Raw genomic sequence first — 72089 nt, 5'->3', positions numbered from 1 at the left:
AAGCAACTTTTGTTACCAGATGGCATGATCGATGCATTTAATTCTATCTGTTGCAAATATGGAATACACAGTAAAGATTTTTTTGCATATTTGCAGATTCGGCATTACCTATCAGATATTCAAAAAGAATTTAAACCAAATTGGTCCCTAGGTCCTCTAATGGCTGGCATTAAAATATATCAGACAGGAAGACCTTCAATATCAACCTTCTATAATATTCTAAATACTCATAGTAACTTAAAACAAATCACATACATACAGCTGACATGGTTAAAATACTTCCCAAGTATAACTATAGCAGATATACAGGGAAGTATCAGAGCAATCCATGAATCTTGGGTCCCCACAGCATGGCGTGAATCACATATACAAATATTATATAATGTTTATATTACTCCCAGTAAAAGGTCGACCTGGTCGGGGAATATTTACTGCTGTTCACGATGTAACAAAGAGAAGGCAGATATACTGCATTGTCTATGGTTATGTCCTAAGATTCTTCAATTCTGGAGTAAAATAATTTATTGGATCAATGGGATACTTAACATAAGAATAAATATAGGACCCCAAGATATTGTGCTCCTGCTAAGATATGCAGCAGGAGGCAAGGAATATAAACTTGTCAATACTTTAATAATACTTGCTCGGAATCTTATACTTAAAACATGGAAAGCGGTAGATGCCCCAAAATTTTCAGAATTTAAGAAAGCAGTTATTATGCAACTTACAATTGAACAGTACAATATACAGAATTTAAATGTGGAACAGGTACAGACTTTCTTCTTAAAATGGGAGGGAGTTATTAAATCCCTCCCCAGTAACATTCAAACTCAAGTGGTTAAACCAGTTAGCACATCTATCTTTGTTCTTCAAAATATCCTCACAGGTTGCTTTCCCAGATGCTGGGCAAATGATTCTGTGGGCACTACTGGTTAGGGGGGGGGGGGGGCTGGGGAGGGGCGGGGAGTGGGGACTGGGGTTTTTTTTTTTGTTGTTTTTTTTTTCCTCCCTCTCCTCTCTTTCTTTTCTGTTGTTATCTTGTTTTTGTGTGAGTGTGTTTGGTCGTATGTTTGTGATATGAGATATATGGATGACATGATCGTTGGCAGCATATCTACTCCTAGTTACTTGTCATTTTTCTTTTCTAACAATTGTAATGATTCACGTACTAAAATATTATATGAATCCCAGCACAGCTGTTGATGGTTGCAGGAATCATTAAAAGATGAGAAGAGAGAGAAGGAAGGGATCTTTTAGGAGATTCGGATAGACCGTGAAATTGTTAAAGATATTATGTTTCTTTCTTTCTTTTGTTCAGGCATCAAAGATAGACAAGATATGTTAGCATTTAGAATATATTCAAGGATGTAATATTCAAATTTAAGTCGACTGTTATTTTTGTGAAATATTAAGGAATGACTGATATGTTAGACGTCAGATATATGTTTATTTGGTAATTTCTAGGTAAATTTGTAACAGTCGTTTTATTTGCTTGCCTGTATGATTTGAATTACTTTTTCTGGAAAATCAATAAAAATATATTTAAAAAAAACAAAAAACTAACACTTCACTTTACCATGTCTTCCTAGTATAACACAGGCAAAGAGAAGACTGGAGGGGAAGGGGAAGGGAGGGGCTATATATATATATATATATATATATGCATAAAAAAAGAAGAGGCACTCGCCGGGTCTTAGCAATTCATGTGTTTAATACACCATGTCCAGTAGTGACATTTCGGGGTAGTTAGCCCCGTCCTCAGACCAATAAAATATATACATTAGTTACAGACATATATAGCCTTACCCTCCACCAAGATTCCATACTGGAAGTGTCCACAGCGTTCCCCCTACGCCACTGCGCAGGACCGGGGGTGGTCATGGCAACCGGTATACACAATACTCACAAAGTGACATCAGACACCGGATCCTACGGACACGCCCATCTGCACTGACAGTGCCAAAGGTAGCCGTAAGAGCCGGATAGCATTTACTATGCTAACAAGTCTGCAAGAAAAAATGGAATAATAACACATAATAAGTAATGAAGTATTTACAATGATATCCCAAAGTTCAATATAGAGGACAATTTCAATTGCAATGTAGTATAAGGCAATCTATCTAATATATGTCATATATGCAGCATAAATGCATTTTGAGTAAAAAAGGCCCATATAATGTAGATTTAACAATCTGGGAGTAAACTACCAATATATAGATTAGCCATAAACTTGTTATAGACAATTTTCATAGCAAGCAGTGCCAATCTAAATTTACATTTAGCCCATTGGGCGTTATAGTATTGAGTGTATAAATCCATCTGGATTCTTTTTGTAGAAGTAGTTTGGCCCTGTCTCCCCCTCTACTGGGTCTAGGAACATGATCAATGATGACATAACGTAGGTTAGACACCGCATGGCCAGCCAACGCAAAATGTCTAGCAACAGGTTGGTCAGATTGTTTTTTATCAATTGCTGCTCTAATTGCATTGCGGTGGTTGGCCATGCGGGTCCGCAGATCATCAATGGTTTTACCCACGTAATATAATCCACAGGGGCAATGAATCAAATAGACAACATATTCAGTGGTGCAAGTCACATGATGTCTTATAAAGAATTTTTTGTTTGTATGAGGGTGTACAAAAAACTTAGTGGCACTAAGGCCACTGCACGTAGTACGACCCAGACATTTGAAACATGACATTTGAAGGCGCTGCCAATTTCCCAATTCAAAAGAGTCGTCAGAAATAATAGCGACCCTGTACAAACAAAAAAACAACTGCTAGAAATGAAGTCAAGATTTCTGCAACGGGGATATACTGAGCAGCACCTAAATAAACATCTGGAACAATTCTGGGATTTACCACAGGAGGAAGCCCTACGGGCGACTACTAGGAAATCTGAAACTGATAGGATGACATATGTGACAACATATACAGTAGATAAACAGAATTTACCAGCAGTACTAAGGAAGGACTGGGACATTGTGCAGTCTGACCAGACTCTACCCTTTATCAACATGGGACCACCTAGAGTCAGTTTCAGAAGATCCAGATCCATTCGGGACACTCTAGTCAAGGTGGATCCTATTGACTGTTACAAGAAATCAACATGGTTAAATCCATCAAAACCAGGCTGTTTCTAATGTCTGGGTTGTACTACGTGCAGTGGCCTTAGTGCCACTAAGTTTTTTGTACACCCTCATACAAACAAAAAATTCTTTATAAGACATCGTGTGACTTGCACCACTGAATATGTTGTCTATTTGATTCATTGCCCCTGTGGATTATATTACGTGGGTAAAACCATTGATGATCTGCGGACCCGCATGGCCAACCACCGCACTGCAATTAGAGCAGCAATTGATAAAAAACAATCTGACCAACCTGTTGCTAGACATTTTGCGTTGGCTGGCCATGCTGTGTCTAACCTACGTTATGTCATCATTGATCATGTTCCTAGACCCAGTAGAGGGGGAGACAGGGCCAAACTACTCCTACAAAAAGAATCCAGATGGATTTATACACTCAATACTATAACACCGAATGGGCTAAATGTAAATTTAGATTGGCACTGCTTCCTATGAAAATTGTCTATAACAAGTTTATGGCTAATCTATATATTGGTAGTTTACTCCCAGATTGTTAAATCTACATTATATGGGCCTTTTTTACTCAAAATGCATTTATGCTGCATATATGACATATATTAGATAGATTGCCTTATACTACATTGCAATTGAAATTGTCCTCTATATTGAACTTTGGGATATCATTGTAAATACTTCATTACTTATTATGTGTTATTATTCCATTTTTTCTTGCAGACTTGTTGTTAGCATAGTAAATGCAGCTCTTACGGCTACCTTTGGCACTGTCAGTGCAGATGGGCGTGTCCGTAGGATCTGGTGTCTGATGTCACTTTGTGAGTATTGTGTATACCGGTTGCCATGACCACCCCCGGTCCTGCGCAGTGGCGTAGGGGGAACGCTGTGGACACTTCCGGTATGGAATCTTGGTGGAGGGTAAGGCTATATATGTCTGTAACTAATGTATATATTTTATTGGTCTGAGGACGGGGCTAACTACCCCGAAACGTCACTACTGACCATGGTGTATTAAACACATGAATTGCTAAGACCCGGCGAGTGCGTCTTCTTTTTTATGCATATGATTACTCTGGATGCACCCCGGGCACCTGTTGTCTATTGGTTACAGTGAGTGCGGAGCTCTGGGACTGTTTTATATATATATATATATATATATATATATATACAGCTCTGCTGTGGTGCTCTTTGCCACTTCCTGTTAGCAGGAGGTTAATATCCCACAAGTAAGGATGAAATCCGTAGACTCGTCATATCTTTGTAAAAGAAAGAGAGGGGGAGAGAGCACAAAAGAGATGGGGGGGGAGAGCGCAAAAGAGATGGGAGAGAGAGCGCAAAAGAGAGGGGGAGCGAGAGAGAGCAAAAGAGAGGGGGAGAGAGAGCAAAAGAGAGGGGGAGAGAGAGAGCTCAAAAGAGAGGGGGGAGAGAGAGAGAGCAAAAGAGAGGGGGGAGAGAGAGAGGGCAAAAGAGAGGGGGGAGAGAGAGAGCAAAAGAGAGGGGGGAGAGAGAGAGCAAAAGAGAGGGGGGAGAGAGAGAGCAAAAGAGAGGGGGAGGGAGAGAGCGCAAGGGGTGGGACCGCTGTACTGTAAAAATGGCCCATGTGAACAGGCTTTAGGACTAGTATATATATATATATATATATATATATATATATATATATATATATATATATAATATAAAAATTGCTTTGAAAAAAGCTGTTTGTTTAGTGATGCCACAAATAATTAATTAGCTTTGAAAAAAAGCATTCAGAAAAGCTTTTCTGCCACAGAGTAACAACCTAACTGGAAGCAAAATTGCCACTGGACAGTTCTCAGGCCGGAATCGTTACTTAATTTTGTATTTTTTTTTAGCCCATGTGATCTCTGCAATAACCTATTACAGTGGTCACATGACAAGGAACCACTATTATTGGTTGCTTGTGCTGCTATATACGCCCCCTGCCCAAAAACACATACATACATATATATATATATATACATATACATACACACACACGCACATTATATATATATATATATATATATATATATATATATATATATATATATATACACACACACACACAGTGGATATAAAAAGTCTACACACCCCTGTTAAAATGTCAGGTTTCTGTGATGTAAAAAAAATGAGACAAAGATAAATCATTTCAGAACTTTTTCCACCTTTAATGTGGCCTATAAACTGTACAACTCAATTGAAAAACAAACAAATCTTTTAGGTAAAGGGAAATAAAAAAAACTAAATTAATATGGTTGCATAAGTGTGAACACCCTTAATCTATTACTTTATTGAAGCACCTTTTGATTTTATTACAGCACTCAGTCTTTTTGGGTATGAGTTTTTCAGCATGACACATCTTGATTTGGCAAGATTTGCCCACTCTTCTTTGTAAAAACACTCTAAATCTGTCAGAATGCGAGGGCATCTCCTGTGCACAGCAGTCTTCAGATCACCCCACAGATTTTAAATTGGATTCAGGTCTGGGCTCTGGCTGGGCCATCCCAAAACTGAAATCTTCTTCTGGTGAAGCCATTCCTTTGTTTATTTGGATGTATGCTTTGGGTCGTAGTCATGCTGAAAGATGAATTTCCTCTTCATGTTCAGCTTTCTAGCAGAAGCCTGAAGGTTTTGTGCCAATATTGTCTGGTATTTGGAACTGTTCATTATTCCCTCTACCTTGACTAAGGCCCCAGTTCCAGCTGAAGAAAAATAGCCCCAAAGCATGATGCTGCCACCACCATGCTTCACTGTGGGTATGGTGTTCTTTTGGTGATATGCAGTGTTGTTTTTGCGCCAAACATATCTTTTGGAATTATGGCCAAAAAGTTCAACTTTGGTTTCAGCAGACCAGAACACCTTTTGCAACATGCCTTTGGGAAACTTCAGATGTGTTTTTGCAAAATTTAGCCGGGCTTGGATGTTTTTTTTTGTAAGAAAAGGCTTCCGTCTTGCCACTCTACCCCATAGCCCAGACATGTGAAGAATATGGGCGATTGTTGTCACATGTACCACACAGCCAGTACTTGCCAGATATTCCTGCAGCTCCTTTAATGTTGCTGTAGGCCTCTTGGCAGCCTCCCAGATCAGTTTTCTTGTCGTCTTTTCATCAATTTTGGAGGGACATCCAGTTCTTGGTAATGTCACTGTTGCACCATATTTTCTTTACTTGATGATGACTGTCTTCACTGTGTTCCATGGTATATCTAATGCCTAGGAAATTCTTTTGTACCCTTCTCCTCACCGATACCTTTTAACAATGAGATCCATCTGATGCTTTAGATGCTCTCTGCGGATCATGGCTTTTGCTGTAGGATGCGACTAACAAAATGTCAGGAAAGACCTACTAGAACAGCTGAACTTTATTTGGGGTTAATCAGAGGCACTTTAAATGATAACAGGTAAGTACTGACTCCTATTTAACATGATTTTGAATGCGATTGCTTCATTCTGAACACAGCTACATCCCCAGTTATAAAAGGGTGTTCACACTTATGAAACCATATTATTTTAGTTTTTTATTTCCCTTTACCTAAAAGATTTCAGTTTGTTTTTCAATTGAGTTGTACAGTTTATAGGTCACATTAAAGGTGGAAAAAGTTCTGAAATGATTTATCTTTGTCTCCTTTTTTTACATCACAGAAACCTGACATTTTAACAGGGGTGTGTAGACTTTATATCCACTGTATATACATACACACACGTCATGCGGTACAATGGGCAAAGTACCGCATGACATATATACATCTTTTAAGGTTAAAGGGATATAAAAATGCCATAGTTGTAATAAAAAAATAAAAAAGCACTAAAGAGTGGGTTATACTTAACCTCTTAAGGACATATGACAGAATTTTTCCGTCATAAAACAATTGAGCAAACTGAAAGCTGTGTCCTTAAAGGGTTAAAGGGACCTGAAAGCCAAACATTTTGTCAAGATTGAACTTTCCATTTCAAATTGCTTCATTTTCTTGATCCTTTGTTAAACAGCAATCTGAAAGATACTTGCTATATAATATAGTACTCTGTAAAATAAGCGGATGATTTCTCTCCATATGAGTTTTTAGGTTTTTAATAATGGATTCTCAACAGGTGGTTCTTGAACTCGAGAAGATTATGCTTATGTTTGAGAAAATAGTGATAAGGAGTGGGGCAGGGAGAGCTTTAGAGAAGACAAACTCCTTAAACCTGCACCAACCATTAGTAAACTATTACTGGGTGATGCTAACATCTTAAAAAGGGACATTATACACTTGTTCTTTCTTTGCATAAATGTTTTGTAAATGATCTATTTATATAGCCCATAAAATTGTTTTTTTAATGAATAGTTTTGCTTATTTTTTTAAAATAACATTGCTCTGATTTTCAGACTCCTAACCAAGCCCCAAAGTTTTAGGAGAATACTGAGGTATTCCTACTCCAGCTTGCTTCCGTTTGTGTAAAGGGTCTATTTATGTGCTAAGGAAAGGGGAGCGTCTGATATGTCCCACTTACAGTGGGTGTTCCAGTAACCTTTTAAACAGAGCTAAACTGGTAGCGTCTAAGTTTTTAAACAGTTTTATACTGGATTTTAATATCAGTATCTGTCCATATTATTCTTTATATTAGTGTCTATTACATGCAGTTATATGAAAATTGGTGTATACTGTCCCTTTAATTGGCGATTTCAGAAACACATATGTGCTAATATGATTAGAAACCCAATATGGATAAGGTACAGATTACCTATGACACCCTGGTGATAGAGGGCACACACACAAAAAAAAGTTAATAAAAACCCTTTTAAAAAAAAATAAATAAAAAGAACATATAAAGCAAGATACAATTAGGGATTAATATTACTAAACACTTAAACTTTGCTATTCCCTCGTTTCAAATTTTCCTCAGTTTTGTAACACAGAAAGAAAAACAAAAAGTAAGGGTGAGCGCTAAATCAATAGCAGTTTGCGAAATATAAAAAAAAAAAAACACGAGTAAGATGGACATATACATACACACTTCAATAATAAAATTATAAAATATTCTATATAGGAACAAATATAGTTGCATATAAGGAGTACCGGTACTGAAAAACAAAGTTTCACACTGCAGTGGAAAAGAATATCTATTAAAATGGGTTTATTAAAACCTTCCAGTTCAATATATATATATATATATGAACAATATAAATTGTTGAAATTTTCCGTGTCATATGTAGCCGGTATGCAAGTATTCTTACCTGCAACTTAGTGTGTTTTGAGAGACCACCCATTGGCTCTGCATCCTATGATTCCCCGGGGGCGCCTAGGGGTAACGTGACATCGCTTGAGCCCGTCAGAGGCTGGATGCTTTATGACACACTGTGTGTGTATACACTCTGGACACTGAATACTTTGTAACTCTGAGGACGGTATTCATGAAGTGGAATTAAGGAAGACAAACTATCCCCTCAAAAGGGAAGGGCACAGATAAGAACATCGTACATGTCCTCAAGATATGAAGCCATAGTATGATCAAAACACTGACCGAATGAAAAAAAATATAAATATATATTTCTCACACCACTCTGTCCGAAGGACAAGTCAGGCCTTAAAAGTTGATAACCAGTACCCAAAGGTAGATGTGAACTCTGGCCTTCCTGCTTGCAAGCCCAATGAGCTAGTCCCTATGTCGCAACATAGGGTCCCTGAAAAAGTGGGTCGTCCCGAACCAGTCCACAGGATCATAAGTCTCCAGACATCTAAGAACCCTGGACCCAGAATCATCCTAAAACGAATGACACCCCCCGGGAACACAAGATACCCCGTCTGAAGCAATCAGACCTCACAGGGGATGAGAACCAGGAAACCCGGAGAACGGGTACAGGACTCATTAATAATTCCCAGCCCAAAGGGAAGAGAACACCCTTAGCCGGAGGTTAACACCCCCCCAACAAGGTGCTAGGCCGCAACAAAGTCACGCAATTTCTCTAGAGCCCAAAGGCCACAAGGGCAACACTAAGGGAAATGAGAACGAGAACAGAGTCACCCAAAAGAGAGTAGAAAACATAATTTATGCTTACCTGATAAATTTATTTCTCTTGTAGTGTAGTCAGTCCACGGGTCATCCATTACTTATGGAATATATCTCTTCCTAACAGGAAGCTGCAAGAGGATCACCCAGCAGAGCTTGCTACATAGCTCCTCCCCTCACATGTCATATTCAGTCATTCAACCAAAGCAGACGAGAAAGGAGAAACCATAGGGTGCAGTGGTGACTGGAGTTTAATTAAAATTTAGGTCTGCCTTAAAGACAGGGCGGGCCGTGGACTGACTACACTACAAGAGAAATACATTTATCAGGTAAGCATAAAATTATGTTTTCTCTTGTTAAGTGTAGTCAGTCCACGGGTCATCCATTACTTATGGAATACCAATACCAAAGCTAAAGTACACGGATGAAGGGAGGGACAAGGCAGGAACATTAAACAGAAGGAACCACTGCCTGAAGTACCTTTCTCCCAAAAATAGCCTCCGAAGAAGCAAAAGTGTCAAATTTGTAAAATTTTGAAAAGGTGAGAAGCGAAGACCAAGTCGCAGCCTTGCAAATCTGTTCAACAGAGGCCTCATTTTTAAAGGCCCAGGTGGAAGCCACAGCTCTAGTAGAGCTGTAATCCTTTCAGGAGGCTGCTGTCCAGCAGTCTCATAGGCTAAACGTATTATGCTACGAAGCCAAAAAGAGAGAGAGGTAGCCGAAGCCTTTTGACCTCTTCTCTGTCCAGAGTAAACGACAAACAGGGAAGAAGTTTGACGAAAATCTTTAGTTGCCTGCAAATAGAACTTCAGGGCACGGACTACGTCCAAATTATGCAAAAGTCGTTCCTTCTTTGAAGAAGGGTTAGGACACAGTGATGGAACAACAATCTCTTGATTGATATTCCTGTTAGTAACTACCTTAGGTAAGAACCCAGGTTTAGTACGCAGAACTACCTTGTCTGAATGAAAAATCAGATAAGGAGAATCACAATGTAAGGCAGATAACTCAGAGACTCTTCGAGCCGAGGAAATAGCCATCAAAAACAAAACCTTCCAGGATAACAGCTTGATATCAATGGAATGAAGGGGTTCAAATGGAACGCCTTGAAGAACATTAAGAACTAAGTTTAAGCTCCACGGCGGAGCAACAGTCTTAAACACAGGCTTAATCCTAGTTAAAGCCTGACAAAAAACCTGAACGTCTGGAACTTCAGCCAGACGTTTGTGTAGAAGAATAGACAGAGCAGAAATCTGTCCCTTTAACGAACTAGCAGATAAGCTCTTTTCTAAACCCTCTTGTAGAAAGGACAATATCCTAGGAATCCTAACCTTACTCCATGAGTAACTCTTGGATTCGCACCAATATAAATATTTACGCCATATCTTATGGTAAATTTTTCTGGTAACAGGCTTCCTAGCCTGTATTAAGGTATCAATAACCGACTCCGAGAAGCCACGCTTTGATAGAATCAAGCGTTCAATCTCCATGCAGTCAGCCTCAGAGAAATTAGATTTGGATGTTTGAAAGGACCCTGAATTAGAAGGTCCTGTCTCCGAGGTAGAGACCATGGTGGACAGGACGACATGTCCACTAGGTCTGCATACCAGGTCCTGCGTGGCCACGCAGGCGCTATCAGAATCACCGAAGCTCTCTCCTGTTTGATCTTGGCAATCAAACGAGGAAGCATCGGGAATGGTGGAAACACATAAGCCATGTTGAAGACCCAAGGGGCTGTCAGAACATCTATCAGCACCGCTCCCGGGTCCCTGGACCTGGATCCGTAACAAGGAAGCTTGGCGTTCTGGATCTCATGGCATCTCGCCAGATCTGGTTTGCCCCAACGAAGAATCAGTTGAGCAAAGACCTCCGGATGAAGTTCCCACTCCCCCGGATGAAAAGTCTGGCGACTTAGAAAATCCGCCTCCCAGTTCTCTACGCCTGGGATGTAAATCGCCGACAGGTGGCAAGAGTGAGACTCTGCCCAGCGAATTATCTTTGAGACTTCCAACATCGCTAGGGAACTTCTGGTTCCCCCTTGATGGTTGATGTAAGCCACAGTCGTGATGTTGTCCGACTAAAATCAAATCTAGGCCAAGCTAGGAGAGCATTGAATATAGCTCTTAATTCCAGAATATTTATTGGGAGGAGTTTCTCCTCCTGAGTCCATAATCCCTGAGCTTTCAGGGAGTTCCAGACTGCGCCCCAGCCTAGAAGGCTGGCGTCTGTTGTTACAATCGTCCAATCTGGCCTGCGAAAGGTCATCCCCTTGGACAGATGTGGCCGAGAGAGCCACCATAGAAGAGAATCTCTGGTCTCTTGATCCAGACTTAGTAGGGGGGACAAATCTGAGTAATCCCCGTTCCACTGACTTAGCATGCACAATTGCAGCGGTGTGAGATGCAGGCGCGCAAATGGTACTATGTCCATTGCCGCTACCATTAAGCCGATTACTTCCATGCACTGAGCTACTGACGGGTGTGGAATGGAATGAAGGACACGGCAAGCATTTAGAAGTTTTGATAACCTGGCCTCTGTCAGGTAAATTTTCATCTCTACAGAATCTATAAGAGTCCCTAGAAAGGGAACTCTTGTAAGTGGTAATAGAGAACTCTTTTCCACGTTCACCTTCCACCCATGCGACCTCAGAAATGCCAGAACTATCTCTGTATGAGACTTGGCAGTTCGAAAACTTGACGCTTGTATCAGAATGTCGTCTAGGTACGGAGTCACCGCTATGCCTCGCGGTCTTAGTACCGCCAGAAGTGAGCCCAGAACTTTTGTAAAGATTCTTGGAGCCGTAGCTAATCCGAAGGGAAGAGCTACAAACTGGTAATGCCTGTCTAGGAAAGCAAATCTTAGGTACCGATAATGATCCTTGTGAATCGGTATGTGAAGGTAGGCATCCTTTAAATCCACTGTGGTCATGTACTGACCCTCTTGGATCATGGGAAGGATGGTTCGAATAGTTTCCATTTTGAATGATGGAACTCTTAGAAATTTGTTTAGGATTTTTAAGTCCAAGATTGGTCTGAAGGTTCCCTCTTTCTTGGGAACCACAAATAGATTTGAATAGAATCCCTGCCCGTGTTCCGTCCGCGGAACTGGGTGGATCACCCCCATTAGTAAAAGGTCTTGTACACAGCGTAGAAACGCCTCTTTCTTTATTTGGTTTGCTGATAACCTTGAAAGATGAAATCTCCCTCGTGGAGGAGAAGTTTTGAAGTCCAGGAGATATCCCTGAGATATGATCTCCAACGCCCAGGGATCCTGGACATCTCTTGCCCAAGCCTGGGCGAAGAGAGAAAGTCTGCCCCCCACTAGATCCGTTTCCGGATAGGGGGCCCTCTCTTCATGCTGTCTTGGGGGCAGCAGCAGGTTTCTTGGCCTGCTTGCCCTTGTTCCAGGACTGGTTAACTTTCCAGCCCTGCCTGTAATGACCAACAGCTCCTTCCTGTTTTGGAGTGGAGGAAGTTGATGCTGCTCCAGCCTTGAAGTTACGAAAGGCACGAAAATTAGACTGTTTGGCCTTTGATTTGGCCCTGTCCTGAGGTAGAGCATGGCCCTTACCTCCCGTAATGTCAGCTATAATTTCTTTCAAGCCGGGCCCGAATAAGGTCTGCCCTTTGAAAGGAATATTAAGCAATTTAGATTTAGAAGTCACGTCAGCTGACCAGGATTTAAGCCATAGCGCTCTGCGCGCTTGGATGGCGAATCCGGAGTTCTTAGCCGTAAGTTTGGTTAAATGTACGACGGCATCAGAAACAAATGCGTTAGCTAGCTTAAGTGCTTTAAGCTTGTTCATAATTTCATCCAATGGAGCTGTGCGAATGGCCTCTTCCAGAGACTCAAACCAGAATGCCGCCGCAGCAGTGACAGGCGCAATGCATGCAAGGGGCTGTAAGATAAAACCTTGTTGAACAAACATTTTCTTAAGGTAACCCTCTAATTTCTTATCCATTGGATCTGAAAAGGCACAACTATCCTCCACCGGGATAGTGGTACGCTTAGCTAAAGTAGAAACTGCTCCCTCCACCTTAGGGACCGTCTGCCATAAGTCTCGTGTGGTGGCGTCTATAGGAAACATTTTCCTAAATATGGGAGGAGGGGAAAAGGGCACACCAGGTCTATCCCACTCCTTGCTAATAATCTCTGTAAGCCTTTTAGGTATAGGAAACACGTCAGTACACACCGGTACCGCATAGTATCTATCCAACCTACATAATTTTTCTGGAATTGCAACCGTGTTACAATCATTCAGAGCCGCTAATACCTCCCCTAGCAATATGCGGAGGTTCTCAAACTTAAATTTAAAATTAGAAATCTCTGAATCCAGTCTCCCTGGATCAGATCCGTCACCCACAGAATGAAGCTCTCCGTCTTCACGTTATGCAAACTGTGACGCAGTATCTGACATGGCTCTCACCTCATCCGCGCGCTCTGTCCTTAACCCAGAGCTATCGCGCTTGCCTCTTAATTCTGGCAATTTAGATAATACTTCTGTCATAACAGTAGCCATGTCTTGCAAAGTGATTTGTAAGGGCCTCCCTGATGTACTTGGCGCCACAAAATCACGCACCTCCTGAGCGGGAGGCGAAGGTACTGACACGTGAGGAGAGTTAGTTGGCATAACTTCCCCCTCGTTGTCTGGTGATAATTTCTTTACATGTAAAGATTGACTTTTATTTAAAGTAGCATCAATGCAATTAGTACATAAATTTCTATTGGGCTCCACATTGGCCTTTAAACATAGTGAACAAAGAGATTCATCTGTGTCAGACATGTTTAAACAGACTAGCAAGCTTGGAAATACTTTTCTAAATAAATTTACAAGCAATATAAAAAACGCTACTGTGCCTTTAAGAAGCACAAAAAGCTGTCACAGTTGAAATAACAATGAACCAAAATAGTTATAGCAACAAATTTTTCACAGTAAATGTATTAAGTTAGCAAAGGATTGCACCCACCAGCAAATGGATGATTAACCCCTTAATACCCAAAAATGGATTAACAATTTAATAATTAACGTTTTTCTCACAGTCAAAACACACTGTCACAGGTCTCTGTGACTGATTACCTCCCTCAAAATGAATTTTGAAGACCCCTGAGCTCTCTAGAGACGATCTGGATCATGGAGGATGAAGTAGACAGATTGTGACTGAATTTTTACTGCGCAAAAAAGCGCTAAAATAGGCCCCTCCCACTCATATTACAACAGTGGGGAAGCTCAGAAAACTGTTTCTATGCAGAAAACAAAGATGGCCATGTGGTAAAAATCATGCCCCAATAAGTTTTATCACCAAGTACCTCACAAAAAACGATTAACATGCCAGTAAACGTTTTAAACATACATTTGAAAAGTTATGAATTGTTATTAATAAGCCTGCTACCAGTCGCTTTTACTGCAGTTAAGGCTCATACATTATTTCAGTATTAACAGTATTTTCAGAGTCAATTCCATTCCTTAGAAAAATACATTCAGTGTACACACACTCATCAGCCTAATACCAGTCGCTATCACTGCATTTAAGGCTGAACTTACTTTACATTGGTATCAGCAGTATTTTCTCAGTCAATTCTATTCCTCAGAAAAATAATTACTGCACATACCTCATTTGCAGAGGGGCCCTGCATGCTATTCCCCTTCTCTGAAGTTACCTCACTCCTCAGATGAGAACAGCCAGTGGATCTTAGTTACGTCTGCTAAGATCATAGAAAACGCAGGCAGATTCTTCTTCTAATGCTGCCTGAGAATAAACAGCACACTCCGGTGCCATTTAAAATAACAAACTTTTGATTGTAGAAATAAACTAAGTTAAAAAACACCACAGACCTCTCACAGCGACCTATCTAGTTAGGCTGCAAGAGAATGACTGAATATGACATGTGAGGGGAGGAGCTATGTAGCAAGCTCTGCTGGGTGATCCTCTTGCAGCTTCCTGTTAGGAAGAGATATATTCCATAAGTAATGGATGACCCGTGGACTGACTACACTTAACAAGAGAAAAGATAGTCTCCATAATCCTTTCAGATTAACGTTCCAGAGTCTCCGAGATGGAGAGATAAAGAACAGTCAGACAGACCTTTGTAAACAGTGCAACCACAAAATCGCCAGTATCAATTCCAGAGAAGAAAGTTCCTGAAGGAAACATCACACCACAACCTGAGCTTTAGACCAAATAAAATCATCCTCACCGGATGAAGATAAAAGATAAGGCAACCCGTAGGTTATCGCCCAGGAAGAAAGGACAGACCAACAGGGGTCCGAGACTTCCAAGCTCAGAACTGGAACAGGATACACAAATAACAAAGACTATAAGAAGATTACTTCATCCCCTTATGTCTACGCATGCAAGCCAGTTGAAAAATAAGACTGAGAATCCCCAGACCCATTGAGTGGGATCCAGCAGTGTCAAAAACGTGCCTTAGTAGAACACGAAGGCGCACCAGTCTAACAAAAGGCACAACATACCTCCACCGGGACAAAAGAAAACACCGGTCCCGAAGGTTGACCCCCCCGAGGTCTCAGGGGCATTCGCTCCCCCGGAGGGCTGAACTGGACCAGGAGATCCTACGCCTGACGAGCCACGGTTAACGGAACATGGACAATATCGTAAGCACACTCCTGGGAGGTGAGGTACAGATGCACCAGTGCCAAAGATATGGCAATGCAGAACTGTGACGTAACCTCCGGTGGGAACAGGCCACGCTCCATAGAAGGATAAGTAGCGTTTGGGTTACCTGCATTCGTAGTAATAGTTGGTGGTAGGGAACTTGTCTCATGGAAAATAGAATCCTAGAGGCAGATGGCTCAGTGGGCACCCAATTCCCCGATCCCGAGGAACAGAGCACTCTAAAATGGAATTCGGAACATAACTGATGGGCATGTATCACCCGGGCCAATTCATATACTTTGCAAGGAGTCTGAATCAGACCCATCCATCTTAAAAAAAAAAATTAAAAATAAATAAATAATCAGAACCCTCCATAACTGCGAAACTGAATTAAATTTTTTTTAAAAAAAATGGACCAATAAAAAAAATCTAAACGGCACCTTACACCCTCAATGGCTGGGGCACTCACCACCTCCAAAGAACCAGACACCAGCGGACCAGGATTTCTCCGTCGCAACACGGTCAGGAGTGCGGCAATTAAGTCACAAGGTAAACCATGCAAAAGCGTGCCCGACCGTAAAGGCTGCGTCACTAGATCTAGGCCGTTATGTTCCAAAATAGCCATGAGCCGAAGCAACATTACATAGTAGCAGACAGAATCACATAACAAACATGATTATTAACCCCCCGTTCAATAACCCCCCTCAGGAGATATTAACCCTCGGTTCCTAGATACAAAAAGGAGCCTCACTGAGACCCTATGTTAAATTTATTCCCGAAAGGTTGTAGCCCCTCTCGGATAAACAGTTGTAGTTACAATACATCCATGATGAAAGTTAAATGAAACGATCTTACCGGAATCTATGCCATGGAACAAGAACACGGCCCAAGTGTGACAGATAGTAGCGTTGCTTCTGCCATGGACTTGAGAGAAAAAAGCAGGCAGCGAAACTCGTCAACGCCAATTGCTTGTGGAGCTGTTAATATGAGTCGGGATGTTTTTGCAGAAAGACTCTCCCTGCATTTCCAGACTCTAACTTTCACCCATGCTCTCACTGAGAGGCTGACAGGACTACTTAAAACCCCAGTCCCATGACAAAGAGTACTGCCCTCCATAAGAGACTATCGAAAACTTCTGACACTTCTCTGCCAACCTCCTGGGACGAAAGACAAACAATGACTGGGGGATGAGGGGAGTGGGAGGTGTATTTAAGCCTTTGGCTGGGGTGTCTGCCTCCTTCTGGTGGCCAGTTTCTGAATTCCCAAAAGTAACGAATGCAGCCGTGGACTCTTTCCATTTATAAAGAAAACTTTGTTTTTCAGTACGAGTACTCCATATATATGTATGTTTGGTCCTATATAGGATATTTATAATTATTGAAGGCACTCTGGTCTTTTCAAGTGTACTTTATTTGAAAAAGCATGACGTTTGGGGACACACTCCCCTTCCTCAGACTTTTTTATGTTTCACAAACGGCTTGATTTAGCGCTCACCCTTACTTATGTTTTCAAATAATTAACATATAAAATCTTAATTATATATATTTTTTAAACAAATTTAGTACTGGCTTTTTATGCACCAACACTCACAAAAGTAAATGATTTATCACCCATAACTACCTGAATCCAAAGAGATAAATTTAAACTTTAACATAATGTTAATTTCTGAGAACTCCAACCATTTTTATATTGCAGACTAGAAAAGAACAACCGCATTTCACTAAAGAAAAATGGCTCAATACTTGTGCAGAAATATTTTCATTTCATCTCAGATAACATTTGTGATTTAATAATGGGGGGGGGGGGGAAATAGGTGTAAAAACAAATGTTAAACTGTTTTTCAATTAAAAATGTCAGTTTACACCATGTTCTTATTTAAGATTATTTGCTTTAATAAAACCAGACACTGGTCAATCTTTAAGACAGCAAAAACAGATAAATCTAAGAAGTTTTATAGTAAATTTACAAGATGGTATACATTTAGGTACAGAGGTAGAAATTCACTTTACAATGCTTACTAACTATATAGTTTACTAAATTCAAGGCACAACTGTAAAATGTTTCTGTACAAAATAAAAATAAAAAAAAAATATATAATAAAATAGAAAAAAGCAGTTTATTTTCTAGAACACTAGAAAAACAAAACATAATAATAATAATCTTTTACACCCTTACATATACTTCACACGTACAAGTAGAGTGAGGATTTTTCAATGTCATACTTGATAAAAAATAAATGACAAAGAATTTTTTTTTTTTATTAATTTGTCCTTAAGCAGCGCTTAAAATCTCAAGAGTCCATAAATGGAAAGCTGCCATATCATCACCTCCATTACACTGCAGCCTCTAATACTTTGAAAACGCTATTCTTGTGTAGAGAGATGAGAGCATGAGTGCAGATAAAGGACAAATTTGCAGTCCTTCCAAGTGGGAAGCATGCTTTAGACTGCATATCAGAGGCATAAATAATATATTGTATGGGGAAAGCCTATCGCAAATTACCAGCCGTGGAGATTTACGTATTCTCACATAAAAGCCGACTAATGCTTCTAGTTCTGTTGTCGATTAGCTGACTTCCATTCAAACATCTTAAATAATTCTATTTTATTTTTTTGTTCCTTTTAAAATACAAACTAGTTTAGTGTAACAGTGCATCTAAAGAGCTTGCTAATGTTTACTTGTCCATACAGTTGCACTATAAAAAAAACACAAGTTGATTGCTACATTTAAGCTTTGTTTTTTTAACTGGTCACATTTTGAAATTTGCAAACAACATTTACAGTGTGTATGTTTGTGTGTAGATGAAAAAGAAAAAAAAAAAGAAAAAAAAAAGGGGAAAAAAAAGCCACATATAAATTCAGTCCACAAGATCAGGAGATGATTCTGTAATCAAGACCAAAGCATACGCTATTTAGTCGCACAAGTGCCTCTCCCAGTTAAAGTCTTTAAATTTAAGTCTTTAAAGTTTGTTGGTGTCCATGTTAAAAGTGTCAGCCTAAGCAAAACCAAAAACGAAAGACAATTATACAAGTACAAGTGGTAGGCTAAATTCCATTTTTTGCTTCGTTGTTGTTTGTCGCCTGTTTCCTCTGAGCAATAAAAGGGTACATGCACTTGTCAGCTCCCAGGAACCGGTACATGCAGACCACAGCTTCAAAGGGGAGGATGCTGGGGAGAAAAGAAAAAAAAGCTCATAATTTCACTATAAAGAATGCCTAATAAAAAAAAAAAAAAGATTAAAATTAATTTAATAAAAACATTCAAACATTTCCTAAAACACTACAATGTAGACTATTTTTTTTTTAAGTCAGGGGCTTATAGACTGTATAACGCACATTTTCTGATTTTGTTTGGCTATACATTATGTGCCTTGCCTAAAAAATATATTTTTTCCACTGCTTCTAAAAGGCATTACATTATTTATAAAACTTACAAAAAGGAGAGACAAATACATTTTTACACGGGGGGATAAACTCTACTTAACATATTTACTTTAAAGTCCATGAATGTATAGGCTTGTCCCCCAGAGTGATACCTTCTGTAGATTAAATCACTAGATATATTCTAGCATAGTTAAATTGTCATAAAGCAGGATGAACGGAGTATATACCATTAAAGATATTGGCATATAAACAATGTTTTAGAAAACTATAGTAAGAAAGCAAGCAAAAAAAATAAATAAAAATTGTATAAATATTTAATACATACTCTCACACTGCAATCCGCTTTCCCTTATCAGAAAGTTTCTGCTACTATGTTTTTGTGCGTCAGTCACCACCTGCTTGCGGATTGTGAGCATGCATACATTATTCCCGAGGGCCATCACAAGAGTGTGTATATCGCAAATACATGCATGCTCTACTATTTAAGAGTGGTAGTGCAAGTGTATGTGAGCGCATCTGCAAACAACTTAAGGACTACAACGCCACGTGTGACGTCTCAGCACTGTACTGAGCGTGTGTCCATGTTGGCTTGAAACTGCGTTTTACTGAATACAAAAAGCACACCTTGCTACTTCACTATATAGAAACATATGGGGGGGGGGGAGTGTATGATAAGCATCCATGATGGAATTTAACAGGTTAACTTAATTTTTACGCTTGCACAATTCACAGGTACATTAATACATTTTGCAATTGTATGCCGATACCAAGTTGTTTCATGTCCCTTTACACATTCTGCTATACTTCCAGCATAAGGCAGTTACCTTTTCATGCAGGTCACAATGTACATGAGACGTGGTGTACAGATCATGGGCTGGTCTGTAAGGATTGCCTTAATTGCCTGTTTCACACAGTAATCTGGTTTCAAGGGGGGGAGGAATGGTTCAATTTCTTTCCTAAAAGAAGAAGGTTTCAAATAAATGTATTTACACATTCCTCAGTTACTGTCCTGATACTTCATAAACAGGGATAGAAAAATTAGGTGCACCTGGGAAAAAATGCTGGGTCGGTTGCCCACTACGCATTGTCTGGAAAGGCTCAGTAGAGACAGATATTTCTAAGAATTCAGACATATCCAAATTGCTCAAAGGGTGAAAATAAAATTTAAAGTATCTGAGCTTAACAAACCAGAGAAAAAAAAAGCACCTTAAAAAGTTGTTTTCCCATTTATGATAATTTAAAAAGATACAGTAAGTTTTTGGGATCTTTACTCCAGTTCTCATTATGAAATTACAAATAAATATTTTCAGTCTTGGCATTACATGCAGGAAAAATGTTTCTGGAAAGAGTCTGCAGTACAGAAATGTAAAATTATGAATTAGACAAAGTAATTTCTAAGCCATTTTCAAGATAACCAAAACTAACCTAATTCTGCAGCCACGGAACATTCCTGTGTCAACCAGATAGGGGCACACTAAAGTGGTTTTAATTCCATCCTTGTCAGCAGCTTTTAGTTCATGGCTGAGAGACTCATGAAAACCCACAGCACCAAATTTGCTGGCACAGTAATCCTAAAAATAAAAATAATAATAATAATAATAATAATAATATATTTATTATCTGTTTCTAAATATTCATTAACTAATGATATATTATACATGATGCTGGTAAATTTAAAAAAAATAAAATGTTTATTCTTTGATGACAGACCAAATAAAAACAAAAAAAAAAACCACACAATTAAAATTCTAAATTCTTCATGAACAAGGTAAAAATAGTTTAATATTAATATTGACAGAATTGGAAATATCTTAATTTATTCTTTAATTTACGAAGAATTATGCATTTCAACTTTATTTCTAGTACGTAACTTAGCTAGGAAAAAGGACAATGTAAATACTATTTGAGATATTTATTCAAATTAACTTACAACTAAATCTTTGGGCAGGGAGCATGGAAATCTATAAATAAAAAAAAAAAGAAGCCCCCCCCCCATACAAAAAAACAAACCACACAGATCTGGGTATATCCCTATTTAAAACCTTATTTGTAGGTGTCCGTTATCAGAGTTAAATTGTATCTAAATTTTGTCAAAGCAAATTGATTGGTGCCCAAGAATGTAAAGTCAATCAAAAGGTTCTGTCTAGCCAACACAGATAAGACAGTTTACAATACAGGTAGCCCTCGTTTTACAACGGTTCAATTTACACCGTTTCAGAATAACAACCTTTTTTTCCAGTCATGTGACTGCTATTGAGAAGCAGTGCATTTATTAAAATAGCCAGTAGGTGGAGCTGTCCGTTTGTGTTTCAGTGCAGCCAAGCAAGCTGAAATTAATCAGTTTAACCAGACCTGAGCTATCGAGTAGATTTCAAAGGAACAAGATCTTCCTGTCTATAAATCAGTCCAGATTGGAATGCATAGAAAGAATTGTTTGCAGAAAAATGCAAGTGAAGTCTGTTGTGTGATTATTTTATTAGGTTTATAATGCTGTTTAGCATTTAAAGTCTTCATTTCAAAGCTTTACAAATAATGTATTAGGTGTTACTTATGACAATTTTGAGAAGGGTTTGGAACCTCTCTCCCTCACTTCCCAATGACTTACATTATAAACTGGGTTTCAATTTACAACGGTTTCGATTTACAACCATTCCTTCTGGAACCTAACCCCGGCGTAAACTGAGGGCTACCTGTTCTAATAACTTTATTTGTAAGCTTCTAGACAAAGTGCATTAAAAGGGAAATTGTACACTAGATTTTCCTTTGCATAAATGTTTTATAGATGATCCATTGATATAGCCAATCTGGGAGTGTATATCATTTTGCTTATTTGTTTTATAACATTGTGCTGATTTTCAGACTCCTAACCAAGCCCCAAAGTTTTAGATCTGTCTTTTCATATGCAGGGAAGGAGTGTCTGCTGTTCCTGTTTTTCCAGCCCTTTTCACTGGGTATAATAGTAAAAAAGCACTTGGAATAGCAGAACAGGTTCCACCTGTAACATTTCTATCAAATGGAATTCACTCAATCTTAGGAGATGTTTCATTCATACAAGGGGGCCAAATTATCAAGCTGCGAAAGCAGCAGTTCCTGGAAACATAAGTTAAGAAGCAGTTCCTTAACTTATCCAACACCTGAGGCGGTGGACAGCAATCATCCCGATCAGGATGAGACACCCCCTGCTAGCAGCAGATTGGCCGCGAATCTGCAGGGGGCGGCATTGCACAAGCATTTCACTAGAATGCTGTCGTCATTTAGTGATGTCGTCCACCCAACACTTGATAAATCAGCCCCTATTTTCTATAATTAGTGTATAAATTTCACACGTTATGAACCTGAAAAATACTGGCTACGCAAGTAAAATATTGGCCGTGTGGCAACCCTGGGCTAAAATGAGTTGTTTACAGTAGGGATAAGTGAAGTTTATAGCATATTATTTTTTTTTTATTTTTTTTTATTTTTTAAAAAAACAAAGGGAATGCGGGGTACATTTGATCACTCTAAACTAAATGTGAATAATTGCTCAGCATTGCACATTTTATTTATTCAAACCAAATTTAAAATTCCTTATTTCAAATGTAGCTTATAGGTCTGTGAGAATAACCTCTGAATGTCTTTGCTAGACAGATTTGCCCATACCTACAAGAAAAATCAAAAGTGACAAACCTCTACTCCTGCAGTGCTGAACAATCCCAGAGAGCTGGCAACGGTTACAATGTGACCATGATTCATCTCCATCATCTTAGGAAGAAATGCCTTTGTGGTCTTGGAAGAAAAAATAAATACATTGTTGGTACAGTTTTGTTTTTTGTTTGCACAGTTATCATACAAGTAGTTAAGAGATTAGTCTGCATTTTTTTTTTTATGCTTAGAGAGCTTTGCCCTGTTCACAAACAGAGCTGTGAGAGTTGTCCGCATCAGCCAATAAGCAATTCATCCTCAATTTAGAGTTGTAAATAGTTATGAACTCTCTACTGTTAACATTCTCAAGTATTTAAACACATTTATATAGTACAGAAGATAAAAAAAAAAAAAAAAAGTTAATAGCCGATATTTAATAGGAAAGACAAAACATTTGAGCTGTATGTCTCTTTAAACATCCCATTATTTGTCCAAAGTATAATGCAGGAAAACAGCAATGCACAATTACATACACCAACATTTCATTTAAATGTTACTGCATTGTATATTTTAGCAGAGAACATATATGTTGCATAACAAAATTTGCCGACAAAAATAAATTATATATATATATATATATATATATACACACACACACATACATACATACACATATACACACACAATGTTTTCTCCAGTGATTAAAAACAGAACTTCAGAACAATGTTAAAAGTGGATTTACAGTATAGTACTTGAGGTAAGATCCTGATATATTGATGTTTTTCTAGATTATTTTTGTCTTCTCTACCACTTTTAATTTCCTGTGCAGAGTGAAGAAGATTTCTTGTCCTGGTATTGGTCCTGAAGATATCTGAATTCTTTCCAAACAGTGACTAGTACATATTATCTGTACACTCAGCATATGTCAATAAACATATTTCTTTTAAACAAATATTGGGTGAGATAGATATACATAAGTTGATTGGAGTAGCCGTGTTAGTCCAGAGATTTAGATATCAAAATAACAAGAGTATTGCATTGAGCAATGATACTTTTTTAGTGGACTAACTATACATTTATAAGTTGACTCTCTTTCGGAAGAGTTCCCTCCTTTATCAAGTATATTGCTTTAGACTTGATAGAGGAAGGAACTCTTCCGAAAGAGAGTCAACTTATAAATGTATACTTAGTCCAATAAAAAAAAAAATTGTGTGTATATATATATATATATATATATATATATATATATATATATATATATATATATATATATATATATATATATATATATATATATATATATATATATATATATATATATATATATATATATATATATATATATATTGGGGGGAAAAAGTATTTAGTCAGCCACCAATTGTGCAAGTTCTCCCACTTAAGATGAGAGAGGCCTGTAATTTTCATCATAGGTATACATCAACTATGAGAGACAAAATGTGGAAACAAATCCAGACAGACAATCACATTGTCTGATTTGGAAAGAATTTATTTGCATATTATGGTGGAAAATAAGTATTTGGTCACCTACAAACAAGCAAGATTTCTGGCTCTCACAGACCTGTATCTTTATCTTTAAGAGGCTCCACTGTCCTCCACTCATTACCTGTATTAATGGCACCTGTTTGAGGTTGTGGACAGGTGTCTTTTATACTGATAACAAGTTCAAACAGTCACACTCCAAACTCCACTATGGTGAAGATCAAAGAGCTGTCGAAGGACACCAGAAACAAAATTGTAGACCTGCACCAGGCTGGGAAGACTGAGTCTGCAATAGGCAAGCCGCTTGGTGTGAAGAAATCAACTGTGGGAGCAATAATTAGAAAATGGAAGACATACAAGACCACTGATAATCTCCCTCGATCTGGGGCTCCATGCAAGATGTCACCCAGTGGGGTCAAAATGATCACAAGAACGGTGAGCAAACATTCCAGAACCACATGGGGGGACCTAGTGAATGACCTGCAGAGAGCTGGGACCAATGTAACAAAGGCTACCATCAGTAACACACTACGCCGCCAGGGACTCAGATCCTGCAGTGTCAGACGTGTCCCCCTGCTTAAGCCAGTACATGTCCGGGCCCGTCTGAAGTATGCTAGAGATCCAGAAGTGGATTGGGAGAATGTTATATGGTCAGATGAAACCAAAGTAGAACTGTTTGGTAGAAACACAACTCGTTGTGTTTGGAGGAGAGAGAATGCCGAGTTGCAACCAAAGAACACCATACCTACTGTGAAGCATGGGGGTGGCAACATCATGCTTTGGGGCTGTTTCTCTGCAAAGGGAACAGGACGACTGATCCGTGTACATGAAAGAATGAATGGGCCATGTATCGTGAGATTTTGAGTGCAAACCTCCTTCCATCAGCAAGGGCATTGAAGATGAAACGTGGCTGGGTCTTTCAGCATGACAATGATCCCAAACACACCATCCAGGCAATGAAGGAGTGGCTTCGTAAGAAGCATTTCAAGGTCCTGGAGTGGCCTAGCCAGTCTCCAGATCTCAACCCCATAGAAAACCTTTAGAGGGAGTTGAAAGTCTGTGTTGCCCAGCGATAGCCCCAAAACATCACTGCTCTAGAGGAGATCTGCATGCAGGAATGGGCCAACATACCAGCAACAGTGTGTGACAACCTTGTGAAGACTTACAGAAAACGTTTGACCTCTGTCATTGCCAACAAAGGATATATAACAAAGTATTGAGATGAACTTTTGATATTGACCAAATACTTATTTTCCACCATAATATGCAAATAAATTATTTCCAAATCAGACAATGTGATTGTCTGGATTTGTTTCCAAATTTTGTCTCTCATAATTGAGGTATACCTATGATGAAAATTACAGGCCTCTCTCATCCTCTTAAGTGGGAGAACTTGCACAATTGGTGGCTGACTACATACATACATACATACGAACGATTGTATTAAACATTTGTTTTAACAACTTTAAATCACTTCTGGGTCCTATAACAGTGTCTAGAAATGTGCAAAATTTTATAAACTTTAAGATGCAACTGATAACCCAGGACTTGAAAAAAACAAAACATTTTTTTTTATAGCGCACAAGAAGCAGAGGATTTAAAGATAAGTTTTAAAAGCGGTTTCTGCTTCTTATCCTTTCACATCATCCCAAATGCTCTTGCTTAATTGGGTGCACACAAGAGCAGATTTGCCTAAGAAAGCTCTCACCACGAAAATGCATTGCACGTGGTTCTGGCAGGCAGATAGTTTCTCTATTTGAGAACTTGTCCACCTGCAGCTTAAGAGAGAGTTTTGGAAAATAAAAAAATAAAATAAAAATAGATGACTGTTAAATCGCTAAAAAGAACCTGGTACATCAGAGATTTTAAATTGTGACTTTTAAAATGATCAATTACATAATAAAAATAAATAAAATTATAAAATAAAAATATGTAAACAGTGGAAGGCCTTGCCATAAATGTAAATATCTGGGGAAAAAAAATAAAAATTATATATAAATTATTACTACTATAACTACATGTTTTTACAGTGCCTTGTGAGCAAATGGTTTCATTTAGGATGCAGTGTTCTTATAAAAAGAGCCAAAGAAAACAGGTAGTCTTCTGATCTTCCTGCACTTTTAAAGATTTCCAAGTAATTCTTTTATGCATACTTAATTTCTGGCTAACAAGATTATCACTGTGTCCCCTGAAATCAAATCTGCTGTAATTTCTAACTATGCCAATGCCAACTGCTGAGCACAGAGTAATCATTGTAATTTAATCAACAAACTCCTGAGAACCAACTTGTGTTTGTTTAAGACCAAACCAAGTTCTCTGATCGCTCTATGTTCTTCCTTCCAACACAGCATCGTTATGACACTTGCCAATTCAGGAACAAAGCTGGAGGAAGAACAGGGAAAAATGTGCAGAAAGACCAACAATGAGACAGCTCTAAGTGGATGTTGCTGACCATAGCTGGATCCACCTCACTGAGATCCTGTATGTGTATTCCAAAAAAGCAGACGTCAAGATTAGTCTAACGATTTTCACATGTTAGTTTACAGCTCAAGCCTGCAGGTGTTAAATAGCTAATCCAGCCTTCACAAAAGGGGGGGGGGGGGGGGAACAACACACATTTAGGACAGACAGCTGGTAAACAGCATAGGATTAGCAAAGATCCACAAACACTGCCCTTTTTTTCTTCCTTCTGTGGATCTGTGTCTCAATTTGTTTTGAAAATCCTATTTTTTGCGCATACAATGAACTGTATTCTTCAGTTCCCATGATGTGAGCGCACAGAAGTTGTATTACATGTATTCAATTTCTCAGAGAGCTACCATCTGAAAACTGCTGTTCACAACCAAATGGGACTCACATGGAAGATATACCACAGCTTGCAATTATGCAAGATTGTGGTAATGTTCTGCATATGGTTGAATAGTAGATAAAAACAGGTGACCGCAAAATGAAACATTAACAGCAGAATTACCCTGTGACATCTGACAATATTCTCCCAATAGTGCATTGTTGCTCCTGAGTATACTCTTCAACAAAAGGATACAAACAAAAAAATTTAATAGAAGTAAATTGGATTATTTTTTAAAAGATAGGATAGATGATAGAATAGAAGAAATATATATATATATATATATATATATATATATATATATATATATATATATATATATATATATATATATACATACACACATACACACACACAGAAGACAAGCACTCCAGATAACAAGTCACAAATGCCTTGGGTGCAACAGATAGATATGTAGAGGCAAAAGAAGAGTGCACTCACCAGGACTTTTCAAAACTTTATTCCTAATATGTGAACATTTTCGGGGGTTTAGCCCCTTACTCAGACATACAAAATACTAATATCTGAGGAAACCCCCGAAAACATTCACATATTAGGAATAAAGTTTTGAAAAGTCTGAGTGCAGTGTGCGCACATCCCCTGTAAATATAACAAATTATAAAAATGCTTTGTCCTGGCTGAAATGCAAAATATCCCCCCTGTATGTATACAAAACTAAATTGTGGTTAATAAACAACGTTTTCTATGGTGTAAAGTGCAGAGTCAGTTAATTTGGAAGCTGTACAGGTATGAGGATTCATTCTCCTATTACTGATGATAATCCGTCCATTACCATCTCCACAGCATCTTGTTACACTTGTTGTGTGTGAACACCCAACAGTAATTACTTATTAGACACAAATGTGTGAAACTAAACAAGCGTTTACATGTCACTTCATAGCTTTAGTAATTGGTTCAACGTTTTAGTTTATGGCAAATTAACTTTTAACAGTATAGCACTTTCTTCCCACCCCTTCCCCAAATTCTTTTGCGCTTTTCTCTTGGTACTTTTAATGAAACAAAACAGAGGAAAGGTTTAGTAGTACAAAAGGCTGCCACAGCTGCGTTGTCAAGACAAATTAAGCAAAAGTAAAGAAAATGTGGAAATAATGTATTGTGAACTAAGGGCACTTTCATAATTAAATTTTAGTATAATGACTTTTGAAGCCAGATTAACAAGCATCTGCTAAAATTGCAATTTGTGTGTTTTTCTTTTGTAATTTCAATTAACCCCCTAACCACCAGAAAAGCAATAGGCAATTACTGAAGGTAAACTGCCAAATACTGCGGGCAAAGAAATTACATCCTATGTGTAGCACGCAGTGACAGTGTCAATGTAAAATAGATTGACTATTTCACAAATTTAAACCAGACCTTACTGTCTATTCTTTCAAATGGACACCAAAGTAAAATTATTTACCTTAAAGGGACTTTAACGTCAAAATACACAAATTGATTCAATAGAGCATACACATTTAATCTTTTAAAGACGTTAGGACTTTCCATGCCGGCCTAACTGCGCTGGGCTTTAGTGGAAAGCCCTAGCCGTTTTGCTGTCCTGAAGCGCTAACTGCATGGGATCAGGTCATGGCGGGCGTGCCTAGCGTTGTAGGCCCACTCCCCTGACCCAATCCCATCATTGAAATCTCGCGATTGTATGCACGATTGCAAGATTTAAATTTGTTTACATCGGAATGTTGTTCTGATGTAGACAAATTTAACCAGACACAAAAGGGTTAATAGAATGCTACAGTGTTGGTAACTATGTATAATGCTGCTATAAACATTGTTGCAAACTGTTGACAGATGGCTAAGGATCCATTGAAGTTCCTGAGCTCCCTTCGGATTACTCTTTAAAAAGGGACAGTTTAACATAAACTTATTTTCAAACAGACTTGCATTTTAGTGCTGACTAAATAACGCAACATGAGCGTACAATATTATCTATATGACACACATGAGCTAGCACTGCCTAGCTGTGAAAAACTGTCAAAATGCACTGAGATAAGAGGCAACCTTCAAGGGCTTGGAAATTAGCATGACCTGACCTAGGTTTAGTTTTTAAAATATAATATCAAGAGAACAAAGCAAGTTTGATGATAAAAGTAAATCGGAAAGTCGTTTAAAATTGCATGCCCCATCTAAATTATGAAAGTTTAATTTTGACTAGACTGTCCCTTTAATTTGCAATTTACCTCTGTTAATTTTATCTTTGTATTTACTATATTGTTGACAATTATTCACAACAAGAGGTTGATATGTTTAAATTAAATTTTAGAGTAAGTAAAAAATACTGGAGGAGCCACATTTTCAGTCCAGAAAGATGAGTCTGCTATTGAGGACCCAAAAGTCCCATGCCTGAATACAATAAAATAATAGGTAGAGGAATCATATGCAACACTTTCAAAAGTATGTACAGATAAAGATCTATAGATAGATATCTGAATGATAACGGATGCCAGGCCACTACTACACATCTACATGCCCAGAAATGAGTAATACTACGATTGTTGTGGCCAATATATTGTCACGCACAAGTAATATGTTATGACTAAAGACAGAAATTATTTAAGGCATCAAAAAAAAAAAAAAAGTACAGAAAGGACATGCCAGAATATGACCGTGCGCATACTTAGCCAACTATGATCTAATGCAGCTCATGATAAATACCACAGAAATAAAGGACTCAATGTCAGACACAACAGTGAACAATTGCTATGAATTTTTAGCCCTTAGTTATGGGTATTACGCAGAAGCATCCATGTTTATTATCAGCAACTGCTTAACAGCCAACGGGGTAACATCATAGGTATTGCAAACCACCTAAATAGACAGTCTAATTAAAAGGGACACAATTACATGCTCTACCTGAAAACTTTAAAAAAAAAAAACATTTTTTAAAGTTATTCTGTTGATATTGTTTATTGAAAAGAATACCTAGGTAGGCTGAGGAAAAGAAATGCGCTACTGGGAGCTAGCCGATTGGTGGCTACATGCGTGCCACTCGTCATTGGCTCACCACCTAGATTAGCTAACATATCGTAAGCTTCAGTCTCCTATGCAAAAATTACATATTCTAAACTTGTGTATGTTTTTATATTATTTTTTGCATTAGAAAACCACTTTAATGTACAGTTTGTTTGGTATTTAAAATTTAAATGAAAAATTATAGTTTATCTTGCTGTTGAACATACAAAAATATTTGTGTGTGTGTGTATATTTAATTTTGCAAACGTTCTAATTCCAATTCAGTTTTCTAAATCAATAAATGTACATTGAGATGCCTGAGCAATAAGATTTTTTTTTTTATTTTATAAACTATAACAAATTCCACAAATATCGTTAGACAAAAATATGGGTGGAAAAATGACGCTTCTCAGAAAACATCCAAATACATAGTCATTGTTCTGAAGCAACGAGTTACTAGAGAACCAAACCATGTGTAGTGTGTTGTACCACAGCTTACAGCTGTTAAGGAGGGAAAAAAAATTAGTTTAGATCAACTAGTTAGCAGTGAAATTGGCTGTATCCGTGCTGCAGATGGCTTTTGTCATAGGAGGTGCTACTTGACATTGGGAGATGCTTGTGCACATCTGTTTTTTGCCCAGTGGAGCAAATTCATTATATTTCACAAATTTACGTCAATTTCCTCTCATTTGGGAGATTAAAACCCTTAAAGACCAAATGTTAAAGGGACATATGGTTTGCAGTTACAGGGTGAAAGCTGAGAAAATGATTCAGTAACACAATTGAGGCATAAATTCTACTCTGGGAACAAAAATCACCAGTACAATAAGTACAGTTGATCTTTTAGATGCCTTCAAGGGTCAGTAAAGTAAAAATTAAACTAATGATTCAGCTAGAGCATGCAGTTTTAAACAACTATATAGTTTACTTCAATTATCAAATTTTATTTACTCTCTCTGTATCCTTTGTTGAAGGATTAAGTCTAGATAGGCCGATTAGGAGCAATGCATTAGTGGGAGCAAGCTGAACACAAAGTGAGCCAATAACAGAGGCATATGTGTGCAGCCTCCAATCACCCGCAAGCTCCCAGTAGTGTACTGCTGCCCCTAAACCTACCTAGGTATGCTTTTAAGCAAGGATACCAAGAGAACAAAGTGGATTTGAAAAACAGAGGTCAATTGGGAAGTCATTTAAAACGTCATATTCTGTATAGTTTTCACTTTAATGTTCCCTTTAAAGTAGGCATCACCAAGCTAATGCCCATGGTCCACAACGTGGCCCTTCAGTAAAGTTCACCTGGCCCTACATTTCAGCATAACATAATACTGTAAACTATGGAGGAATCTTAAAAGATTCACTTTAATCTTAAGCCCTACAGGTGTAGAAGAAAATTGTGTGGAACATCCCTGCCTTAAAAAGGGACATTGTATACTAGATTTATCTTTGCATAAATGTATTGTACATGATCCATTTATGTAGCCCATCTGGGGGTATTTTTGTAAAAAATTATAAAATTAGCTTGTTTTTAAATAACATTGTGCTGGTTTTCAGACTCCTAACCAAGCCCCAAACTTTTAGATGCATACTGATGTATACAGACGCCTGCTTTTATTTGTATAATGGGTCTATTCATATGCAGGGGTCTGCTCTTAGCCCCTTTTAGTGGGTGTTTTAAACAACTTTCTAATTTATTTTTATAAAAATTTGCTTTGTTCTATTGGTATTCTATGTTGAAAGTTAGGTAGGCTCATATGGTAATTTCTAAGCCCTTAAAGGCCGCCTCTTCGTGCATTTTTAGTTTTTCACAGCCAGAAAGCGCTAGTTCACGTGTGCCATATAGATAAATTGTGCTCACTTCTGAGGAGTTATTTAGGAGTCACTGATTAGCTAAGATGCAAGTCTGTAAAAGAATGGAGATAAGGGCTTTGATAAAAGGTAATCAGAGGTAAAAAGTGAATTATATAGTGCTGGTTATGCAAAACCATGGTTAATAAAGGGATTTTCTTTTATTTTTAAACAATTGGTGTAGACTGCCCCTTTAAACTATGAGGATTTTGTAGCTAAACTATGTTATAAAGCTTTTCTAAAAAGGGATTGTGTTTTTTTCTTCAATATAAAAAAAACCCACACACACACACAATACATACATACATACTTGACCCCTTTGTGGACACCAATGTGACCATAAGATTGTGGTTACCGATCTTGTAGCCATGAAGAAGTATCCAGGTACTATGTAAAAGCACAAATTTATCAAAACATGCATTCAAATCCCACAAGCCAGATTAAAAAAAAAAAATTAACTAACATGCAATAAAATCTACAATATCAAATAACCCTAAAAAGGAGTTTATTTTTTCAATTTTGAGTAATGTGGTATATGTATAAAATGTACATTAGTTATTTTACATTTCCTTGCATACAAAAGTTCATGATCCTTCACAAGAGCACAAATGAAAGAAAAAAGTATTATCTGCTTTCCTTTGCCTGTCAGAAGATAACTAAATGATTCTGTTCACTAGTCTAAGCAATGCCTTTGTAGCAATATATATCAACCAAACTGCAGCATATCCTTAGGGAAGCTCCCAGCTACTCAGTTAGGTGGGCAGAGCAGAATTTGCAATGGTAAATCACAGGAAAACTGGGAAAATGTCCAACACATTTTGTTCAGTTCTGGCTAAATAGTTTATAGGGGTTTAAATTGCAGTTTAAGGTCTCATTAGCTCTATACTTTCCTTCATGGGACACTGAACCCACATTTTTGCTTCCATGATTCAGATAGAGTATGCAATTTAAAGCAACTTTCTAATTTACTCCTATTATCAATTTTTCTTCGTTCTCTTGCCATCTTTATTTGAAAAGAAGGCATCTAAGCTAAGGAGCCAGCCATTTTTTGCTTCAGTAGCCTGGACAGCACTTGTTTATTGGTTGGTTAATTTATCCACCAATCAGCCATGTTTTTCACATAAAATGGCCCGGCATCTAAACTTACATTCTTGTTTTTCAAATAAAGATACCAAGAGAATGAAGAAAAGTTGATAATAGGAGTAAATTAGAAAGTTGATTAAAGTTTCAGGCTCTATCGGAATCACAAAAGAAAAAAAAAATTGGGTTCAGTGTCCCTTTAATCATTATCTATACTCAACAATTGCTTTGTAATTGCGTGCTTTGTCTGAATCATGAACAAAATTCTTTGTAATTATAAAGGCCCTGAGTCCAATATAAATCAACCTCTATTCTGAAGACTTGAGGCTATAACATTTCTTTTAATATTGCTGACTGTTCGTTTCTTTGAATGTTATCATGCACCGATTTAGAAATTTACAAGGGTCATTTCAAACTTAAAAATACAAATTAAACCCTTATAAAAGGGCAAATCTAGTTGCTTCCCAATTATGCCGTTTTACAATATGTGCTTGAAAAATGCAATAAGTCTTTATTGCAAGTGTTGAACAAGCAGATGCGTTAAAGGAATTTTGCTCGCTAGTAAAATTGGCCTTCTGCCAAAACACTGAGTCAGCAAATTTGGGAATGAAAGACACAAGATTCTGATGTAATACAAATGTTAGTTTTTTTTACAACACGTTTAGTACTAATTGTGGGTATTTGTAGCTTGTGAACCTAATCATTTCTTTATACAAAAAGACAGTCTCTTGCTTTACATATATTTTTTTTAAAATACTTAATTAAAAAAAAAAAAAAAAAAAAAAAAAAAAAAACACCACACACACACCTTAAAACTGGGAATGAAATATTAAAATGGATTGTATGGGACGGAAGGGTTTAAATAAAAAAAATGCAAATACCCAAATTCAGGTTCAGAGACAACTGTGCAACTGGGCTTGCTGTCCACCTAAAATGCACTTCTACCAACAACAAATATATTAAACTATTTAGAAATATTATTAAAAAAAAAAATAAAAAAATAAAAAAATATGGGAATATGGAAAACTTGATGTGTTCTTTCATCCCTGGGAGGTTGTTTTCAGATGCTGCCTCTAAAGATAGTATTGTAGTATTAAAAATCCGTTTAGGCAAAAAAAAAAAAAAAAAAATCAGCTATTTCAAAAGACAAAGTAAAAAGGAACTATTCGTTAACAACTGAATACACTCAGCAGGGAGAACAGATTAGGAGCACTTTAAAAGGAGAAAACATTGTACAGTACAATGTCCCTTTATCCTTGTTTTTAACTCCTTTGCAGATATTAGCAATTCTCTAAATACCCAGAACCTCTGTCAATGATTGAATAAAATAGGTCAGCTGATGATGCAGCCAGAACACATCAAGGTTCCCTTAAAACCCTTTGATAAATATGTTCTGAAGCTACAGACCTTTGCATTTGACGCCTCCATATACAGTGTGTGGAGTTTGGCTATTAAACTACACCAATTAAGATCTTCATTTGTTTTCTTTAATAAACCACACAACACCACTTGGCTAATGTTATCATACAGCAGGGCCACAGGGGGATATAGGTGTGGTTGCATTGTAGCCTCTATCTGCTGTTGTTTGGGCTGTCCAACCCAATTTCTTAATTAAACATAGATTTTTTTTTTGTGACTCCTGGAAAAAAAAAGCTACACATTCTTAGTTCTGCTTTCTCCCAAGGGCCACAAAGATTAATGCAGAGGGCCACCAGTTGGCTACCCTTGCCCTAGACCAGTGTTTTTCAACCAGTGTGCCGTGGCACACTAGTGTGCCGTGAGAGATCCTCAGGTGTGCCACAGCAGACTGACAACAGTGTGACATTTTTTAAAAACTTTGCTTGTTTTTTACTCCCAGTGCAGGGGTAGTTTGTAGGAGGCATGGCATAACAGCACAATACATACAGTATGTGTGTGTATATATATATATATACACACACATGCTGTATTAGGCTACAATGTGTGATTTTTTTTTTAAAATTTGGGATGGTGGTGTGCCACAGGATTTTTTAATGTAAAAAGTGTGCCACGGCAAAAAAAAAAAAAAAAAGGTTAAAAATCACTGCCCTAGACAATAGAAAAATGTTAATTCTGATTGATACCAGCACTCTTTATATACAATGAAATACTGTACTCTGAAAGTATCAGTCAAGCTTCAAAAAACACTATGAAACAAACATTGCTTCTGCATGGGGGCCCTGTATAACAAATGAGAATTGTATTCAGAATTCACAAATCAGAGTTAAAACAGTGCCTATATTAACATGGTCATTCAAATATACAAGGCTTTTCTAACACACGCGTTATTAGACCTTCATCCACTATAATCTTTACAGCAAGCAGCTCCTATAAGCTATACTGCTTTGTCCAAAAGCAAGACGGTTCAGCATTCCTATACAGTGAGCAAGTGAAAGTAGGCAGGCACCGTCAATGAGGGCCACAGATCAATATTATACAAGCTTTAAGGGCTGCATATAAATAAATGGCTATTAAACAAGTAATATTTTGCCAAAAAAAAAAAAAATTATTAGTGGCACAAATCCAGATTTAGATAAGGTTGCAGGGTACCCTTAGTTTTGTGCTCATCCTTCCAGATGAATTTTTTAGTTTAAGTTCAGTTTTTCCCTGGGGACACAATAACTAGTGCAGTGGGCCATATGTAGTCCTTGGGCCACCGATTGGCCAATGGTAGCCTAGATGAATATCAGTATTAATTTTCTGTTCTTTTAATTTTTTTAGTAAAATTTGTTTATGTGTTATACCCACAGTTTGCTAGTCACCATTAATCTTATAGCATTTCTTTTTGACCAATACAACTTAAGTAAAAGACATGTAGAAGTCACGACCCGACTAGTCCTACAGGAAATTCTTTCAATTGACAATCGGGTTACTAAAAGCTACACCAATTTGGTAAACTGAATTATAAATTAAAATGTATTCTATTAGGTCATTTATAATAATTTGTAAAAAAAAAAATAAAAAAATATAATTCTGTCTGCAACTCTGATATGATATAAAGTGACATTTGTATGTATGTATGTATGTATGTTGGAATATTTGTGGCTCCTCTATAGGATTTTACCTATGTGTCTAACCACTTAACATTAGAATTCTAGAATAAGAATCTGCTACACAAAACATAGAATTTGAAGGCAAACTAACGCAACCTTTGCCCTGCTAGTTTATCCAACTTAAAGTGAATGTAAAGTTTCATGAATGAGTGCCCGGTATTTAAAAATACTATTAAAAACAGGGGCACTTTCATTCATGAAACTTTACATTGCAGCAAAATTTTTAAAAATACTTAACTTTTTCTTCAAAGCAAAGCCGGATCAGCGATCCCCCCGCCCGCAGCTCCTCTGTACTTACGTCAGCAATGATGAAACCGGCTTCCTCCAATCATTGCGTGCACCCCAGAGCGTCCATCTCGTGAGGCCACGTTGTGATTGGAGGAAGCCGGTTTTGTCATTGCTTTACTAAGTACAGCATGAGAAGCTGGCGGAGGATCGCCGATCCGGCTTTGCTGAAGAAAAAGGTAAGCATTTGTAAAAATGCTACAATGTAAAGTTTCATGAAAAAGTGCCCCTGTTTTTAATAGTAATTTTAAAAACCGGCACTCATTCATGAAACTTTACATTCACTTTAAAACTACACCTCTCTAGGCCGCCATCTACGTTTGTAAAGAACTATACCCCAGCTGACAACTGTCAGAATATCAGGCTTAGTTACTTGGACGAGATTTACCTTTTTTTATTATAAGTCAGTATTAGGTATAAGTACAAAATGTCATGTACCATTAAAAGTATTTTTTATTTTATTTTGTGTATGTGAAAAAGTAACATTACATCAAAACTTTCTTTGTTGATACAGACAAAAAAAAAAAAAAATAGTGTGCACGTGCCTGCAATATACTTTCATTGTTTAGTTTCTCCTCTTTTTCATGTAATTTAGCAATTTCTAATTCCCATAACTTAAAGGGAAATAAAACTTATATGCTAAATCACTTGAAACTGAGGCAGTATAACTGTAAAAAGCTGAAAGGAAAATATCACCTGAGCATCTCCATGTAAAAAAGGAAGATATTTTACCTCACAATTTCCTCAGCTCAGCAGAGTAAGTTCTGTGTAAAAAAGTTATACTCAACTGCAGGTAAAAAAAAAAAAAAAAAAAAAATTTAAAAATGAACAGCAGCCAATCAGCATCAACAGTGCTGAGGTCATGAACTCTTTTACTGTGATCTCATGATATTTCATTGTAAACTTCCTTAAGCTGAATAGGGAAATAAGATGAGTGCACGCAAGCTCGCTCCTTCCGCTGTCCCGGGACAGACATACTAATTTGCTGCTTAGAAGTCCTTTACAATGGGATGTGGCTACTGAGAAACTTTTGAGGTAAAATATCTTTCTTTTTTACATAGAGATGTTCAGGTGATATTTTCTAGTCAGCTTTTTACAGCTATGCTGCATCACTTTCAAGTGTTTAAACATTTGGGTATTATGGCCCTTTAAAGCAACAGTTTACTCAAAAAGTCTCCCTTTTAATTTGTTCCCAATGATCGACTTTACCTGCTGGAGTGTATTAAATTGTTTACAAGTATTTCCATTACCCTTATATTGGCATTTGAAATAGGTTTATTTAGCCTGTGGTATCCCCACCCATCCTGAAAGTTTTTGGCCTCAAGGCCAAGCTGTGTCAACACTCCCAGTGGGTTATAGAAGAGATGAGGTAATAAAATGTTAATTTTCCATTGTTTTCTCCAAGTATTGGTGATAGGTTTATGGACAGATAGAAGATAAAGAAGCAGGTATATGTACATAATGTGATAAAGTAATGAGAACTGATTATACCTACAAGCTCAACCCATTTTTAATCAGGCTTCAAAACACAAAATCAGCTAATTTATATACACAAATAAGCCTTAAAAAAGAAAATCTCATACATTTTATACTCTGCAGCTGGGGGAAAAAAAAAAAAAAAGTAATTGGAAACACATGAAGGGAAAACCAATTTTACAGTATACTGTCCCTTTAACGTGTTTTTAAAAATGTTAAAACTTGGCTGATCTGTTGTTTTATATCAACACAGCAGAAATATCCTGTAATTTTTTACTATCCCTTTAACATTGCACAAGCAAATGTGCAGCCCCCAATTGCATGAGGTCAGAGCTTCTCAATGATCCCAGAAGCATCAGTGTGGCATAGTTTAAAGGACCACTAAATACAGTAGAATTGCATAATAAGACGACAATGCAATAACACCTACTCTGAATGTTAAAAAAAAGCAGTAGATTTTTTTTTCTGTCAAATGTATTTTTTCTCCCATTTTCCTGCCCTCCGTAACATGTGACAGACATTAGCCAATCACAGACTAGTATACGAATACTATGTGAGTATGCAACCTAGAAAGTGTGTACATAAAAAGAATGTACAAAATTTGATCATGGAAGTAAAATGGAAAGGGTCTTAAAACTGCATGTTCTATCTGAATCACAAGTTTATTTTGACTTCAGTGTCCATTTAACTCCAACACATCTGAGGTGGGGGAGATGTTCGGAATCCGTGATCTTATGACCACATCTTTTTAAATTGCAGGTTCACATAAGCGAGCATGTGCCACACGGGGACTCCCAAACTGCATTTACACATTGAGATATGGAACCCCACTGCATTATTAGCTGTATCCTACATATAATGCCTACTGACTAATAAGAACAACTCCCACAGCTCTACTGGTAGACAATTAGGCCTACATTTTGAAAGGTACAATGTCCCTTTTTGAGTCATCTATAGCACTGAAGCAGGAATTTGGAGCCCATGGATTTTTTTTTTTTAAACAGCAAAATGTATTTCCACAGCTATACAGAACTGTGGTATATCTGATATTTAGCTAACTAACGAAAAATCACATCCTCACAACGTATTATTCAAATATGAATGGCTGTAGATAATAGAAACATAAAATGGGTGTTATTCTTACCCAAAAATGAGCATGGCAATTGACCATCATAGTCCTCTCAATCAACTCATCAGGGCATTCCAGGAGATGATGTCCAGAAACAACTCCAGCATTATTGAGCAGCAGAAAGACATCTCCCACCTCCTTTCGGACCTTCTCAGCTGTAGAGTAGACGCTCTCACGTTTACCCACATCACAGGTATATGTATAGACCTGGAGATTGTTGCAAGGCAGCACCTCTTCCTCTGTGGCATTGCCTGCTGCTCATATGAAAAAGGGGGGAGAGGAGACACAAACATAAGAATTAATATATTGTAATACTGGTACTCATTCACAACTCAGGAAAAGATCACATGCTGGTTGTAAAAAGAGGGAATAAAAGCAACAATAAGCTTGCCTATACCAATCAGTTTATCCTCAGCAAATGAGTTAAAAGCGAAAGTCTACTTCAAAATTTAAAAAAAAAAAAAAAAAAAAAAAAAAAAATCTTTATTACCCATGCCACAGTTTTGCATAACCAGCACTGTTATATCAATATACTTTTTTACCTCTGATTACCTTGTATCTAAGACTCTTCTGACAGCCCCCTTATCACATGACTTACATTTTAGCCAATTAGTGATGTGTCCTTGCATAACATTGGAGAGAGCACAATGTTATATGGCACAGATGAATTAGCAGTCTCGTGAAAAAGCTAATAATAAAAAAAGCATGTGGTAAGAGGCTGTCTGTAGTGGCTTAGAAACAGACAGAAATTTAGAGGTTTATAGGTTATAAAGTATATTAAGCTAACAATGTTGGTTCTGCAAAGCTGGGGAATGGGTAGTAAAGACGATAACAATTTTAGTGTAGCCTGTCACTTTAAATACAGTCAGCTATGGAGCAACAATACACTGCCAAACCTTAGCTGGTTATTGACAGCTATGCACATATGCTGCGTCTGATTGGCTCAGTGATTATGTTCAGCTCTGGACTTTTAAGCATTGCCACTCTTAAGCCAACTTTAAACTATGTTTTTCAACCCCTTTGCCGGGGTTAGCTAAATAAAGTATATGCTAACAATACTTCAAAGATTTTTTTATTATTTTTTTAATTTTTTTTTGCGGCTTTATGTCCCTTTAAAAAAAAAAAATGTTGTTAGCAGCAACAAAAGTCTCAGTCTATGGATTTGGTTATTATTGCTACCATGCTATCAGTTTGGCAATAAACATGCTATCAAAACAGTTAAAGGGACACTGAATCCAAATTTTTTTATTTCACGATTCAGATAGAGCATGCAATTTTAAGCAACTTTCTAATTTACTCTTATTATCAAAATTTCTTCATTCTCTTGGTATCTTTATTTAAAAAAGAAGAAAGTTTAGATGCCGGCCCATTTTTGGTGAACAACCTGTGGGTTGTCCTTGCTGATTGGACAGAACCAATAAAAAAAAAAAAAAAAAAGTGCTATCCGGGGTACTGAACCAAAAATTGGCTTGCTGCTTAGATTCCTTCTTTTTCAAATAATGATAGCAAGAGAACGAAGAAAAATTAATAAAAGTAAATTAGAAAGTTACTTAAATTTGCATGCTCTGTCTGAATCATAAAAAGGAAAAAAAAAATGTGGGTTTAGTGTCCCTTTAAGCCTATTTTTTTTTTTTTTTTAAGGTTTATACATTCTTATCTTGATTACTACTGGACATTTTTCTGTGACATAATCTTTACTACTTATACCAACCACAAAGTCAATGGCTTATCACCATACAGAACGGGATACAAAACAAACCTTTATTTTATGTTGATCAAAGAAACAAGTGCAGTAAGTATGGGGAATATAAAGTAAAAAAAAAAACAAAAAAAAACCCCCACATATTTAAAGGGACATTCCAGCCAAAATTGGAATCCACATGGATGTATTTCAGTTTTGAATAGAAGCCTTTTTGTAATATACATGTATTAGCAAAAATGCTTCTAATAAAAGCTGCAGCCGTTTTAAAAGTGTATTTAAGTATGCTCCGTGCACCAGCATTTTAAACACAGCACATGCTCAGAGAGTACTTTATTTAAAATGTACTATCACAATCTGAGAAAAGGAAATTTAAATGTAGAATAGTTAATCACACCAGCAATAAGAACGTTTTAGAAACTGCAGAATTGTTGGCAGGTAGTAAATAGAGTCTGAAAGAGGTTGTGTGATTGACAATATTATATAAATAAATTTGTCTCATGAAATTCCTACAAGGATATGGCAAATCCACTGAAGTAAATTGCAAATTCTGAAGGATTAAGTGTGATTATGCGGATTTTCACTTTTGAATGATGCTTTCTTCAGTAAGGGTATGCAGCACTGAACCATAGAATAGATAAAACATTAAATGTTTATGATATTGTATTAATATAAGTAGATTGGCACGTACAGTTGTTTATAAAACATACTAGAATTCCTAAACTAATTAGATTATAATACTACTGTAAAGTTTAAGGACTCAAGGGGCAAAAATCACAAGCACAAAATCTGCTAAAATAAAAGAATAAAAAAAACACTTCCTGCATCAAACTGTAAACTACTTGGTACAATACAAACTAAGCCTTTTGTAAATGAAAACTAGAACACGAATTGTAAGTAGAAAAAGGTAATGTTTAACAAAACAGAGAGCATGCAGAGTTTGGGCAGACATTAGACAAGCACCAGCTGATTAGATAACCGGTGGCAGAAGCAGTCTCAGTACACACTTATTTTCCTATCCGAAAACCATGCTTTTTTGGGTTGGTTTTTTTTAGTATTTTTAAAATGAGTGTAAACATTCTAGAACTGCTACATATGTAAAAGGGTTTCAAATAAAATGTAGAAAACAGCCCAATGTGTTTCTCTAGGTACAATTACAGAAAAGGGTTCCCCCTGGAATTATACCCCCGGGGTATTTAAACTTGCAATTTACACAATACAGTAGTCCAGTCGCAAATAGGGTAAACAGTCGCTTTACATGACATTGTCAAGAGGCCCACCCTGGAGAGACACTTCCATTAAGTTGCAGAACCCCCTTTCCATCAGAACTCACCCCGCCGCAAGGCGTCCTCCTCCTCCAGCTCCCGGTAGATCTGCCTCACCATGCCCGCTGTCTCCTCATTACTCTGGCTGTTGATGTCCCACAGCACCAGCTGAGCCCGACGCCGAGCAAACTCCAGGGCAAAGAGTCGCCCCAGTCCGCTGCCAGCCCCAGTGATCAAGCACACCTGGCCGGTCACACTCTTCTCTTTGGGGCGCACCAGCCACTTGGCTGCGGCCAACACAAAGGCCCACAGGACCTTAAAAGTGACCACGAACAACTCCAACACTATATTCATCATGCAATTAAAAAATAAGGCAGATCCTGCTACAAAAAAAATGTATGCAACAAAAAAGTCTGCAAAATCCAATAGGAAACGTGCAATGCAAATGTGCCCCAAATGCCCCAGTCTAGTTGCAGTGTCCCTCTCCTGTGCAAAGTTCCCGCAGTGTAGCTGCCCAGGTTGTGCCTGGTTTGGGATTGTAGCAAAATAAAGTGGCAGTTGAATGCACTCTAGGTGGCCAGTGCACACAGTGCTAGACAAGAGGTTGCATAAGCTGTAATGCAAGTCCGGTTTGTGAATACAAGTTTATTTGGCTACTTATGTCCCCCTTGCTATGCAGGTCTCAGCACCTCCTTTGCACCTTTTCAGGAGATCCACTGCATGTTGTGCCCCAACAGCAAGATATATACCCGGGGACCGGCCAGGAGGTACAGTACGCCCCTCCTGGTGCGGCCCGGACATACTCATCACACAGGCAGGGAGGGAGGAGCAGCGCGCATCACATGTAGAGAGGGAGGTACCCGGGTGTTTAACCCGTGCAGTGCGGTGTAGCACACAAGCCCTGGGGATGTAAATTGATCTGCTGTTGACGCCGCAGGGGAACACTCAGTGAGGGACCAAGCAGATTGCTTTTCAAACTTTGGAAACGTTTGGTAAAGTCAGTGTTATTTCAGGGATCGGTGGGCAACTTAGAAATATCACAGTTATAAAACACAATGGTAGATAGCGAATTATTCCAATGGAATGATACTAATTTCATTGAGTCATTAGTGTTGCTAAACCTTTCAAAAATCAGAGCAATGTTATTTAAAAATAAGCAAAACTATCCATAAAAAAAACCCAAAAAACTGTATGTGCTATATAAATGGATCACGATCTACAAACCATTTATGCAAAGAAAAATCTAGTGTATAATGTCCATTTAACGTAGTCTACTGCCATTGTGACCTAACATAATAAAATATTGCAAACTCAATACAGAGATAACATCTATTCATTGGTTATATTCTAATCCTTTAGAAAAGTTTATCAAGACGTTTTCATTTTCTATAAAATTAGCCATTAAAGTGATGGTAAACTTTCCACTTTTTATAATTAGATCCGGAATGGAAAGAATATTTTGGATGTAGTTTAATTCATCAGTTGTAATCCAGATATGCTATAACTTACTTTTTAATGTAGATATGAAATACCTCATGCGCACTGCAAACGTTTTTTTTTTTTATTATGGTGAGCTAACGGTTCGAACTCTTCTCCAATCGGTGATCTAGCTGCAACAAAAGTGCCGTAGGGCTAGAGCACTGATTGGAGAACATTTCAAAACTTTACCCGCAAAAAAATAAATTACTTTTGAAGTGGGCAACTGCAGCGTGGTGTATTAGAATAGCACTGCTAGATTAAAAAGTACATTATAGCGCATCTTGCTTACAACTGATGAATTATACCCCATCTAAAAAATCGCTAACATTCCCGATCTGATTATAAAAAGTGAAAAGTTTACCATCACTTTAAAATATATGTGAATTTGTGTACATAAGTCAGGTGAGAAACGTTTTTATGGAGTTGGATTGTTACCTCATATTTGCTAAATGACTTAATAAAATATCACAAACTATTAATTGATTTTTTTCTCCATGTTCAACAATGCATGATTTCGTTATAAAGTACGCTCTGATAGAAATTACAAGGTAAATCAAACATTAAAGGGACATTAAACACTAAATAAATGCTAGATAGAATGATTAATTTAAAGAAAAATTAGTCTGAGAATAACATGTAGATGTATTTTTTAAAGTTTCCTAAGATGTTTAAATAATGACAATTAGTATACATATTCAGCCACCAATCAGCAGCTAAAACTTAGGTTCTTTGCTGCTCCTAAACTTTCCTAGATACATTTTTCAGCAAAGGATAACAGGAGAAGGAAGCAAATTAAATAATAGAAGTAAATGGGAAAGTTGTTTACAATGGTATGCTCTGTCTAAATCATGAATGTCTAATTATGACTTTAATGACCCTTTAATCTTTAAAGAAAATTTTTGTATTTCACATCCCTTTAAAAATAGCATGCATATTAGGGCAGAGCTCATCTCCTAAAAAGATCCACTACCAGACCATAGTTAGTTATAACAGAAATCAACCTAGTGGGGCTTCAACTATCATATGTATTCCCTGTTTATCACTGTCCTAAATAAGAATGACCTGGGCTTACTAATTGTATGTTTTCAACTCTTTATGTACATGTAACAACTACTAATATATTGTAAACAGTAATGACATAGCCTCTAGTCACATAATCAGGTAAAGGAACACACTGCAAGGGTTATTATACATTCACAGTAAAGGTAAAGTGAACTTTTACACTTCTGCTTACTTTACCTGTAATTGCCATTATTCCGTATATATATATATATATATATATATATATATATATATATATACAATTTATTTATTCCCCACCTTCACAATACTGTTCTAATTGTTCAACAGATTTGAACATTGCTGAAAAGCTGGAACAGACATTTTCAGCAGATCATTTAAAGGAACACTAATCTTAAAATTAAAGGGACATTCCAGCCAAAATTGAAATCTACCTGGATGCATTTCAGTTTTGAAAAGAAGCATTTTTGTGAAATACATGTATTAGCAAAAATGCTTCTAATAAAAGCTATAGCTGTTTCAAAAGTGTATTTAAAGGGACAGTCTACCATAGAATTGTTATTGTTTTAAAAGATAGATATTCTCTTTATTACCCATTCCCCAGTTTTGCATAACCAACACAGTTATATTACTATACTTTTTACCTCTGTGATTACCTTGTATCTAGGAACCTTCTTCCAGCCCCCTGATCACATGACTGTGACTGTTTATTATCTATTGTCTTGCATTTAGCATTGTGTTGTGCTAGATCTTAAATAACTCCCTGTGCCTGTACACAGTGTTATCTATATGGCCTACGTGTACTTTCTGTCTCTTTGTGTTGAAAAGAGATTTAAAAAGCATGTGCTAAGAGGCAGCCCGCAAAGGCTTAGAAATTAGCATATGAGCCTACCTATGTTTAGTTTAAACTAAGAATACCAAGAGAAAAAAGCAAATTTGATGATAAAAGTAAATTGGAAAGTTGATTAAAATTAAAAGTCCTATCTGAATAATGAAAGTTTAGTTTATACTAGACTGTCCCTTTAAGTATGCACTGTGTACCAGCATTTTAAACACAACACTTGCTCAGAGAACCTAAAGGTGCTTATACCACCTGGTAATGACTCAATATGTTAATTGCTGACATGATACAAGCCCATTTGGCGCTCAGAGCAGCTGCAGTATTTAAAATGCTGGTGCACTGAGAATATCTAGCTATGCTTCACATGCACGTGCAGAGAAAAATGCTAACACTAAAACAGAGATAATTTTCACTAGTAGCATTTTTGCCAATACTTGTATATTGCAAATGTGTTTCTATTCAAAGAAGTAATTCATCTATGTGCATTTAAATTTTGACCGGAATGTCCCTTTAAATCTTTCATATCTCCCTAGCTGGCTACAACAGAGAAGATAAGCTTATTTTATATAAAAATTACAATGTCTGCAAAATATTGCATTCTCAAACTACTTTTGAATTAGTCTTCTGCAATAGGACAGTCATTCCCTTAAAGGGACAATATACACAATTTTTCTTTCATGATTCAGATACTTTTATTATCAATTTTTGGTTCTAGTGTGTATTGATTCTGAAGACATAATTTGTGTTATACAAGCCACTGCTGACTCTCTGAAAAGGTGTGATGTTTAAATACTCGTGCACAGGCCTTTACAGGATATGTCCATATGCCACACAAAAACAGTAAAATCTTTTACTAGAAGGGTTTTGCTAAAGAAAATATATTGCAAAAATGCTTCTATTTAAAATTAAATGCACCTATACATATTTCATTTCTAATCCTTTAAACCTGTATGATTTTTAACTTTGTGTGTTATACAGTCACACTCATTAAAGTGATGGTAAACTCCGCTGTAATAAAATTGGGGAATTACACTCTTCATTAATCAAATATTTAAACCGCAACATTTAAAAAAAATTGTATTTACTTTATAATATTTTTGAATAGTTTATAATAATCCTATAGTGCTTATTTGCTCCGCCCCTATAATATGTTTGAATAGTTTATAATAATCATATAGCGCTTATTTTCTCCGCACCCAATAATTTCCCTTCTAGCACCAAAGTGACATGCATCACAGTCCCACTCTCTGCGCACTCCCAACAGGGTTCTTAAGTAACGCACGTGCAATGCTCTCAATGACGTCAGCAAAGTGAACATTGAATCACGAGATTCAATGTTTACTTGGTTTTGCAAAGCAAACCTTAGCGTGATCATTGCAAGCAAGCAATTGTCCCCTTATAAGAAAATGAGCATGCACTAAGTTCACAAGCACGCTCAAAATGTGTGACAAAATAAAACGATCCAGATTGCCAGCCATGCAGGAAGAAGTGTACCGCGCACATAGACATAAGTCTGTTGATCGACACAAATACTGATTGTATGAGCCAGTAAGGAAAAACATTTTGACTGTGGGGGGTAGGAGGGGGCTTGCAATAGAGCTGAAAATAAAAGGTAGAGGTCTATCAAAAATGTAATATACTTTATTAAGCGAAAATTGGTATGTGAAGTTAATGGGACAAATAGATTAAGTATAGCGCAAGATGGGACACAGAGTTTACCACCACTTTAAATATATGATTTGTGAAACTTTACATCCTTAGCAGAATTTGCAGTAGTAAAAACAAGCCACTCTATTGGAATGGCATTGACGCCTGCTAAAATTCACAATATATTTTTAAAAATGTTGCAGCAATCATTATTATATTGAGAAAATGTGTGTTTTTTTTTAAAAACATTTGAGTTGCCTTTAAACCTTTGATAGATTTGCAAAATTATATCCGAGATAGATTTTAAATAATTAATGTCCAGTGTATTTACTTCAAAATTGGCTGTGATAGATCTGATTAAGATGTATTTGCATAACAATGAAAGCATTTGCATTGTAATCTCTTTCAAGCAAATCCTTCTTTATCCATATATTCCTTCCTCTGCCTCTTAGTTGATAAAAATTTGGTATTGTAATTATATATAATGAAACTTATATGAAAGTCTACAGTTTAGTGCATCATAACCTGCTGATGCTTAATGAATAAACTATTTTATTATGTATATAATTATTTGATATAAAAAAAGCCATAAAACTATTTTACAGCATATTACATTCTGAATTCATGTATTTATAGCTAGCATTTTATGAAACCTGGAACCTTTTTATTTATAAATTTTACCATGAGGTGGCCAGTACCACAATTAAATGGACAAGGATAAAGTGTTTTGATTTGTTAGACCATGTTATTTTTTTGCACTTGTATACCTTACTATTTGTTTACGGAAGAAAGGAAGAGGCGGCACTCCAGGCTTGTGAAAACAAAGGTTAGTTTATTCCAAATACACAGTCGCTACACACTTGGACACCAAACATGCAACGGAGAAGAGGGGGCGTGTCCTTACGCGTTTCGTGCCGTGCGGCACCTATGACTAAGTGCCGCACGGCACGAAATGCGTAAGGACACGCCCCTCTTCTCCGTTGCATGTTTGGTGTCCAAGTGTGTAGCGACTGTGTATTTGGAATAAACTAACCTTTGTTTTCACAAGCCTGGAGTGCCGCCTCTTCCTTTCTTCCGTATCGTTGGAGTGACTTTCCTCATTTGGTGTGCACCTCTTTAGTTCGAGCAGCCTTGGAATTTAATTTCTTACTGGGGTTATCTGTCGGTCCCTGGAAGACGCCTATGTGAGCTGCGCTAACTACTTCCTGTTCTTACTATTTGTTTAACCTGGGCAAAATGGTTAAATACATAGCTAATAGCTAGAGTTTTAGGTTCACAATGAATTACAATACTGTGTGAGTATTAGTCAGATTGAAATACAATATGGTCTGTAAAGTGGAAACTAGGACATAAAGATACACAGGCTGATAGAACAATCCTAAGAGTGCTTGCAGGCCTCATATATAAATATTATGCAAAAATATTGGCTAAGGACTAGTTCTTGTGTGATAAGACCTAACACAATATGGTCATTTATGAATTAGGACTGGTATTAGTAAGCACGGTTTAAAGGGGGTAAGGTGAGATCTATAGGGGTACTGAGCGTATACATGTATTCCAGGTTGTGGATGTAGCATTGGTTTCAGGGTTAATGCAGCAAGGGTTTTTTCCTGACCAGGTGTACTGTGACAGATCAAGGGGTATTTTGTTAGGGTTAAAAATGAAATTATGGGAAAGGTAAATAAAAGGAGACAGCAGTGCCATATCAGTCTTATAGTGAATAGGGTTGGATTATTTTAAGAGCTGGTAATGTGCATTTATAAAGCCTCTGTAAAGATGGAGGTACAGGTATAGTAGGTTTAAGTGGGGCGGTGGGGGTATAACTTGTAAGCTCTATCTTTGGTGGTAAAGTGAATGTTGCCTCTGAGGTAAAGCCGTAAGTGTAGTGAGCAAACAAACCCTCTATTACAGTAGGTGGCAGAACACATGGCATGTCAAAATACTGCTTACATTAGATGCTTAAAAAGAGTTACTCTTGCTTCAGGAGAATAAGTACTAGCAAAAAAAAATTAACAAAATACTAAAACAATAAACACACAATTAAGTGAATAGCGGTATATCGAGAATAATCTCTGCAATCTAGGTTTTTAAACAGAGTAAGTTGGGTATGCATCCTCTGTCTCAGGATGAAGAGGGAGCTATGAATAATAGTTAGGTTAACAAGTTAAAAACAATTTTAAACAAAACAAGCGGCCAACATGGCCAAAGATAAGTGCTAATACAAATTCACATATAAATTGGTATTGTCAGTCCGTTGTCTGCGAACAATAGAAGAAAGCCGATCACCTGTTGGTCCAGAAAACACATCGGAAGGTACTATGGCCCAGTAGATAAAGCCGAAGACATTTATAGGGATCTGCTATACCCGCATTTTATGTTAAAAGCAAAAGGTTGGATAGCAGTTCGCGGCACAGGGATGTGTGTTATGATTCGGCCAACTCCAATAGATAAGCGAGCCTGATTGTACATATAGTTCCCTTCGCATAGTGCAAGACAAAGAACTTTTCTTCAAATTGCCACACGATGATTCCTGTCCGTCGCCAGGGTTCTGTTGACAGAGGTGCTTTAAGCGTCTCACATACCAACACCGGAGAGGTCGAGACAAGCTCAGACATTACAGCAGTCCACAGCTGTACGAAATGTTCCAATTTTGTGTTGCCGCGCTTCATCTCTACTGCACCACAATCTGAAGAGGCCTCTGCATGTACACTACAAGGAGATGCCGGTTCGGTAATCCCTGCCACAGATAAGAAGTGGGCTTCCAAAATGTAAGTTGCGGATACGTTATCCGAGATAGGGGTTGCAGCCCGCACTGGGGATAATGTTAATAAAGTGCCTGGATATATCAACAAAGCCAGTGGATGAGTTGTAAGGGAGCCTTCAAACTTATTCCGTTTAGCCTTTGGGGGTAAAATGTTGTCAGATTTGCCTGTGTATGGAGATCGATCTTCCATATGATAAGTTGTCTCATTACCATGTGCGCCTGAGAGCGGTGGTATGGCGCTTCTGCTAACTGTTAAGAAACCGGTTTGCTCGATGTTCCGAACCATTTCTGTTTCTGTCACAGCTGTTGAGCAAGTTTTCAAGTCTGGGTAGAAAAATTGCGGACAATGACACAGATATCTCCCTGTCGAAATTCATTACCTCGTGGGCGGTTAAGTGAACTTTGAGCTGAGTCACTCATACTTTTTATTTACTCAAAATGACTTTCTTGGGTAGAAGAGCTGGTATTCCTTCTGTCTGCTAAGTGTTCCCGGACAACTTGCTTGTCAAGGGAGAGGCAGATGGCGTGAATTGATGGCTGCAATATCGAAGTTAAAAGCGACAATGTATTTTTCTCCCCTTAAATGTATTCCCAGTTATGTAATTTTCCTGCCGAAGTGTATTCATTTGTTTTTACAAATACATCCTTTACCTTTATTTTGTCTTTTGAAATAGCAAATGTTGCCTGTTCTATCAACAACCTATACTAAAGGCTTTGTAAGCAAGAAGGTTTAGATTAAAACATGCTCTGAGTGGGGGTGCGAGGTGTTAGCACTTGAGATGAGAGGTGTTTCTTGGATTGGGAGGCACAAGTTAAGGAGTTCAGAGTAAATCTAGGGGTGTATTCAACTATAATATTGCTGAAACATGAGTATTATAAAATAAGGCAAAAATGCCTTCTACTGGGATCAGCCAAAAAAGTAATTGCCATCTCAGTGCACTAATATTATGCACCCTTCTCGCCTTCAGTGTTACTTCACTTCCTCTTTTATGCTGTACTCCGTGACAGATTTTCAGGGGAGATCCCTATTGTGTGAGTGTTGCACTACTGCCCAATACTGAGCACACAGCAACATAATCTGGTTGATTTGCAGATAGCTACTAGGAAAATAAGTACCAAGGGGCACTGGTGGAAAGTCCATCATTAAGGGACATTGTACAGTAGATTTTTCTTTGCATGAAATTTGTAGTTGATCCATTTATATAGCCCATCAGGGAGTGTTTTTGTAACAATGTATAGTTTGCTTCTTTTTAATAACATTGTGCTGATTTTCAAACTCCTAACCAAGCCCCACAGTGTCAGATGTATACATGCGTTTTCAGACTCCTGCTCCTGTTTATGTTATCTGTCTTTTCATATGCAGGGAAGGGGGGAGTGTCTGCTCTTCTTGTTTTTCAAGCCCCTTTCACTGGCTGCCCCAGCCTAACCTCATCAACCGTGCTAAACTGGGTGCTTCTAAGTAAGTTTTTAAAAGGTTTTATACTGCATTTTTAGATCAGTATCTGTGCATATTCTTCTTTATAGTAGTGTCTATTTCATGCAGTTATATGAAAATTGGTGTGCACTGTCCCTTTAAAGACAGGGACCATATCTCAAGGCTCTTTTATTCTCATGTATTTAAAACTAGCTTGTTATAATTTAACCACCTCACCTATATTTATTCAAATCTCCATTAATTTATGTAATTTCATTCCCAGCAATTTGTCTTATTTCATAATTATCCCACATTCATTACATTTCTCTCTGTCTTCCAAATTCTCTTCTATCCTCAAATGACATTTCTTTCATTGCCACCATTAGTACATTTTCAGTTTGAGTAATTGTTCATGGAAGAAGTGAAATGTATCAAGCAGCCAGTTATGATGAAGCTGTTGTACAGAGTAACACTGACAATATATGACAGCAGGACTGTTATTGATGTTCATGGCAAGGATTAAGGGGGTCAATCACAATCCTTTATGAAAACATCAAATGATTTCTCTACAAAAACTCCCATAGATTTTAATGGTGTTTTTGTGTTTATAATAATTAGATCATTTTTATAAAGGACTGTGATGGACCCCTAAATGTATTGTATTGTGCAAAATGTAACAGGAAATGTAAGATATATTCCCTGTAGATTTTTAGGAACTGCATTAAGAGAACGGATCTTGAATTAGGTTGAGAGATAGAGATTAGAGCTCAGAAAGCATAAGGAAAGTCTGTGGGTTCGACTCTATTGCAAGTCATCATGAAAAATCTTGTGACACCAGATTTTTTATAGTGACTCTAATTTAGCAGCCAAATCACTAAATAATAGCAGCACCTTTAAAGAAGACTTTGGAACATCCATCTAAATTGCAGTACAATTAGGTGTGTTGGTTAGCTGTTAGGTTGTGCTAATTATTATTACTTTGAATAATTTGGTTCTGAGAGAAATAAGAGTTAGCTTTATTGTTAGAGGGAAAGTGTACTGTAAAATTGGTTTCCTCTTAAAGGACCAGTAAATATAGTAGATTTGCGACTTTTGCGTAATCAAAAATGCATGATAAAAAGACAATGCAATAGCACTTAGTCTGAACTTAAAATGAGTAATAGATTTTTTTTCTGACAAATTTCAAAGTTGTGTCTATTTCCACTCCTGTATCACGTGACAGCCATCAACCAATCACAAATGCATATACGTATATTCTATGAATTCTTGCACATGCTCAGAAGGAGCAGGTGAATCAAAAAGTGTAAATATAGAACAACTGTACACATTTTGTTAATGGAGGTAAATTGGAAAGTTGTTTAAAATTGCATTCTCTATCGGAATCATCAGGTTTAATTTTGTCTTGAGTGTCCCTTTAACCCCTTAATCCAATATGATATATATATATACATCATGAGGTACTTTGCCTATCGAACCGTATGACATATATATATGTTGGAGCTGCAGGAAGCTCCAGCAGTTCCTGAGCTCCAGGTATCTGCCTGCATATGGAACTGGGGCACAATCGGTGCTCTGGTAATTATAATTTATTTGTAGAGTGCCAACAGATTCCGCAGTGCTATAAACATAAGCAGTATACAAGGTAACATTTATAGGGATCAAATGGGTAGAGGGCCCTGCCGAGAGTTGCACTGTTGTAGCCAGCTCTTATGAATATGACCTGCAAACAGTTGGACTCTTAGGCTTACATGCTAAGGGGGTTCAAGGGGATAGCAATAGAGGAGAGGAACTGGGATTAGGAAAGATTAGTGTAGGTTGTATGCATCCCTGAACAGTAGAGTCTTTATGGAGCACTTGAAGCTTTAAAAACTAGGGGAGAGTCTTGTGGAGCGAGGCAGAGAGTTCCACAAGATAGGAGCCAGTCTAGAGAAGTCCTGTAAATGGGAGTGTGAGGAGGTAACAAGAGAGGAGGAGAGTAGGAGGTCATGAGCAGAGCAAAGGGGAAGTATCTGAAGATAAGGTCTGAGATGTAGGGGGAAGCAGTGCAGTTGAGGGCTTTGTATGTCAGAGTCAGTATTTTGTGTTTAATCCTGGAGACAAGAGGAAGCCAGTGAAGGGATTGGCAGAGAGGTGCAGCAGATAAAGAGCGACAAGTAAGGAAGATGAGCCTGGCAGAGGCATTCATTATGGATTGTAAAGGAGCTAGGCGGCAGCTAGGGTTCCATTTGGAGGCAGATGTCAGATCGTTACAGACAGTGACACTGTGTTGTAATGTATATTTAACCTTTAATACTCATGCACTCAGTCTAGTACTATGATTGTCAATCCTTATCTCACCTGACAGTGTCAAGATAACAAAGTATTATGTTTATACATCTAAATTCTTTCAATAAAAAGAAGTTTTTCAAAAAGAATAAAAAAAATATGTAGCCTCTGATTATCTACAATGGGCAGTACATGTTGCAGCAAACAGAATGCAACACTTTAGTGAAGATGCAAAGCTGCATGAATTTAACAGGTGGACTGCTCCCATCTGAGTGAAAACTCCTCTAGGCAGTTACCTGTTGTCTAAAACAAATCCTCCCCTGTTTGTGGGCTCTTTCATTTTCAGTTCAATTGCAATAATGATTTGTGTGTGTATTCATGTCTGCCTTTTATCTTCCATACAAAAAACTGCAGCTGTATATATGTATTTATTGGGTATGTATTGGGTACTTGTAAAGCGCGGCTAATCACCTGTAAGGGTCTCAAGGTGCTGCAGCTGGAATAATCACAGGAAAAAAGAAGTACGAAGGGTTTATGGTGTGTATATAACACATTCCCAGTGATCGGCTAAGGATAACTACCACATGTTGATGAACAGAGGTTCATATCCACTAGCAGGAACAAGCAAATGAACACCCATTTAAAAACAAACACAAGGTGCAGCAAGGAAAAAAATGACTTAAATGTCCCTTTAATTGCAAGCATGTTTGAACAGTTAGATTATGTTTTGTTTATGAGTATTTTTCATACTTTAAAAGTGTTATTTAATCACTGCTTTAACATTTCCTTAAAACAGTTTTTTTTATGTGAACAAAGCATATATAAGATTTAACCCCCCCCCCCCCAAAAAAAAAAAGCCGTACAGTAAGATATGCTTTATGAAGCAGATCAAAAAATAGGTTTTCTTGAGGTTAATGAGGTTCAAATACAAAAGAAAACTAATGCAAAATTAGTTTTCTGGTAGATTGGAACACCAATGGTGATAATTATTCATGTTTCTCACTAGATGATAAATAGATGGACAGAAAGATAGATGATAAATAGATGATAGATATAGATAGATAGATAGATAGATAGATAGATAGATGATAGATAGAATTAGATAAATAATAGATAGATAGATAGATAATTAGATATATGATGGGATAGATTAGATAGATAGATGATGGAATATATACTGTAGATAGATAATGGGATAGATAGATAGATAGATAGATAGATAGATAGATAGATAGATAGATTTATTTGATATAAAAACTATCAATGTGGAGAAAGCAGTTTTGGTACTTGACAATTAAATTTTTCATAGACCATGTTTAAGAAACGTTTGAATCTATTTTAATTATGAATAATGAGATGTTAATAAGTGTTTGTGTAAAACGTTCCAGCTAATTAAGAGAAATAACAAAGATAATTAAAGAGAAACATATTTTATAAAGGGAATTGAATACTTTGACACAAAACCAATAACTCATATAAATAATTTATTATACCTAATTATCAATAATAACATATATGTATGAAAACGTTTTAGTATGAGAAAAACTCAATAATATGATTTACTTGATATTTAGCATCACCAATCCGTCTGGAGCACTTAGATACACAATACATTTATTTTTCAGCTTCCTTTTCCAGAGCAGCATTAGCTAATTAGGATAATTAATATATTTCCAAACCGTAATTATTATGGTTTATTTACTTGGAGAAGAAAGTTCACATAAGATATGACACATTTACCAGGTACATATTTATTTGCAGCTTTATAAGAACATTCTAGTGCATATAGAAAATGCACTAATTAATTGCTGTAACTAAACAGGACATGGTTGCTGATTGGCAGATACATAAGTATGCCACTGCTGATTGGCTCATCGGTCTTGCCCTTCACAGGAGCGACAATCCCTCACAAACTATAAAACAAAACTATAGCACATAATTTCTTTAAAAATAACATGCTTTACCAAGTTAGGTCATTTTTTATTTTAACAGTATAATACAGCAATCAATGGCTGAGATACAATTGTATTATAAATGTCTACTATGATTTTAAATGTTGTAACATATGAGTGTATTATATAAATAGTCCATGCAACTGATGGTTGTATTTAGATCAGGCTTTCTCGATTCCAGTAGCCACCAATCACCAGCTAGCTCCCAGTAGTGCATTGCTACTGCTGAGGATATGTACATATGCTTTTCAACAAAAGTTTACAATAAATTTGATAGTAAAAATGAATTTAAAAGTGTCTAAAATAATTAAATGCTTTGCTTGATTTATGACAGTCTTGGGTTGTTCAGTGCTGTGACAGTTTCAACTGAAGTTGAGAAACTCTGATATAGACTGATTAGCTATGAATTTGACAGTTTTGTGGAGTTTACAACCAGGTTTAAATAGAGCAGTGATTTTTAACCTTTTTTTTTGCCGTGGCACACTTTTTTTACATTAAAAAATCCCGTGGCACACCACCATCCCAAAATTTAAAAAAAATCACACATTGTAGCCTAATACAGCATATATATATACACATACACACAAACACACACATACTGTATGTATTGTGCTGTTATGCCATGCCTCCTACAAACTACCCCTGCACTGGGAGTAAAAAACAAGCAAAGTTTAAAAAATATGTCACACTGTTGTCAGTCTGCCGTGGCACACCTGAGGATCTCTCACGGCACACTAGTGTGCCACGGCACACTGGTTGAAAAGCACTGAAATAGAGCAATAGATTTAAATCTCTTCAAAACATTACATTGCAACTACAGAGCTCTACTAGATGAGGCCCAACAATGGAATCTCATTTGCAATCTATTACCCATAATTCTTTGCAGCAGGTGAAATATTACATGCTGAGGGATTATAAAAAAGTAAATTGGAATATTTGCATTATTAAAACTGTATATCTGTAATATATCAAATGAATGTGTGAAAAAATGAATAACTCCTAATTTACAGAGTAATATATCGGTATATGCTTCCAGGGGTAAGCATATATGTATACTGTAATCAAACATCTTTGTTCTTGGGGATTAAGTGTTTAATATTATTTAGGAAAGGGAAACAGCTGCTTAATTGCATGAAGGTGTTAGGAAATTGCTCTAAACTATATCTGCATTTGTAAAAACAGCACATGCTCTTGGCATAGCTAAAATCGTTAACTTCCTGAAGTTCTTATTACCTAAGCTGTGCCTAATATTACAGGTACAGCACTTTATTAATTAAGTGAGTGGATAAACCTATAGATGATATGTAACTGATAACTTTAAAATAATGATTACACATCTATTGTCTCCAAACACATATCTAGTTTATAACAGTTGTGTTTGATTTTGTGCACATACAAAATATTTCCCCTTTTCAATACATTTAGATCATAATAATGAAAACTATGTAAGGTGTTTTTTCCTGATACACCATGCTGCATTACTACATTATGTACTTCACATGAATATTAATGACACTTTAAAAATGTATGAAATGCATTGATTGCCGTTGGTTATGTATTAAAGGGTATTTGCACTGTAAAATATTTCCATTTTATGTGTTTGCTATAATCTGTTATACCTGGTAGAGTGGTAGAATAGTTCACACATAGCTCATTTACATTTATTTTGTTTATTGAAATATCTGCTTCTGTCTCTTAAAACCGCCATGTATACTGAAAATTTCAAAACTGAAGTATTGGCTATAGAAAAGAATGTAAACAAAGCATCAGAAATCAACTTCCCAGGTTAAAGGGACATTCTACGCCAGAATTGTTATTGTTTAAAAATATAGATAATCCCTTTATTACCCATGCCTTGCATAACCAACAGAGTTATATTTATACACGTTTTACCTCTGTGATTACCTTGTATTGAAGCCTCTGCATAGTGCCCCTTATTTGAGTTCTTTTGACAGACTTACATTTTAGCCAATCAGTGCTGACTCATAAATAAATCCACAGAGTGAGCACAATGTTATCTATATGGCACACATGAACTATTGCTGTCTAGATGTGAAAAACTGTCAAAATACACTGAGATAAGAGGCGTCCTTCAACATCTTATCAATTAGCATATGAGCCTATCTAGGTTAAGCTTTCAACAAAGAATACCAACAGAACAAAGCAAATTTGATGATTAGTAAATTGGAAAGTTGTTTAAAATTACATGCCCTATCTGAACCATGAAAGTTTAATTTTGACTAGACTGTCCCTTTAAGCCCTTAACGACTGAAAGCGGTGAAGCTTCACTAGTACTGCATGCCTCACTTCTAGCGCTACATCTGAGACTTCTATGGGGGTTTGAGAAAAACCACCAACTTACAGGGTACGTCGGCAGTCGTTAAGGACTGAATAGCCCTTAGAGACCAGACCATTTTTCAATTTTCTTACCCTTAAAGGGACATGAAACCCAAGCATTTTCTTTCATGATTTAGGTAGAAGATATCATTTTAAACAACTTTCCAGTTTACTTCTATTATTAAATTTGCTTCATTATCTTGGTATCATTTGTTGAAGGAGCAGCAATGCACTACTAGTTTCTAACTGAACACATGGGTGAGCCAATGATAATCGGTATATATACATAGCCACCAATCAGCAGCTAGAACCTAGGTTCTTTGCTGCTCCTGAGCTTTCCTAGATTCACCTTTCAGCAAAGGATAACAAGAGAAGGAAGCAAATTAAACAATAGAAGTACATTGGAAAGTTGTTTAAAATGGCATGCTCTTTCTGAACCATAAAAGAAAAGATTTGGATTTCATGTCCCTTTAAAGTGAAAGTAAATCCTAGCATTTTACAAACGCTAGAATTTACTATTGAAATAAATAAAGGGCACTTTCATTCATGAAGTATAAGATACTTCATGTAGCAAGCTCCTTTATTTGATTCAATCGATCGCCGTTTTCAGCTGATACAGCAGCCCACTACTAATGTTCGGCTAAGAGGTGACGTTTTCACCTCTTAGCCAGTAGCTGTGCAGTAAATCCGGCTTGGCGCCCATAAAATAACGGCGATCGATTGAATCAAATAAAGGAGCTTTCTACATGAAGTATCTTATACTTCATGAATGAAAATGCCCTTTATTTGTTTATTTGTTTTAATAGTAAATTCTAGCATTTGTAAAATGCTAGGATTTACTTTCACTTTAAGGACCAGGGCTATTTTTACATTTTTGCGGTGTTTGTGCTTAGCTGTAATTTTCCTCTTACTCATTTACTGTACCCGCACATATTATATACCGTTTTTCTCGCCATTAAATGGACTTTCTAAAGATAACATTATTTTCATCATCCTAAAATATAAAAGGCCAAGTGTGTTTGTCCGAAGCTGTCATGCGCAGTAGAGACAGTGCAAGGACAAACACACCTGGCTTTAGAGTCTGCCTGATCTACTGTCTGCAGCGTGACAGCGGTGTGCGGGAGTGGGCGTGGTCGGGTGTGCGCTGGCGTAGCAGGGGCTGGACCGGTTATGGCATGGGCGGGGCCGAGCACGGAGAGGGGAGAGAGAGCATAAGAGAGGGGAAAGAGCAAAGGAGAGGGGAGAGAGAGCAAAAGAGAGGGGAGAGAGGGCAAAAGAGAGGGGAGAGAGCAAAATAGAGGGGAAAGCAAAAGAGAGGGGAAAGAGCAAATGATAGGGAAGAGAGCAAAATAGAGGGAAAAGAGAGGGGGAGAGAGAAAAATAGATGAAGAAAGAGAGAGAGCAAAAGAGAGGGGGAGAGAGAGAGCAAAATAGAGGGGGAGAAAGAAAAAGAGGGGGGGAGAGAGCAAAATAGAGGGGGGAGAGAAAGCAAAAGAGAAGGGGGAGAGAGAAAGCAAAAGAGGGGGAGAGAGCACAAAAGAGAGGGGGGAGAGAGAGCAAAAAAGAGAGGGGGATAGAGAAAAAGAGAGGGGGGAAGAGAGAGCAAAAGATAGGGGGAGAGAGAGCAAAAGAGAGTGGGAGAGAGCAAAAGAGAGGGTGGGAGAGAGCAAAAGAGAAGGGGGAGAGAGAGAGCAAAAGAGAGGGGAGAGAGAGCAAAAGAGAGGGGGAGAAAGAAAAAGAGAGGGGAGAGAGAGCAAAAAGAGAGGGAGAGAAAGACAAAGAGGGGGGGAGAGAGAGAGTGCAAAAGAGAGGGGGAGAGAGAGCAAAAAAGAGAGGGGGGGGGGAGAAAGAGCAAAAGAGAGGGGGGAGAGAGAGATAGCAAAAGAGAGGGGAGAGAGAAAGAGCAAAAGAGAGGGGGGAGAGATGGAGGAAGAGCAAAAGAGAGGGGGGAGAGAGAGCAAAAGAGAGGGGGAGAGAGAAAGCAAAAGAGAGGGGGGAGAGAGAGAGCAAAAGAGAGGGGGGAAAGAGAGAGAGCGAAAGAGAGGTGGAGAAAGAAAAAGAGGGGGGAGAGAGAGCAAAAAGAGAGGGAGAGAAAGAAAAAGAGGGGGGAGAGAGAGCAAAAGAGAGGGGGAGAGAGAACAAAAGAGGGGGAGAGAGAGCAAAAAAGAGAGGGGAAAGAGCAAAGGAGAGGGGAAAGAGAGCAAAAGAGAGGGGAAAGAGAAAGCAAAAAAGAGGGGGAGAGAGAGCATAATAGAGAGAGGAGAGAGAGCAAAAAAGAGAGGGGGGGGGGAGAGAGAGAGAAAAAGACGGAGAGAGAAAGGGGGAAGAGAGAGAAAGCAACAGAGAGGGGGAGAGAGAGCAAAAGAGAGTAGGAGAGAACAAAAGAGAGGGGGGAGAGAGAGAGAGCAAAAGAGAGGGGGGGAGAGAGAGAGCAAAAGAGAGGAGGAGAAAGAAAAAGAGAGGGGAGAGAGCAAAAAGAGAGGGAGAGAAAGAAAAAGAGGGGGGAGAGAAAGCAAAAAAGAGGGGGGAGAGAGCAAAAAAGAGGGAGGAGAGAGCAAAAGAGCGGGGGAGAGAGAGAGATAGCAAAAGAGAGGGGGGAGAAAGAAAGAGCAAAAGAGAGCGGGGAGAAGTGGGGGAAGAGCAAAAGAGAGGGGGGGGAGGGAGAGTAAAAGAGAGGGGGAGAGAGCAAAAGAGAGGGGGGAGAGAGAGAGCAAAAGAGAGGGGGGAGAGAGAGAGCAAAAGAGAGGGGGAGAGAGAGCAAAAGAGAGGGGGAGAGAGAGAGAGCAAAAGAGAGGGGGAGAAAGAAAAAGAGAGGGAGAGAAAGAAAAAAGGGGGGAGAGAGAGCAAAAGAGAGGGGAGAGAGAGCAAAAGAGGGGGAGAGAGAGCAAAAAAAGAGAGGGGGGATAGAGCAAACGAGAGGGGGAGAGAAAGAGGGGGGGAGAATGAGAGAGAGCAAAAGAGAGGAGGGAAAGAGCAAAAGAGAGGGGGAGAGAGAGCAAAAGAGAGGGGGGAGAGAGAGAGCAAAAGAGGGGGGAGAGAGAGCGCAAAATAGAGCGGGGAGAGAGAGCACAAAAGAGAGGGGGAGAGAGCGCAAAAGAGAGTGGGAGAGAGCAAAAGAGAGGGTGGGAGAGAGCAAAAGAGAAGGGGGAGAGAGAGAGCAAAAGAGAGGGGAGAGAGAGCAAAAGAGAGGGGGAGAAAGAAAAAGAGGGGAGAGAGAGCAAAAAGAGAGGGAGAGAAAGACAAAGAGGGGGGGGAGAGAGAGAGTGCAAAAGAGAGGGGGAGAGAGAGCAAAAAAGAGAGGGGGGGGGAGAAAGAGCAAAAGAGAGGGGGGAGAGAGAGATAGCAAAAGAGAGGGGAGAGAGAAAGAGCAAAAGAGAGGGGGGAGAGATGGAGGAAGAGCAAAAGAGAGGGGGGAGAGAGAGCAAAAGAGAGGGGGAGAGAGAAAGCAAAAGAGAGGGGGGAGAGAGAGAGCAAAAGAGAGGGGATGAGAGAGAGCAAAAGAGAGGGGGGAAAGAGAGAGAGAGCGAAAGAGAGGCGGAGAAAGAAAAAGAGGGGGGAGAGAGAGCAAAAAGAGAGGGAGAGAAAGAAAAAGAGGGGGGAGAGAGAGCAAAAGAGAGGGGGAGAGAGAACAAAAGAGGGGGAGAGAGAGCAAAAAAGAGAGGGGAAAGAGCAAATGAGAGGGGAAAGAGAGCAAAAGAGAGGGGAAAGAGAAAGCAAAAAAGAGGGGGAGAGAGAGCATAATAGAGGGAGGAGAGAGAGCAAAAAAGAGAGGGGGGGGAAGAGAGAGAGAAAAAGACGGAGAGAGAAAGGGGGAAGAGAGAGAAAGCAACAGAGAGGGGGAGAGAGAGCAAAAGAGAGTAGGAGAGAACAAAAGAGAGGGGGGAGAGAGAGCAAAAGAGAGGGGGGGAGAGAGAGAGCAAAAGAGAGGAGGAGAAAGAAAAAGAGAGGGGAGAGAGCAAAAAAGAGGGAGGAGAGAGCAAAAGAGCGGGAGAGAGAGAGAGATAGCAAAAGAGAGGGGGAGAAAGAAAGAGCAAAAGAGAGCGGGGAGAAGTGGGGGAAGAGCAAAAGAGAGGGGGGGAGGGAGAGTAAAAGAGAGGGGGAGAGAGAGAGCAAAAGAGAGGGGGGAGAGAGAGCAAAAGAGAGGGGGAGAGAGAGAGCAAAAGAGAGGGGGAGAGAGAGAGAGCAAAAGAGAGGGGGAGAAAGAAAAAGAGAGGGAGAGAAAGAAAAAAGGGGGGGAGAGAGAGCAAAAGAGAGGGGAGAGAGAGCAAAAGAGGGGGAGAGAGAGCAAAAAAGAGAGGGGGGATAGAGCAAACGAGAGGGGGAGAGAAAGAGGGGGGGAGAATGAGAGAGAGCAAAAGAGAGGAGGGAAAGAGCAAAAGAGAGGGGGGAGAGAGAGCAAAAGAGAGGGGGGAGAGAGAGCAAAAGAGAGGGGGAGAGAGAGCAAAAGAGAGGGGGGAGAGAGAGAGCAAAAGAGGGGGGAGAGAGAGTGCAAAATAGAGCGGGGAGAGAGAGCACAAAAGAGAGGGGGAGAGAGCGCAAAAGAGAGTGGGAGAGAGAGTGCAAAAGAGAGGGTGGAAAGAGCGCAAAAGAGAGGAGGGAGAGAGAGAGAGCAAAAGAGAGGGGGGAGAGAAAGCAAAAGAGAGGGTGGGAGAGAGGTAGCAAAAGAGAGGGGAAAGAGCAAAAGAAAGGGGAGAGAGAGAAAAAGAGGAGGGAGAGAGAGCAAAAGAGAGGGGGGAGAAAGAGAGCAAAAGATGAGAGAGAGCAATAGAGAGTGGGGAGAGAGAGCAAGGGGTGGGACTGCTGTACTGAACAAAATGGCCTGTGTGAACGAGCTTTACGACTAATATCATATAATTTACTATAAAAAAAATTATAAAATATGATGAAAAAATGGAAAAAATACACACTTTTTCTAACTTTGATCCCCAAAATCTTTTACACATCTACAACCACCAAAAAACACCCATGCTAAATAGTTTCTAAATTTTGTCCTGAGTATAGAAATACCCAATGTTTACATGTTACATGGGAGAGAGAGCAAAAAAGAGAGGGGGAGAGAAAGAGGGGGGGAGAGAGAGAGAGCAAAAGAGAGGGGGGGAAAGAGCAAAAGAGAGGGGGGAGAGAGAGCAAAAGAGAGGGGGAGAGAGAGAGCAAAAGAGGGGGAGAGAGAGCAAAAGAGAGGGGGGAGAGAGAGAGCAAAAGAGAGGGGAGAGAGAGCAAAAGAGGGGGGGAGAGAGAGAGCACAAAAGAGAGGGGGAGAGAGAGTGCAAAATAGAGCGGGGAGAGAGAGCACAAAAGAGAGGGGGAGAGAGAGCGCAAAAGAGAGGGGGAGAGAGAGCGCAAAAGAGAGGGTGGAGAGAGCGCAAAAGAGAGGGGGAGAGAGAGCGCAAAAGAGAGGAGGGAGAGAGAGAGCAAAAGAGAGGGGGGAGAGAGAGAGCAAAAGAGAGGGGGGAGAAAGAGAGCAAAATATGGGGGGGAGAAAGAGAGCAAAAGAGGGGGGGAGAGAGCAATAGAGAGTGGGGAGAGAGAGCATAAGAGAGGTGGTGCGAGAAAGAGCGCAAAAGAGAGGGGGGGAGAGTGCAAAAGAAAGGGGGGAGAGAGAGCAAGGGGTGGGACTGCTGTACTGCACAAAATGGCCCGTGTGAACAGGCTTTAGGACTAATATCATATAATTTACTATAAAAAAATTATAAAATATGATGAAAAAAAGGAAAAATACACACTTTTTCTAACTTTGATCCCCAAAATCTTTTGCATATCTACAACCACCAAAAAACACCCATGCTAAATAGTTTCTAAATTTTGTCCTGAGTATAGAAATACCCAATGTTTACATGTTCTTTGCTTTTTTTGCAAGTTATAGGGCAATAAGTACAAGTAGTACTTTTCTATTTCCAAACCATTTTTTTTTTTCAAAATTAGTGATAGTTACAATGTAACACTGATATCTGTCAGGAATCCCTGAATAACCCTTCACATGTATATATATTTTTTTAATAGACAATCTAAAGTATTGCTCTAGGTCCATTTTGGTATATTTCATGCCACCATTTCACCGGCAAATGCGATCAAATAAAAAAAAATTGTTAACTTTTTCACTAACTTTTTCACAAACTTTAGCTTTCTCACTGACATTATTTACAAACAGCTTGTGCAATTATAGCACAAATGGTAGTAAATGCTTCTCTGGGATCTCCTTTGTTCAGAAATAGCAGACATATGCGGCTTTGGCATTACTTTTTGTTAATTAGAAGGCTGCTAAATGCCGCTGCGCACCACACTTGTAGTATGCCCAGCAGTGAATGGGTTAATTAGGTAGCTTGTAGAGAGCTTGTAGGGTTAAGTTTAGCTTTAGTGTAGTGTAGTAGAGAACCCAAATTATTGATCTAGGCCCATTTTAGTATATTTCATGCCACCATTTCACCTCTAAATGCGATCAAGTAAAAAAAACGTTAACTTTTTCACTAACTTTAGGTTTCTCACTGAAATTATTTACAAACAGCTTGTGCAATTATGACACAAATGGTTATAAATGCTTCGCTGGGATCCCCTTTGTTCAGAAATAGCAGACATATATGGCTTTGGCATTGCCGCCTCCTCGCGTGCTCCAGTAATCATAGAGGGAACAGGATCAGGATATGCACCAACAATGGACCGCCCACCCGCCTCCCTGCTATGGCTGGCCGGTGCTATGCTATGGCTGGCCGATGTAGAGAGGGCCACAGAGTGGCCCTCTCTACATCGAATGCCTAAATTTTTTTATTGCAGGATGCCTCAATATTGAGGCATCACTGCAATAACATGAAAGCAGCTGGAAGCGATCACAATTGCTTTCAGCGCTTGAAAACCTTGAGGGCGTACAGGCTATGTCCTTGGTCTTTAAGGGGTTAAAGGGACAGTCTAGTGAAAATTAAACTTTCATGATTCAGATAGGGCATGCAATTTGAAACAACTTTCCAATTTATTTTTATTGTTAAATTTGCTTTGTACTCTTGGCATTCTTTGTTGAGAGCTAAACCTAGGTAGGCTCATATGCTAATTTCTAAGCCCTTGAAGGCTGCCTCTTATCTGAATGCTTTGACGGTTTTTCACATCTAGAGGGCATTAGTTCATGTGTGTCATATAGATAACATTGTGCTCATGCCTGTGGAGTTACTTATGAGAGGGCACTGATTGGCTAAAATGCAAGTCATTCAAAAGAACTGAACTAAGGGGGCAGTCTGCAGAGACTTAGATACAAAAGTAATCACAGAGGTAAAAAGTATTTTTTATAACCATGTTGGTAAAATTGATTATCTATCTTGTTAAACAATAAAAAATACTGGAGTAGACTGTCCCTTTAAAGGAAAAATAAAGTCAAAATTAAACTTACATAAAGTATAGAGTGAAACATTTTAATCAACTTTCCAATTTACTTTACTTTCCAATTTACTTTAATTAACAATTTTGCTTAGTTTTCTTGGTATCCTTTGTTAAAGAGTAATCCTAGGTGAGCTCAGGAGCGTGCATGTGTCTTTGACCATCTGGCAATGTTTTTAACATTGTTTATAGCAATGTTATACATAGTTACAAACACTGCTGCTATAGATTGCTACAGACACATGCACACTCCTGAGCTCCTATCAGCCTACCTAGGTTTACTCTAAACAAAGGATATCAAGAAAAAAATAGAAGTAAATTGAAAAGTTGTTTAAAACTACATGCTCTATCTGAATCAATAAACTTTAATTTGTACTTATCAGCTGCTTGCCTAAGGACATTATGCCTTTTATATTGTTTGTAATATTGAAAAAGATTTTTCAAAGATGAAATTATTTAAAAAACAACAACTTTGGAATAAAGTTGAACATATTTGCAAATAGTAACAAAAATATTATTTGTAGTCTCTGCCTAGTATATACATGACTGTAAAAATCATCTGGCAGTATACATATAAATATAATCTGCAGCTTCCAAGGATTTCCATTCCCCCCCCCACAAACCACATATATTTCTGGTATTGCTATGGAGCACCACCTAGTGGCACTTTTTGAGTAAAGTCATAAGTTGATGCCAATATTATCTTTCTAGAGTTTTAGCAATGCTAAAATGATTCCATGGTGAATTTTGTAAAAAAAAATCATTAGACAAACATTTATAAAATATTTGTGATCAGAGCATTGGACAAAACTCCCCCCTTACAATGGAAGGCAGAATTAGTTTAATTAAGATAATCGTATTCCCCAAAATCCTCTATCAACTCCAAATGTTACCCTATGTAATAAGTAAAACTGATATAAAATTCTGGAACTTGCATATGTTTTCATTTATATGGGCAAAAAAAAACCCATAGCATTAAACGCACAAGAATGATAAGTACAGTGGATGCTGGGGGGATGGCGGTACCTGACATAGAGATGTATAGCCGGGTGACCAAAAGAAAGTATGTACTGGACTGGTTGACAGGTCAGGAACATTTTACTATACCAGATTTAGAGTAACAAGCAGTGGAACCCTGGTCCCTTGCAATGTTACAACATATGAGCACCACCAAAGCTGATAAATATTGACTAAAATATCCACTACTCCAGCAACCAGTGTATGCCATAAATTAAAAGCACACCACAAAGTAACTAAACTCCTGCCGCTACAGGGTAATCCAAATGTTATCCCCGGCTTCACCACTTCAGTATTTAGAACCTGGAAAGAACTAGGAATAGACACAATCTCTAAATTAATAAATGTAAATGAACAGACCACTCAGACTTTTACACAACTACAAACAAAATACAATACACAGGGAGACTTCCAAAGATGAACAGCGCACTTCATGAAAAAGTGGGGGCCGTATATCCTAACTCTAAACAACGAACAGCAAACTCAAATAATATATCCGATAAGGAACTCTGAATATATACTAAACGCCCAACTCAGGGGGGAATGGCAACTAAATCTGAATGGATAGACCACATAAACAAAAATAAACCTAATAGACGAGTCAAAAATGTTTGGAGAGCACCCTGGGGATGGAATAAGATGCATAAACAAAGATCTTATAGATTAAACTGAATAACTCATTTGGTATCATTAATGTAAGATTCAACTATGAGTGTACGAGTAAGCAAAGAGAAAGATAACCCAACTAGTGGTCCCTGGTCTAGGGAGTGTGTGTTGACTGTGTTGATTTGGTTTTATTATATTTATTTTATTTTGTTTATATGAAAACTGAAAAACTGAGGACATGTATACAAAATGTATCTACAATATTGAAGACTAACTCAAAGAGGCCAGTTTATTAAAGGTCTTGCGGATCAGGTCCGCAAGACCTCGCTGAATGCGGAGAGCAATATGTTCTCCGTATTCAGCATTGTACCAGCAGCTCACAAATCGTAAAGCTAAATTCTCAACCAGTTTAAACAGCGGAATGTTAAACTTGTATACTATGTTTTTCATATAAATAACATTATTAATATATATATATATATATATATATATATATATATATATATGTATATATTTTTTTTTTTTATCAACTCCATTGTCTTTCACATTGTGGCTGCTAAGCCATTTCAATTATTCACACTGCATTTAAACATTGATTTCACTTCCTTTTTAGTAAAGATAACTGTTAAAAAAAATGTTGTTGTTGTTTTGTTCTTTTTTAGTAGACCATAACATTTTAGAAAGTAATTTTAGTTAATAGAAATAACCAATAATAACAATGGCAAAAAGTGATTTTTGGAAATGTAAACAGTAGTAGAGGAGTCATTATTTCCTAAATATTTTAAATACAAGGTCCCAAACGCCCCCCCCCCCACCCCCCCCCCCCCCCCCCAAAAAAAAACTCGGAATTCTATTCAACTGAAATGATAAGAAATACAGTTGTCACTTTGCACCATCTTGCAATGTATACAGAAAATGAGAAGGAATAAAATAACTAACCATAAAAATATTAGCTATTACATAAATAAATGATTGCTCATTTTGACAATATCTATGTATGCTCTTACCCATTTCTACATTCACATAGTGTAGTAACATCAAAAAAACGCTACTACCAGAAAATACCAAAATTGAATTTCACAACATCTATTTTTAAAATATAAAATTTATACTCTAGAGAAGACTTGTGCAAGCAAGACATTTTCGGTTTGTCCAAAATTTTCGTACCAAATATTAGGGGAATATTCGTTTCCCCAAAAGTTGGTTGACTACAATATTCAGCATTTGTTTAATTTAAAACGAAGCGAATGCTGAATTTTAGTTAAAATGAATGTAAATGTTCAAAACTACAGGTGAAAAGTTCACCTGTAGCTAGAATACTTACCGTTACACACTCTGGTGAGCGTGCTGGCCTTATCCTTTTCTTGCCAGAGCCCGGTTGTGCTAAAAGCAGGCTAAACACTCTTGGTTCCCAGGACTTGCACTAACTTTAGCCTCATGTTAGAGATTGGGTTAGCACAAATTACTTAATCAAGTGACATTGAACCCAACATTTGTTTTGACATTAAAATATCTAAATAAGTAGATTGTTTTAAAAAAACAAGCTCTTTAATGTATGTGTGTGTATATATATATATATATATATATATATATATATACACACACACTACTATGCATCTATTTAAAAATATATTTTTAATTTTCGTTGACATGTTTATATTGTAAAAATGTATTTACCGGGATAGTTTTATTTCATGTTACTACTAAGTAGAAAATTCCTATGTAAAAATCGAAATAAAAATCTTTTGTACCTTTAATTTAACTAAGTACAAATTCAAGTTAGTGTTTAAGATAATTGCCCACACTCAAATTCTTTTAGTTGTTAAGAAAAACTAATACACCGCGATGCAGACCGCTCCAGATCCCACGAAGGCTGCAAATGCCACCGGAAGTGCTGGGGAAGCAATGGTGTGTAACAGCCGAGGGGGTGCACGCCAGAAAGTGGCAGGTTCCGCCGCAAAGTAGAAAATCAAAAAAGGAAACGGCTGCACACTACAGGTAATTAGTTAAAAAATAACTTTTAATATAGAAAAATAAAAACAAGATACATAGAGGCAGCAGGAACAGAAATCCTTATGCGTTTCGTGCCTGTACTTGGCACTTAGTCATAGGAATACCTTCTGTCGTAATGACCCTCCATTTAAAGGGGCAGTATCCAATCACAAAGTGAAGAAAAAACACATGTGAAAACAATAAAAACATACATAATACAATTATTTAAACATGGAGTTTCAGAGAAGAAGAGGGAGCAATGGAAAGGGTTAACATTAATAGAATCAGGTGTATAAGGAATATGAAATAAAAATTCCAATAAAATATGTAGTGGCAAAATAATGTTAATAAAAATAGTGATACTTAAAGGGCCACTGTAAGTAAATATTTTCTATGCCTGTTACTAACTAACTACCCCAAATACGCTTTTTATCAATAGCATTTCATTAACATATCTCTACCGTATATCAGAAATCTTGTCTGCAAATGTAATTGTTTTCCAAACCCACTCTGTGGGTATCCTTTGCTCTGTACCAATCCGTTTACAATACCTAGGTTTCAAAATGGTGCTTTAAACACAAAGTTATTGGTTTAAGTATTTTGAACATGCAGTGCTGAAAATAGTGGGCAGGATAGCGTGACATCATCAGCGAATAAAAGATATAACTTTTAGAACGTTATGAAACTTCGTTTTGGAGAAAATATAGGTCAGTAGGTTTTAATTAATGTTTATTAACTTTAATATGTTAGTTGTTTAGCTTAAAAATTATAACAGAAAGTAATCCTTTAAAGGGACATAAAACCTAATTTTTTTTCTTTCATGATTTAGATAGAACATAAAATTTTAAACATCTTTCTAATTTACTTCTATTATCATATTTTCTTTGTTTTCTTGTTATCCTTATTTAAAAAAGCAGAAATCTAAACTCGAGTGTGCACGTGTCTGCAGCACTATATAGCAGCAGTTTTGCAACAATGTTATACATTAGCAGAAGCACTAGATGGCATCACTATTTCCTGTCATGTAAGGCTTCAGGCATGTGCACGCTACCTACCTAGGTATCTCTTTAACAAAGAATAACATGAGAGTGAAATAAATTTGATAATAGAAGTAAATTGGAAACTTTTTAAAAATTGTATTCTTTATCTGAATCATGAAAGATTGTTTTGGGGTTTAATGTCCCTTTAAGCTATAACATTAAGTTATAACATTTCTAAATGCCAAACTACAATAAAACAAGGCCAACCCTGCCACGAAAAGCCATAAGCAATAAAACCATAAGCCAAATAAAGAAATATAAACTAAACAAGGGGACCATCTGTGTTACATTTAGTACAAAAATACACAAATATACATGTGTCCTCTGAGCATGTTTAACATACATGATCTATGATATAGAATATATGCAATCTATGGAAAAAAAATACACTAAGTATTACATAATGGTAATATAAACCATGTATAATAGCTTATAGAGGCTTAGGTGCATATTTTTCAAGTTCCGTATGGAGCTTGATGCCCCGTGTTTAAAAAAAAACGCTGTTCCATAACCTGTCTGCCTGCTCAGAGGCGGCAGACAGAAATCAACCTGATCGAATACGATTGGGTTGATTGACACCCCCTGCTAGCGGCCGATTGACCGCGAATCTGCCGGGGGCGGTATTGCACCAGCAGTTCACCAGAACTGCTGGTGCAATGATAAATTCCGAGAGCGTATTCTGTCGGCATTTATCGATGTGCAGCAGACATGATCCGCAATATCGGATCATGTCCGCTTGCACATTAATAAATAGGCCCCATAGAATATAGTGTATGAACAATACTGCAACGTTAAACGATAATGATTATACCAAAGGATAGTCAGTGCATTGGCTACTGGTATTAAGATAATCGTAAAAACCACAAGGGAGATTTGTATTTTAATCCACAAAATAGCACATATCCCATTATCTATTGAAACCTAAAGGGGTAATGGTTCTCAGTTTATATATCCAATAGAGCTCATGTTTTTGTAGTAGTTTAAATTTATTACCACCTCTCATTGGGGAAATAACCTTATCAATGACTTTCACAGACATGAAATTTGTGATTCATGTGCACTAAATGAAAATGTCTAGCTACTACCGAGTCTTTGTTGAAGTTTTTTGTATCTCGTATGTGCTCCCTGACTCTAGATCTGAGCTCCCTGGTCGTTTGGCCTACATATTGTTGGGAACATTCCAAAAGGTACACAACAAATTCGGTCCTACAATTGGTATAAAAATCTACAGGAAAGTTTTCCTGGTTCACTAAACTCGTGAACGTCTCGTTATGACTCACAACATCACAAGTCATGCAGGTTCTTGTGCCACATCTGTATGTACCCTTTTTCCTGATCCAATCACTCCCAGAGGAGTGTATGTTACTAATCATACTTGGGGCCAACCTAGTTGCTAGGGTAGGAGGCTTCTTGGAGACAAATTTACAGCTGTGATAGATGTTATTTAAGTGTTCATCATAATTTAGAATATAGAGATTCTTTCTCAATATCTTACAAATATCATTAAACTGTTTAGTGTATTCAGTAGTGAATACAACTGTCTTTAGAAAAATACTTTTCCTTTCTTTTTTGTGTGAATGACATCATACTGTGTTCTATTCTTTATACCATTAAATGAATCATTAAGATCTCTATCATTATACCCCCTTTGTTTTAATCTATTAGTCAGATCTTTGGACTGTGTATGAAAACTTACATTTAAGAAAAACTAATGGCTCATTACCACTATTCCCTCTAAGGTGTGTGCACGCACACCTCTTTTCAAGCTAGCGCACAGGTCATTTCACATTTACTTGGTTGAATATTGGTGGTCTGGCTAATAGCGTGGGGACAGAGCACAGCAAAGTCAACTTTTTGGTGGCAGCAGCTGTTCTACTGGATGTCTAACATTCATTTAAAAAATTGTTACCCGTTTGCAAACTGTAATTGTTTATTTGAAATAAATGTTAGGCATTTAGCACTGAGTGACTTTACATAGTTTTACACTCCATTCCCCGCCTATCTCCCCTGTAGATCAGCTCCTAGGACACAGAACTGAGCTATCTAAGATCCTGCATGACCACTGTTTAATTAATAATAAGTTAATTAATTAACCTTGTTCCTGCATCTGAAGGATAATGCAAGCTGATCCTGCCCTAGAAGACACAGATCTGCAGTACGTTTAGGCTTTATCTTTCCTCATTTCATACAGTAATAAAATCAGGGCTGGCTCAACCATGGGACCAAGTGGGTCCAATGTACCCAGGAAGCACTTGACATCAGATCACTCCTGTGCTTTGTCTCCATGGGGGAAGTCACAGGTTCCCAGCAGCATAACCTCATCACGCACAAAGACAAAGCAAGTGAAACAAGTGCATCTCTTGCCTAACTTCCTTCTCACTTATTGTGCATAAGCATTGATTGCATGCAGGTAAACAGGCAGGCTTAGTAAGGTTAGCGGCCAGGCTTAGGGCTAGATTTATTAAGCCCCTATGGCAGCAA

The 72089-nt window shown here is 37.8% G+C and overlaps 1 protein-coding gene across 1 annotated transcript; it reads right to left on the bottom strand.

The window, feature by feature from the left end:
• Positions 1–17098: 17098 nt before the first annotated feature.
• On the bottom strand, positions 17099–42689 carry RDH10 (retinol dehydrogenase 10). The gene is made up of 6 exons (XM_053715128.1): positions 41944–42689; positions 38927–39165; positions 22756–22854; positions 20515–20660; positions 19914–20045; positions 17099–18874 (listed from the first exon to the last, which is right to left on the bottom strand). Exons 1-6 carry the CDS (start codon positions 42230–42232, stop codon positions 18751–18753), a joined length of 1029 nt encoding a protein of 342 aa, XP_053571103.1. The 5' UTR covers positions 42233–42689; the 3' UTR covers positions 17099–18750.
• Between the last annotated feature and the right edge of the window lie 29400 nt (positions 42690–72089).

This window comes from Bombina bombina, chromosome 5 (assembly GCF_027579735.1).
Source record: "Bombina bombina isolate aBomBom1 chromosome 5, aBomBom1.pri, whole genome shotgun sequence".
Classification (NCBI taxonomy): Eukaryota; Metazoa; Chordata; class Amphibia; order Anura; family Bombinatoridae; genus Bombina; species Bombina bombina.
This window is presented reverse-complemented; position numbering and strand designations above follow the sequence as displayed.

Excerpts from the sequence above, each read along its gene's own strand:
- RDH10 (XM_053715128.1), bottom strand. The coding sequence starts at position 42,232 with ATGATGAATATAGTGTTGGAGTTGTTCGTGGTCACTTTTAAGGTCCTG. Across the intron at positions 20,661-22,755 it reads TCAGCACTGCAGGAGTAGAG|GATTACTGTGCCAGCAAATT; the intron begins GTTTGTCACTTT and ends TTTTATTTTTAG. Across the intron at positions 20,046-20,514 it reads TTCCGTGGCTGCAGAATTAG|GAAAGAAATTGAACCATTCC; the intron begins GTTAGTTTTGGT and ends TTCTTCTTTTAG.